This window comes from Ananas comosus, linkage group 23 (assembly GCF_001540865.1).
Source record: "Ananas comosus cultivar F153 linkage group 23, ASM154086v1, whole genome shotgun sequence".
In the NCBI taxonomy this organism is placed as follows: Eukaryota; Viridiplantae; Streptophyta; class Magnoliopsida; order Poales; family Bromeliaceae; genus Ananas; species Ananas comosus.
Window position 1 is genome coordinate 3934635 of NC_033643.1, and position 60948 is coordinate 3995582.

General features: G+C 36.6%; 4 protein-coding genes and 1 long non-coding RNA gene across 7 annotated transcripts in view; 3 read left to right on the forward strand and 2 right to left on the reverse strand.

Moving 5' to 3' along the window:
- The window catches only part of LOC109728375 (pentatricopeptide repeat-containing protein At5g65560-like), a 9748-nt gene extending 2430 nt beyond the window's left edge, over window positions 1–7318 (reverse strand). Inside the window, exons 1-2 of the mRNA XM_020258768.1 lie at window positions 7173–7318; window positions 1–2528 (exon numbers count right to left, since the gene is read on the reverse strand). The exon at window positions 1–2528 is cut by the window's left edge and continues 325 nt beyond it. Of these exons, the coding sequence (XP_020114357.1) occupies window positions 1–2528; window positions 7173–7318 (2674 nt within the window). The remainder of the gene's footprint in view (window positions 2529–7172) is intronic.
- Window positions 7079–14789, forward strand: LOC109728196. Of its 3 annotated transcripts, XM_020258554.1 has the most exons (13): window positions 8270–8517; window positions 8669–8717; window positions 9247–9396; window positions 9971–10107; window positions 10189–10258; window positions 10774–10864; window positions 10980–11049; window positions 11854–11949; window positions 13075–13174; window positions 13276–13362; window positions 13487–13578; window positions 14169–14249; window positions 14412–14789. In XM_020258554.1, exons 1-13 carry the CDS (start codon window positions 8293–8295, stop codon window positions 14553–14555), a joined length of 1392 nt encoding a protein of 463 aa, XP_020114143.1. In that variant the 5' UTR covers window positions 8270–8292; the 3' UTR covers window positions 14556–14789. The 3 variants fall into 3 exon arrangements, with proteins under 3 accessions (XP_020114145.1, XP_020114143.1, XP_020114144.1); XM_020258556.1 differs by lacking the exons at window positions 8270–8517; window positions 8669–8717; window positions 14169–14249 and adding exons at window positions 7079–7337; window positions 7474–7522; XM_020258555.1 differs by lacking the exon at window positions 14169–14249.
- LOC109727788 (huntingtin-interacting protein K) lies at window positions 22133–27292 on the forward strand. Its single transcript, XM_020257967.1, has 4 exons — window positions 22133–22310; window positions 25203–25258; window positions 26591–26657; window positions 26965–27292. The coding sequence occupies exons 1-4, from the start codon at window positions 22164–22166 to the stop codon at window positions 27043–27045; spliced, it is 351 nt and encodes a 116-aa protein (XP_020113556.1). The 5' UTR covers window positions 22133–22163; the 3' UTR covers window positions 27046–27292.
- Window positions 27679–42020, reverse strand: LOC109728052 (dual specificity protein kinase shkB-like). The gene is made up of 13 exons (XM_020258330.1): window positions 41446–42020; window positions 33457–33865; window positions 32259–32835; window positions 31650–31690; window positions 31276–31344; window positions 30898–30998; window positions 30454–30532; window positions 29925–30023; window positions 29777–29845; window positions 29322–29371; window positions 29115–29196; window positions 28737–28831; window positions 27679–28225 (listed from the first exon to the last, which is right to left on the reverse strand). The coding sequence occupies exons 1-13, from the start codon at window positions 41802–41804 to the stop codon at window positions 28105–28107; spliced, it is 2151 nt and encodes a 716-aa protein (XP_020113919.1). The 5' UTR covers window positions 41805–42020; the 3' UTR covers window positions 27679–28104.
- LOC109728054 lies at window positions 34329–38242 on the forward strand. Its single transcript, XR_002220904.1, has 2 exons — window positions 34329–34498; window positions 37926–38242. It is a non-coding gene; the product is annotated as an uncharacterized LOC109728054 (long non-coding RNA).

The window sequence follows — 60948 nt, forward strand, 5'->3', positions numbered from 1 at the left end:
GGCAATCATTTTCCTCCATGATAGATAACATCTCGGAGCACACATCAACATACCCCCTTCTTATTAGGCCATCAATAAGAATTTTCCACACAATTTCATCAACATTATACCCCTTTTCTAATAAGCTACTAAAAACCAACTTAGCCTTATCAAAGCTCCCTTGATCACAAGTTCCACAAATAATAAGTTGGTAGCATTCTAATCCTGGCAGATAACCACATTTTATCATGGAATCAGTAAATGTCAAAGCTTCTTCAAGCATATTTAATCTGCAGCAACAACTTATTAGAGAGGTATATGTATCCTCGCTGGGAGATTTACTAACTCCCTGCAATCGAATAAGAAGGGATTTTGCTTCATCCAAGCGGTCCACTCTACATAAATTTTTAATAAACGCATTATATGAATTGATAGTTGGAGAGCATCCCAATTTAATTATCTCCTCCATCAATTCAATGATGGTATCCATCTCCGCTATTTTCCATGTATCAATGTTGTCAACAAGAACACTATCAAGCTGCTTTTTTCTTAGTAAAAGTTTGAGCAACATATTATAAGTCTCGTCATTCGGCTTGCATGCATCAACAACCATACTCTTAAAAGCGGCAAAGGCACTACCGGCCAATTCCATATTTGCATATCCCTTGATCAAGGTGTTATACGTCACCAAGTTCGGAAAAATCCCATCTTTCTTCATTTGGACCACCGTGTTTTCTGCGTCTTCAATTCTTCCTTCCTGGCAATACGAACGAATGAAAACCGTATAAGTGCAGACATCGGGCCTAACACCTAAAGAAATCATCTGATCAAATACGTTCTTCGCATTCTCAGATCCTCCCTCTCTAACCAATTCATCGATCAAAATCGTGAATGTAACGGTCACGGGTTTCACTCCCTTCTCCAGCATTTCATCCAATAATAATACGGCTTCCTGTAACTTCTTCTCCCTACAAAGTCCATCTAAAAGTGAGCTATATGTGTGGGAGTCTGGTAAGAATTCCTCTGCCACCATTTTATCAATCAATTCACGAGCAACATTGGTCTTCTCAGCTTTGCACAACCCATCTATTAGAGCAGTATAAACCACTTGATTCACCTTCACTCCTTTCTGAATGAGAGAGCCAAAGAACGAATAAGCTTCTTCAACTCTCCCGCTTTTGCATAGAGCATCTATCAAAATTGAGTAGGTCCATTCATTGGGTACCAAACCATTGCCCTCCATCAAATCAAGCAACCTAAAGGCACAATCTATGTGGCCCTCCTTACATTGCCCCTGAATCAACGTAGCATAGGTAACTATGTTTGGCGACAAACCAGCTTGAACCATTTTACTATACAAAGCCATGGCCCTGTGCACCTTCTTTTCTCTACAAAGCCCATCAATCAACTCGGAATAAGTCCGATGATTGGGTTTACACCCATTAGATTCCATCAAATCCAATATCCGGAAAGCAGAATCAATTATCCCTGCCTTGCAATAACCATCAATCAAAGCATTGTAAGTAACCAAATTAGGAGCCAAACCACTTCGACCAAACTCATCCAGAATCATTTCCGCGTCCTCTACTCTTCCTGCCTTACATAACCCATGCATTACCATTGTATATATGTGCAAATCCGGCGAGCACCCATCATCTCCCATTGTCGAAAACAACGAGAAACCCTCCTTTACCCGACCAGCATCGCAAAGCCCATGAATTATAACAGCATATGAGTAGCTGTTTCTCGGGCAGTTTCTAAGCGGCATTAACACAAACAGCTTACAGGCATTAACTAAGAGGCCTGCTTTACAATACCCTAATATAAAAGACGTATAAGTATGTGTATCAGGTTCGAATCCAGCATCCAACATATAACCCAAATAGAGCTTGGCGCGATCGAGATCCCCTTCCTTACAAAAAGCATTGATCATGGTATTGTAGGTGTGGAGGTTCGGATGCGTAAAGCTCTCGCCTTTACACATTTCATCGAACAGGTTGTTCATTTCTGCGATCATCCCGTGCCGCGCGAGCGCCATGAGGAGGAGGTTGAGGCACCGGAGGGACGGTCGGAAACCAAGATCACGGAGTGACGCGATTGCGGCGAGGCACGAGAGGATCTCATCGGGGGAGGAGGAGTGGGATCGAACCATAGCGAAGGCCAGGGCTTGCGCGCGGCGGAGGAGGCCGGAGCGGGCGAGGGTTTGGAGGAGGGCGAGGCGGGAGTCGACGGAGTGGCGGAAGGAGGGGAGGCGTTGGGCCCAGCGGAAGAAGGCGAGGGCGGCGCGGGGGGAGAGCCCGGGCGGGGGTCGGCGGAGCACTGCGGCGACGGCGGATGGGGTGAGGGCGGGGGCGGCGGCGCGGAGGCGGGGGTCGGAGGGCCACTCCGGGTGGGAGAGTATGGAGAAGAGGAGGGAGGAGGAAGAAGGTGGGTCAGGGTCAAGGGTTGGGATTCCGGCGGGGGCGGCGGTGGACAAGGAGGCTGCTGCGGCAAGGGGGAGGAGGAGAGAAGAGGAGGAGGACGAAGAAGATGTAAACCATTTTCCGCTGCTATACAAATCCAAAGAATTTAGCTCTTACGCTTTTAAGTTTACCAACTTATCAATGCTGGTAAATTTCTGGGTAAACTTCAAATACCCCCTTTAGTTTTACATTTTTTTTATTTTACTATCCTATGATTTAAAGTATGTCACGTTCATTCCTATGATTTCGTACTTTTTTACTTTAGTACTATGTAGTTTAAAGTATATCGAGTCAGTACCATGTGGTTTCATTTTTTTTATTTTATTATCTATTTCACTAATTTTTTTCGTTAAATTAGTGATAAAGTTAAAATTAAAGGGTACTAAAATAAATATTCGATAAACCTAGATTAGATATTTGAAATTTTTTGTATATAATTTAACGAAATATTAACGGTAGAAAAAAATCGGTGAAAAGTTAAAACTAAAGGATACTAAAGTAAATATTCGATAAACCTAGGTAGGATATCTGAAGTTTTTTGTATATAATTTAACGAAATATTAACAAAGGAGCCGGCGAAAAAAGAAAAATGAAACCACAGGGTACTAAATTGATGCACTTTAAACCACAGGGTACTAAAGTGCGAAACCACAGGTTACTAAATTGATATACTTTAAACCACGGAGTACTAAAGTGAAAAAGTACGAAGCTACAGAGGTGGTATTTAAAGTTTTTCCTAAATTTTTTACTCATTGGATAAAAATTTGGAGGGTTGGGAACTTGGGATGGAGGAATGGTTAATAAAATTGTGTGATCTAACGGATAAAAATAATTCAAAAATAAATTAAACGATAAAAAATTTATAAATATTAAGTGCTCAGTACTTTTCAAAACACTATCTACAAATACAATATCTTAGCTCTTCCAAACACAAAGGAGTAAATTGCACTATTAGTTCCTTAATAACTTTTTCACTCAAGTTTTGATTCGAAAAACGAATAGAAAAAATTATTTTTCGGATAAAAATTACTTTTTTAACTACAAATTTATAAAAATATTAAAGTTTTTATTTTTCATCATTTTTTGCTTAGTAAATTTTTTTTCAATTATTTTTTTTTACCGAATCAAATAAATATGAATTTTTTTCTTTCAACCAAATAAACATTGATGAATTTTTTTTTCCCTACAAATTAGACACTACAAAATGTAAAATTTTTTTCCAAAAAAAGTCTTTTTACGAAAAATTATTTTTCCAGATTTTACGTTGAACAAAATAAAAACTTAGAATCCAAATAAAATTTAGTGATTTTGATAATTGTTATTTGTTTTATAAGAAATAATATGTTTTAGAGATAATCTTAAGGTGGAAAAAGACAAATGCATAAATGTGTAAAAATTTAGAAAAAAATATTAATAACAAAACTTTAATAACTAAAATTTTTAAAGTGTNCGGCGGCGGCGGCGGAGGAAGGGGGAGGAGGAGAGAAGAGGAGGACGAAGAAGATGTAAACCATTTTCCGCTGCTATACAAATCCAAAGAATTTACCTCTTACGCTTTTAAGTTTACCAACTTATCAGTGCTGGTAAATTTTTGGGTAAACTTAAAATACCCCCTTATTTTATTTACATTTTCTTATTTTTCTATCCCGTAGTTTAAACTGTATCACGTTCATTCCTGTGATTTCGTACTTTTTTTATTTTAGTATCTTGTAGTTTAAAGTATATCAAGTATATCAAATTAGTACCCTATGGTTTCATTTTTCTTATTTTATTATCTATTTCACTAATTTTTTTCGTTAAATTAGTGATAAAGTTAAAATTAAAGAATACTAAAGTAAATATTCGATAAACCTAGATGAGATATCTGAAGTTTTTTGTATATAATTTAACGAAATATTAACGGTGGAAAAAAATTGGTAAAAAGTTAAAACTAAAAGGTACTAAAGTAAATATTCGATAAACCTAGGTAGGATATCTAAAGTTTTTGTATATAATTTAACGAAATATTAACGAATGAGCCGGCGAAAAGAGAAAAATGAAACCACAGGATACTAAATTGATGCACTTTAAACCACAGGGTACGAAAGTGCGAAACCACAGGTTACTAAATTGATATACTTTAAACCACAGAGTACTAAAGTGAAAAAATACGAAGCTACAGAGGTGGTATTTAAAGTTTTTCCTAAATTTTTTACTCATTGGATAAAAATTTGGAATGTTGGGAACTTGGGATGGAGGAATGGTTAATAAAATTATGTGATCTAACGGATAAAAATAATTAAAAAATAAATTTAACGATAAAAAATTTATAAATATTAAGTGCTCAATACTTTTCAAAACACCATAGCCAAACTCTAAGGGCGTGTTTGGTTCGCTTTTTTTTCACCCTGCAATCGGAATCAGAATTGGTGAATCGGTTTGTGGGTGTTTGGTACGCAGGAGTCCCTTTCCGATTCTGATTTCCGAGTGGAATGGGAATCCCCTAATCACCCATTTTTTCAATTCGGCCTAGGAGGCCGGATTGAAAGTTGAATTCGGACGGAATGAATATTTATTCGGATTAAATTTATTTTTTCAACTTTTTTAATTAAAATATGAGTTAAAATTTAGAAATTAAATTTTAAATTTTAAATTTTAATTTGAATTTGAATTAAAAAATTAAAATTTAATCAAATATTTCAAATCTAACTTATGAATTTGAATTTAAATTAAATTTTAATTTATATAAAGTTTTATTCAAATTTTATTTAAAACTTAAATTAAATTTATGGATTCAAATTAAAATTTAAATTGTAATTTTAAGTTTGAATTTGAATAAATCAAAATTTAGTTTTATATTTCGAATTATCCACTCAACTTCAAAGTTTAATTTTTTTAAAAAAAATGGATTTAAAATTTTGACATCATTTCAAAATTTTGATGTAAAATTTTAATATTTAATTTTTAATTTGAATTTAAATTAATATATTATAAAGATAAAGTTAATATATTAATCTGATTACGTTTTTTATATTTACTTGAACCAAACACTGACAATGGGAATGATTTATTCCGATTCTGATTCAGGTGATGAACCAAACATAATTAGGTAATGAGTCATTCTGATTCCGATTCCAGCTTATTTCGATTCCGATTCTGATTCCGATTCCGACTTCGAACCAAACACGCTCTAAATACAAATACAATATCTTAGCTCTTCAAAACACAAAGGAGTAAATTGCACTATTAGTTCCTTAATAACTTTTTCACTCAAGTTTTGATTCGAAGAACGAATAGAAAAAATTAATTTTCGGATAAAAATTACTTTTTTAACTACAAATTTATTTTTTATTTTTCATCATTTTTTGCTTAGTAAAATTTTTTTCAATTATTTTTTTTCACCGAATCAAATAAATATGAATTTTTTTCTTTCAACCAAATAAACATTGATGAATTTTTTTTTCCCTACAAATTAGACACTACAAAATGTAAATTTTTTTTCCAAAAAAAAATCTTTTTACAAAAAATTATTTTTTCAGATTTTACGTTGAACAAAATAAAAACTTAGAATCCAAATAAAATTTAGTGATTTTGATAATTGTTATTTGTTTTATAAGAAATAATATGTTTTAGAGATAATCTTAAGGTGGACAAAGACAAATGCATAAATGTGTAAAAATTTAGAAAAAAATATTAATAACAAAACTTTAATAACTAAAATTTTTAAAGTGTGATGCATAATTTCCTAATTAAGTAGAGTGACATAGAAAAAGTTTCCCTTTCATATAATTTTTTCTCACTAACACCTCTCAATGCAATTTTTTTGGAAATTAAGGACTAGTTTGATAAAATAGCATTACTACGAAAGTATATAAAAATATGCTTATCAGTATTTCGGTAGGACAATATGATATTACAACGAAAATAAATATATTATTTTTTCATCATATTTTCTAACTGCACGTGATGTAACATTTTCGTAATTTTGAAGAGCGTTTAACTAATATTAGTTAAAACATTAGAAATTTTACAAAATTAAATAATATTTTGCAAAATTTAATAATTTTAATTATTTTTTAACAGATAAAATCAGACTAATTAATAGTTCACGACTAATGAATTAAATTTGGAATTTTTTTAATAAATATAAAAAATCAAAATAGTTAAAAATAACGACTCTCGATTAAAAAAGAAAAAGACTAAAATATAAAAAAATCTCTCCATATATTTTATACTCCCAAAATTTTAAGTAAATACATTTAACTCTCTTTCATCAGAGTTCAATCACTATTTATTTATTTTTTATAATTTATATTAAAAATTTTCTTAAAATAATAAAAATATTAAAAATTATTATTTTTTTGATATAATAGAGTTAGGGCGATTTTGTTTTTTTGCTCTCTCATTTAATGCTGCAACTTCATAAAAATATTTTAAAAATATTAAAAAAATAAAATGTAGATTTTGAAAGTCAAAGATAAAATAAAAAAAAAGGAATTTATAGGAATTGGCTGCATTTTAGCACCCGCAAAAAAAAACCATAAACATTGAGGGGGTTTTTTTCATATATTCTGTAATTGAGGGGTCTCCGTACATTTTTACCTTCCTATCAATCTACCATCTTATCACTTCGAGCGCGCGCGCGCTCTCTCTCTCCTCTCTCCCTCTCTCTCTCTCGCTCTCGCCCTGGCTCCTCCCATTTTCGCCCTCGCCCCTTCTCCTCTCTCCTCCTCTCCTCCTCCCCCACCCCACCATCTCCTCCGCGCCACCGTCGGAACCCTAGCCGAGTCCGCCGCTGAGCGCCGCGGCGGCGGCGGCGGCGGCGGCGGAGGAGGAAACCCCGTCCACCTCCCCCCGCCCATCGAGTCCCTCCGCCGCGGCGACTGGGTCAAGCTCATCTGCGGCGCCAGCTTCGAGGTTACAGTGCCTAAAACCCTAGTTTCCCTGACCCCCAAACCCCCAATCCCCGATCAAAATCGCGTCTCTGGCGATGCCCTAGAAAGAATTCGCCATTCTCCTCCTCACCTCGTTGGCTTGTTCGTTCCCTTTCCAGGATGCGGCGGATGTGAGGAATCTTTCCCTCGTCTACACTCTCGCCGGAGGTAAACCCTAATTCTCGACGGGTTTTTACCTCCCTCCTCCCCCCTTTTTTTTGGAGTAATTGAATTTGTACTTTTGCAAAATAGTGAAATTGTAAATTCATCCATTAAAAAGTTATAATTATCAAATATGGTTCTCTTTCCCTTAGTTGGCTGATCAAAGTTGATGTTTTTTCCCATCAAAATGATCATTTTATCTTTAGATTAATATATTATTTTTGTGTTTTGAACACTTTTTTTTTAAATTTCTGAAGTCTCTATTTTAACTCTCATTTCATTCTGTGTGAACCCTAAATTCTTGAAAAATGGTAGAAAGAATTATGTTTTTCAAGGGCATAATGGTCGTAATGGTGAAAAACAATTGTCGGCTGGCAGTGACGAATTTGCACATTTTAGTACTNGCTGACGTGGCGCTTGCGTGGCGGGGCGAGGGCTATTTTTGCAAATAAAAGTTTGACAGGGCCAATTTTAAAAATAAAATTTATCAGAGGGCTATTTTCAAAAAAAGCCCTGAAAATATTTTAAAAATATTAAAAAAATAAAATGTAGATTTTGAAAGTCAAAGGTAAAATAAAAAAAAGAGGAATTTGTAGGAATTTGCTGCATTTTAGGCCCAGCAAAAAAAAACCAATAAACCTTGAGGGGTATTTTTCATTTATTCTGTAATTGAGGGGTCTCCGTACATTTTTACCTTCCTATCAATCTACCATCTTATCACTTCGAGCGCGCGCGCTCTCTCTCTCCTCTCTCCCTCTCTCTCTCTCGCTCTCGCCATGGCTCCTCCCATTTTCGCCCTCGCCCCTTCTCATCTCTCCTCCTCTCCTCCTCCCCTACCCCACCATCTCCTCCGCGCCACCGTCGGAACCCTAGCCGAGTCCGCCGCTGAGCGCCGCGGCGGCGGCGGCGGCGGAGGAGGAAACCCCGTCCTCCTCCCCCCGCCCATCGAGTCCCTCCGCCGCGGCGACTGGGTCAAGCTCATCTGCGGCGCCAGCTTCGAGGTTACAGTGCCTAAAACCCTAGTTTCCCCGATCCCCGATTCCCAAACCCCCAACCCCAATCCCCGCTCAAAATCGCGTCTTTGTCGATACCCTCGAAAAGAATTCGCCTATTCTCCTCCTCACCTCGTTGGCTTGTTCGTTCCCTTTCCAGGATGCGGCGGATGTGAGGAATCTTTCCCTCGTCTACACTCTCGCCGGAGGTAAACCCTAATTCTCGACGGGTTTTTACCTGCCTCCTCCCCCATTTTTTTTGGGGCAATTGCATTTGAAATTATGCAAAATAGTGAAATTGTAAATTCATCCATTAAAAAGTTATAATTATCAAATATGGTGCGCTTTCCCTTAGTTGGCTGATCAAAGTTGATGTTTTTTCCTATCAGAATGATCATTTTATCCTTAGATTAATATATTATTTTTGTGTTTTGAACACTTTTTTTTAAAATTTCTGAAGTCTCTATTTTAACTCTCATTTCATTCTGTGTGAACCCTAAATTCTTGAAAAATGGTAGAAAGAATTATGTTTTTCAAGGGCATAATGGTCGTAATGGTGAAAAACAATTGTCGGCTGGCAGTGACGAATTTGCACATTTTAGTGCTTTCCAGAGATACACTCATAGTCGAAACTTTGCATGAATACACAATTTTGAAACTTTGTAGGGATATATCTGTTGTTGCCTCTTTTTTTAATTATTATGTCGATTAGGTTTGAAACTTTTGCAATGATATCAGTGGATTGCATTGATTGCGCGGCCGATGAGTCTGTGGTTAATGCGGTGAATGAGGGGATCAATGTGGCGTTGTCGATAGCAAGGGTTCGGAGGCCGTGGGTGATGATTAGCGTCAATGATGATCGAGAAGACCTCCACTTCCGTAAAGCTGGTGAATTTACTGTCTTAGTAAACCCAAATTTCATATGCTTAATCTGTCTTTATTTTTGTTGGTTATACTTCAGCTGCCTTGGGCACAATTGGAAATCTTAGTTTTGCAATAGCTTCTCTACTTGAGAAGAAGAAGAAACCATGTGTCTCGCAAGTGGCAAGTTTGAAGCTTCTAACATTGGCAGGCAGACAAAAAAAAAGGGCCCCGGAAACAGAAGCCCCAGTTCAAGCTTTCAATTATATCGCCGAGAAAAAGCTAGAAGAAAAGCTGTCGGTGCTTATTCGAATAGCTCTACTCGAATAGCTCTACTCAAATATATCTAAAAGATCTTACAGAATCAATTAGGTCCTTAGGTTAAAATAATGTACTTGTACCTGGTTGCATTTCATCCGTTATAATCTATTTTAGAAAAAAAACATGAAGGGGATTTATTTGTTTTACTTCCGAGGAGCTTTGAAATTTAACTTATCAAGAGATTTGATGCTTAAACTAGATTGCCCTCAAGTTGCAATTAAGCGCTAGAATTCTTCATCTTTTAATTATTTTAATAGTTTCAAGTTCCTCTGTTGCATAGAATTCGATCCTGAGGATTGCCCGCGTGATTGTTTGAGGCCGTGTGAAATGGTCTGCCCTGCTGATGCAATATTACTAGAGAGTTCGTCAAAGGGGAACAAGTCTCTACAAAGTGATTCCTCATGTGATAAAATTAAGGTTTTGATAGGTTCATTCTTTCTCGTCCTTCTCTTATTAACCTTCTCGGCTATTTCTTATTCTGAGTTGTGCCTAACACAGAGCGGAGTGATAACAGAACGATGCTACGGGTGTGGTCGGTGCTTGTCCATTTGTCCTTATGACAAAATAAGTGGGTGCTAGACTTTCCCCCCTTTCTCCTAATAATTTTCTGTATGATTTGACTTGTGGAATACTTCTGTATATTGAAGAGCTAAAGGTTCTAGAAACCTGGCATTTTGGTAAGGAAACGCATTTAACTCTTGCCATGGTAGGAAGCTAAAATTAGCTTTTACGACCCAAAAGCAAAAGCTTGAATTTGAAACTTCAGCTTTTGTTACAGTGAGACGCTGCTGAAGAGATCGTGAGGAAAAAGCTGTTAGTGATACTTTGGGCAGCTCTATTCAAATACAGAATCTCCAGCTGGCCAAGCAGGATCTAAATTGTGCACTTTTGTTAACTTAGTTTGCCTAAAAGAAAGAGTTTACTAAGGAGTTTGCTAGATGCTTTAATGGAAAAATTGTTTCCTTAATGCTTTGACCGTTTGTTGTTTTGTTTCGTGTTCGTAAATGTTTTCTTAATCTGATTGTTCCTGCCTTTTTTGGCTTATCTTTTAGAAGCTGCAAAGTTCTGCTTGAACCATTTCAGGAGCTGTGACTTATGTTAGGGATCCTTCTTTGACATCTCATCTTTTAAGTAGAGATGATGTGGATGCGATAGAAATACATACGAGTGGGAGGTGATGCTGAATTTTACCTTTGAAAATTGTTTAGAGTGATTTTGGACTGCTCTTGTTTACTTACTTTAGTCTTGTTTAATCAGTATATTAATGTGCTTTTGAAATGCTTTTGTAGGGGCACTGATTTGTTCAGTGATTTGTGGAGTAGCTTGGGTGATTCACTTGACCATGTGAAATTAATTGCAGTAAGTTAGAGCCTTGTGCTCTTGCATGATGATCAACTTATAACCAAAAAAGTTCTTTTTTCTCTTTAATTGCCCCATCTCTTTGAGATATGCAATGTACTTTAATGGAATGTGCAATATAGATGTAATTTTTCGTCTAACAGGCGAATATAGAGAAAACTAATGTAATCTCAAGATGTTTTTGATGTATTCTATAAATCAAATATCTTTGCTAGTAACTCAGAGAGTGTCTCTTCTACTTGTGCCACTCAAATGTTTTCATGGTGATTTGAAGTGCTTCCTTTTAAACTTGGATAGTTCACAAAGCCCACACACTAGAAGAAGTTTAATATGATACTAGATCTTTTTGATGTCAGCCTTTTTTTCTTCCGTTTCTTTCTTTTACCTCATTTTAATAGTCCTATTAGTTTTAGCTATTCCTTTTCTTGAGTTTACTAAGTCTCCACTTTCTTTCTGATTGTATGAGGAAACAAGGAAGTGAAGAAAATGTTTGGCATATTCTCATGTAATTATACTGTATATTTCTCTTTCTATTTTCCTGTACCGTTGTCTTTCTATATTGCATTTGTATGGAATCTATGGATATAGAAACACTTAGTGTAACAAACAGCTGGATTTAGGAAGATAGATGAGAGAGAATAAAGCAAAGAAGATGCGTAATGTACATTTTAGTAGCAATTGAAACTACACTAGTTTAAGTTAATGTCCATTGCTGGATTTATCGTTTTCATGCTTTTTATAAATGGCAAGTGATGACAGATTCGTTTATATGTGGTACCATTGTTTTGAGATTTAATATTTCAGGTTAGTTTGCCTGATGTTGGTCCATCAACAGTTGCTGTGATGAATGCTATATACTCAATTATGGAGTCTCACCCTTGTAGGTACAATCTGTGGCAGGTTGGTTTCCTCAGATAAATTGAATATCATTTTTGTGGTCATATAATACCTACTAATGCTTTGTCATGTTTTTTCTATTACGATACGGGATTTGATACTTGAAACAAAGATATCAAATAGAACAACTTATCAAGTTGCTACCATGAAATATAGGAGCTGAGGTATTTTAAACCTGTGCACTCAATTGCATAGTTGAGACTTCTAGTAAGTGCTTTCATGTGTTGTTTTAATTTATCCTTGCCCTAGTGCATGGCTTTATTTTGATCCTATTGAATTTAACAAGAATAGCGTATTGACCTGTCAACAATCATATCTCTTAATATGCTAAGTAGCTAAGTCAATATTTTTTGTTAAAAAAATTTTCTCCACTATTGTTATTGTTATATGCAAGGATTTAAGTGCCGTGGCATAGGGTCGTGCTGGAAATTTGCCGGCACGGTACGACACGATGCGTGCCAGGCCGTGCTGATGCGTGTCGGCCACAAAAAAATATATGTGTGTCGACACGTAATGGTGTAAAATATTTATTTTCTTTAGCAGCAAAATATGCCAATTATTTATTATATATTTTTATCAAATCTTTTGAACTTTATTGTGAATATTACTTACTAATTTTAAGAATAGAGGGTTTTGAGTTGTGCCATTGGTATGGGGACTGTATCGTGCCGATATTTTGTTGGCATGATATGGTGCATACGGTTCGTGCCGATAGACATTTTAATCCTTGGTTATATGTTTGACTTCACTGCTAATTTAGCCCTAAAGTTTGACGTACCCGACAGTTTCAATTTCAGCAATTTAGTGTCTGAAGTTCATTCAGCTTAGCAATTAAGCTTTTTCTATTCTACAATTTGAGAAAGATGTCATGTCAACACCATCATGAGGGTGTGTACTGTTACACTGAGTCTTGAATGAGATTGAATCTACGGGACAAACTTCTGGTCCTAAATTGTTTGGTGACAAAATTGATACCAGAATCAAACTTTAGGAACTAAATTTATGAAACTTGGACTCCGAGGACGAAGTTGAAATCAGGGTTAAATGTAAGGACTAGACATTTGGACATGAAGTATATCTTTCTTCTATGTTGTATAATGTTCTGAATGTACACTTGTGTTTAACTAGTTAGATGGCCGGCCAATGAGCGGCGACATCGGTCGAGGTGCGACAAGAGAAGCGATTGCTTTTGCAGTTCGTTTGGCTTCTACACAGGATAAGCCTCATGGTAGATATTTGAGATCCTTTGAACATTCGAGATTATTTGATTACCTTTCGAGATTATTTTCCTCACTGAATCAGTGGTTTCACTGCATTTGGCCTTTAAAGGGTTTTATCAGGTGGCTGGTGGGACCAACTCTCACACTATAGATTGCCTAAAGAAAGTGGGTCTGTTCCAAGCAGTGAACTTTCCTGGTAATGTATTTCCTTTTTATTTTGTATAAATAAATAAAGAAAAAAGAAAGAAAAGAAATGTATGTATGTGTGTTTTTTCATTGATGTTTAATTGGTTAAATTAATACTAGTTTGAATTTATCAGAACGATCTTCGGAGACGAGTGGTGCAGCCAAATTGGATGGTTCTCAGCAAGCTTTGATTGGCGGGATAGCCTACGGTGGTTATGCTCGAAAGGTTTTGTATTTACCACCACAATCAACTTGGTTTTTTAATATTTATTATCATATCTTCTAGTTACTATTGAAATAAGCTTTAGGCCAAAATACATAGAACTCTCTCATAAATATTCGCTTTTTCACTTGCCCAACATGACTTTCAAAAACTTACATATTATTTTGTAAAAATTCAAGTTGATGCACTTAGCCCCCTTTTGTCAGGGTTCTGTCACTTCTTTCACTGTTTCGTTTATTTTTTATCGTTTATACCGAAAGTGCTGTTGAAAATGATATAATTATATTAAAAATTAATCTCTAGAATAAGGGCAAGTTGGTCATTCACCTTCTCCATGAACTCTGTAATTCCCTAAAATCCTTTTTGAAATTTTGAGGGGACAAAAATAATATATTTTTGAGAGTCATGAGAGAGAAGTAAAATAAAAAAGAAGGGGGCAGGGGGATATTACAGAAAGATTTTCTGTATTTTAGCATGACCTTTATCTTGCTTCAAACTTTTCCTGATATCACTTTCTCGTGATGCGATTTTACTAGCTTTTAAATGCTAGTTTGTCTTAGTTTTTAATATAGCTTTTTTGCTATGAAAAGCAGCAAATTGACACTTCGAAAAATTTACTGTTGTCGAAAGCTGAAATGTACTTTACGACCCGCGAACATAAGCTCCAATCCAAGGTTTCCACTTCCGCTTAGTATGTCGATTCTATGATGGAAAAAAAAAGCTGTTAGTGCTTTTTCAACAGCCATATCTAAATAGCACTTCTTCATGAGCTCCAAAATTTGAAGTTGCTGGAGCATTTTCTTCGTCCATTCTCAGTCTTGCTGTTTCTGCTACAGATCGTAGGCAGGGTTCTTCGCAAGATTCCGACACAACATGGCCACGCGCGCATCGAGGATCACCTGGAGTTCCTTTTGGAGGCTCTGAAAGAAGCCTCCTCATTGTTGGGGCCTGTTAAGTGCTACGACGAATATCTGACCTGAGAGCCATTTTTGTCTGATGTTCTTTGAGGACTTTTTTATAAAATGATTCTCCAAAAATTTGCAATTTGTAAAATGATTTTGTCAAAATTTTATTTGGAAAAGTAACCCTTCTTTCGCCATGCGGGCGTTACGTTAGAATTTTCTTCTAGTAAGGCTGTGAACGATTAACCGACTTTGTAATATATATTGTGAAAGCAATGAATGGTTCATCACCGCCTTTAGTGCAAATTTTCGGAAATCTACCAAAATTTGTCTAAGTTTAGGAGTTGGTGCTAAAATACAGATAAAACGATAAATCCGTCTTTATGAAAACGGTGAACAGTTTACTGCCTTTAGTGCAAATCTCTCGAAACTCATTAAAATTTGTCTAAGTTCTAGAGTTTGTACTGAAATACAAATAAGATGGTGAATCATTCATCGTCTTTATGGAGGCGGTGAATTGTTTACCGTCTTCATCATTAACCGTCTCTAATGCAAACAGACCAAATTTTTTTTTTTAGCTAGTTTTTAACAATAATTTGTACAAGTTTGAAGTAAGAAATTTCATGAGAACATAAATTTCAAAAAAAAATACAGACAAGTAGAACAATAAGATACAATCAGTAGCATAGGAATATCAACAAAAGCACAAAAATATATACAAATATGAACTAAATAAAAAGATATATAATATTATACAATGTGTTCGATCTAAATCATATAAATATCAATCTCTCGATCTTCCTCTCCCTCGACGTCCTCGGCTACGTCCTCGTGCACGCCCACGTCCACATCTACAGCCACGATCAACATCGAGCTCAACAGGAGGTACGTTATCAAGTGGCTCGATATCGGTCGTCTGATCGAGATCTGCGATAATGATGCCCTCAGGATGCTCCGGAATTGCATGAGTCTCCTCTGGCTCAGGTCGATCATTCTCGACAGTGGCCGATGTAGATGCTGGGCGTGGCTGTGATGATGACGCGTCATAACGATGAGAATAGATAGATCTAAAGTGTACTCGAGAGTGGTGGCGGAAGCGAGTCCAACGTCAAAAAAGAAAATGTCGAAAGGGCGGCGGGCATAACTCCAGTGTCAGTAGGAGATGAAGATCGTGCCACTCGCTGGCTCGATATCGAATATTATTCAATAAGAGACGGTGACTGTCACATTTGGTGACCCGATGTCGAGACGACCAAAATCTCGACTAGTTGTCCGATGGATCGCAGGCAAATCATCAACTAGTTGTCCGATGCTATAGTGAGTTTGTCGTAATTCGTCCACCTACATTATAGATAAATTCACTTTTTTCAATCTATATTAAATATAAGATTAAAATAATAATTAATATATGAGTGATTGTATCGAAACTCTCTCGGTCTGCCCACGAGGTTGGTAAGTCAATGATGGACGCTGTACTGAACGAGAAATCCATCTTCTCGTTATCTGCAAATACCACTGCATATAAATGGAGGCCGTTTGTATCGGGTCATCACCGGCAATCGGTAGCTGATAAAAAATGTACTGTAATTTCTGTCCTCATCTCTCGATGTGTGCAGTATGAAAGATTGCCCAATCCTCATTTGGCTGGCCCTGAGAAGTGACACGACGGATGGTCTCCACGTTAATGGGTATATGCTGGAGAAGACCAAACTGTCGTAGGACTCGATCTGGTACATACATCTCAACAATATGAAAGAAAATCAGCGTCGTCCTCGGCTGCCAGACCTCACTGCCTTGTACACAAAATGTCGGCAGTGCGACTATAATAGTATTTGTGTACGGCTTCCATATAATTTTTGAACAAGCCAATAGTCAGCGGAATGCATTAATTTATTTGTATAATATTGAAAAAGATGGCTGCATTAATACATACTTGGGTCTCTCTCTGTTGATTTAACTCATTTCGATAAAACTCAATATTTGTGGTCCTGACATTAGCTCCAAATTATAATTCGCCAGCGTTCGCCCATTTAAAATTTGAAAAGTATACGTATTAGTTGCAAATATATATAGAAATGTAATATATATCAAATTTATATGTTCTTAGTATAAAACTCGTGCTTCGCTGCGGATAAATAAAACTTTAATAAATTAATATATAATTACTTTAAATTTAAAATTTATTTTTAAAAAATAAAAATATAATAAAAAAATGTTAACTTCTCAATATTAAAATAGTTGCTAACTCAAAATTCAAAACTCAAAACATTACTCTTTTGTTCATGAAAACCAACTTCAAAATTATATGAGATCAAAACTAAGGAATGGAGATAGAAGCTTAGCTTTTGAAGCTTTGATTATCTCTTGAAAAGGTAAAAAAATTATTTTTTAATATATTATTTTTTGGGAAGATAAAAAAATAAAAAAAAATTTTGATGGGAGAGAAAAAAAATGCAAAGAGATAAATTTTCTCTTAAAAAGGTGAAAAAATTTATTTTTTTAATAAATTATTTTTTGGTAAGATGAAAACGTGGCGAACAGAAAAAGAGAGTTTATTCTATATATATATATATATAAAGAGAGTTTATTTCTATATATATATATACTATTTATTTATTTATTTATTTTTAACTCTTTTTCTTCTACCTTCTCTTTGCTTTTTTTTTTTTTTTTTTTTTTTTTTTGTTTTGCAAAAAAAGGTATGGATGATCCCTCTCTCTTTTCCTCTTTAACAATAGGTAAGTCTCATCATTGTTTTAATCTAACTCAAAATGTCATGAAAAAATTTATAGGGTACACTTTAGAGTAAGCAAAGAAAACAACACTCCATCTCTTTTCCTTTAATCCCTTTTCCTTTAATGCCTTTTTCTTGCTCCCGAAGCAACCAAATCACTTGAGAGGTTGCGACCTCGGCTTCAGCGGCAATGGCAACAGGCAAGATGGTGTTGATGGTGCACGCGGCGGCGGTTCAATTGGCGTTGGGCTCGGGCTTAGCAGCTCGGGCGGCGATGGCAGCGGATGCGGCGTCGGGCAACTTGGGCGGTGGATGCTGTGGCAACAGCGGCTTCAGCAGCGTTGGGCGACGTCGGCGGGTACGGCAGCGGACAGCGCCGGGTTGGGCTGACTCCGGGCGGCGTTGGGCGTCGTCGACGGTGGACGCGGCAGCGGACGTGGTGGATGCGCATAGCGGCGGCGTTGGGCGCGCGACGTAGACGGCGGCAGGTGGCGGCGCAAACGCGGTGGACGCGGGCCTCGGGCAAGGACGCGATACGGCACGGTTGGTAGACGTGCGGCGGACGGCGTTGGATGCAGCGAGTACATCAACGGACAGGGAAGGTAGGGAGGAGGAGAGCAACAGTTCTTCTTCTCTTGTTTTTTTCATTTCTATTTTATATATATTCTTCTTATTTTTTTGTTTGAATCTTACTACCTTTGTTTCTCTGGTTACCTCTTAACTTTTCTAGCGTTCTCCTTTATTCTCTTCTCTTTTTTTTTTATTAAGTAAGCAAAGTGTGGATTGGTGCGATATGGGAAGACCTCGCCACTCCTGCAGCATTTGTTCGCCCGATTCTCTGTTACCGGAATCCTCCATTGCAATATGGAAGACCTCTTCTCACTGCAGCGTTGTTCGACGATTCCTGTGGCGATCCTCCCTATTTATTATTTAACTCTCCTCCTGCAGCGGTTTCGCCGATTTCTGTTGATCCTCTCTAATTATTTTTAACTTTCTTTCTTCTACCTTCTTTTTGCTTTTCTTTTGCTCTTTCTTTTATATTTTTATCTTTGTTTTGCAATTGAAGATGTGGATAACTCCTTCTTATACCTCTCTTTTTTTCTCTCTGTTAAAAGATGATCTCTTCCCTTTCATTTCTCGTCTCTCTTTTATACATAGTATTATATTATATATATATATATATTATATATATATAATATTATATATATATTATTTTTATTTTGCTGTTTGGAAAGAGAGAGAAGGGGATATTGATGCAACTTTGAAAATTTCTTAGTCAAACCTTGGAAAGGACAACCTTGAGAAGGAACTATATCTTGGGAAGGACAACCTTGGGAAGGAACTATATCTTGACCAAGATCCTCCATTTGGACTAAGATCCTCCATTTGAAAGTAAAAAAGTGCAGATAGACGTGGAAGCTTGAAAAATTGCCACGTACACCTTAAAGAACTGCCAAATTATGTATTTGTAAGGATACCGGCAACCCAAAGCGCAATCTGCTATATCGGCAATAGCTCCAACGCCAGTAGGTTCCCCGATATGAATATGGTCCAATGCCCAAATCTATAAATAAATTATAATAAATTAAACATGAGAAGCTTTATATAACAATTATAATATTACTTATTATACCTATAATAATGTCGCGAAGCAACAACATTCGGCCTTTCTTTTTAATGAAAAATTCGGTCTTTTTCAATATTATACAAACGTATTAATGCATTCATCTGACTATTAGTTTGTTCACAGATTATATGGAGGCCGTACACAGATGTTATTATAGCCGCGCTACCGGCATTTTGTGTACAGGGCAGTGAGATCTGGCGATCGAGGACGACGCTGATTTCCTTTCATATTGTTGAGATGCATGTATTAGATCGAGTCCTACGACAGTTTGGTCTTCTCCAGCATATGCCCATTAACGTGGAGACTATCTGTCGTGTCACTTCTCAAGGCCAGTTAGATGAGGATTGGGCAATCTTTCATGTTGCACACATCGAGAGATGGAGACAGAGATTATAGTACATTTTTGACCAGCTGTCAATTGCGAGTGATGACCTGATACAGGCGGCTTCCATTTATATGCAGTTGTATTGGCAGATAACGAGAAGATGGATTTCTCGTCCAGTACAGCGTCCATCATTGACTTACCAACCTCGTGGGCAGACCGAGAGAGTTTTGGTACAATTATTCATATATTAGTTATTATGTTAATATTATATTTAATATAGATTGGAAAAAGTAAGTTGTTATCTATAATGCAGGTGGACGCATTGCGACAGACTTACTGCAGTATCAGACAGCTAGTTGATGATCCGCTTGCGATCCATACGATGCTGGAATCTTTGACGGGCATCTGTGTCCATATTGAGTCGGTACTGGAGTATATTTCTGCCATACCTATTGTCACATATATAGAGGGTCGAGATTTTGGTCATGCCTCGACATCGGGTCATCAGATGTGACAATCACCATCTCCTATTGGATCATATTCGACATCGAGCCAGCGGATGTCACGATCTCCATCTCCTACTAACGCTGGAGTTATGCCCGCCGCCCCTTTGACATTTCCTTTTTTGACGTTGGACTCGCTTCCGCCACCAGTCTCTCGAGCATACTTTAGATCTGTCTATTTTCGTCGTTATGGCGTGTCATCATCACAGCCACGCCCAGCATCTACACCGGCCACTGTCGAGGGTGATCGACTTGAGCCGGAGGAGACTCGGGCGATTCCGTAGCATCCTGAGGGCATCATTATCGCGAATCTCGATCAGATGGCCGGTATCGAGCCACTTGATAACGTACCTCCTACTGAGCTCGATGTTGATCGTGGCCGTAGACGTGGACGTGGGCGTGCAAGAGGACGTGGTCGAGGACGTCGAGGGAGAGGAAGATCGAGAGACTGACACTTATATGATTTAGATCAAACATATTGTATAATATTATATACCTCTTTATTTAGTTTATATTTGTGTATCTTTCTGTGCTTTTATTGATATTCCTATGCTACTTGTTGTATCTTTTTGTTCTACTTGTCTTGTTGTGTTTCTTCTTGAAATTTTTGTTCTCGTAAAATCTCTTGCTTTAAACTTGTACAAATTGTTGTTAAAAACTAACTAAAAAAAGGGGTTTAGTCTGTTTGCACTAAAGACGGTGAATGATGATTCACTGTCTTCGCAAAGACGGTGAACTGTTCACTGTCTTCATAAAGACTTAGACAAATTTTGGTGGGTTTCGGGAGATTTGCACTAAAGACGGTAAATTGTGAATCATTCACCGTCTTCATAAAGACGGTGAAGTCTTATCTGTGTTTTAGCACCAACTTCAGGATTTGGACAAATTTTGGTGGATTTGGAGGGATTTGCACTAAAGACGGTGAATGGTTCACCGCCTTAGTGAAGGCGGTTAACTATTCATCGCCTTCACAATATATATTAGAAAGGCGATGAATCGTTCACTGCCTTACTGAAGACGGTGAACCATTCACCGTTTTTAGAAGAAAATTCTAACGTGACTTCCATGTGGTGAAAGAAGGGTTACTTTTTCAAATAAAATTTTGATAGGATTATTTTGTAAATTGTAAATTTTGGAGGGTCATTTTATAAAAAAGTCCTTCTCTGAGATCTGCTGTACTGGAGCTTTACAAGCCATGATGGATTAGCCAAGCATTTAAGATTTTGATGAATCGAAAATTTGATGAATAGAAAATTGAGATGCATAGGGAATTTTGTAAAAACAAACACCAGTTGATTGTGGAGCCCTTTGTGAACTAGCTTATAATCAGCTTATTCAGCTATCAAATAAATGACATGACAATGTTTATTAGTCATTTCAACTGTTGGAATAATCTGAAAAATCTTATTATTTTACTATTTTTTGAAAATATCTTTTTTTTTTAAAATTTTTTTCTTTTCTGATTTTATTTTACAAAATATATTTTTGTTTTTTAAAAATTTTAGGAGTATTTTTAGGGAGTAGTGGCTGAAACGATCAAATTATTCATACTTGTTCAATAAAAAAAAAATATATATTTTTAATATATTTATATCATTTGTAAAAATATTTTAGATATAAATTATAAGATAGGAAAAAAATAGTGACAAAATTCTGATAGAGGAGATTAAATGCATCAACTTTTGAAATCATGGAAGAGAAAGTAATTATTATATTATTTTGAAGAGATGATTGGACATTTGTTAGAAAAATTGAAGTTTTCGTTTTTCGTTGATTTTCGACGGAAAACGAAAACTCAAGCTGCCTAAAATTTTTTTTTTCTTCTTTTTTTTTTTTCTGAGATACTCAAAACATAAAAAAAAAATTTCACCAATTTTTTTTTTACGAAAAAATATCTTTTCATGGTTTTATGTTTGAACCAAACCGACCCTAAGTTTATAAACAAATAAAAAATAAATAAATTACACAATTGGTTGCAAGTGCATTAGGTGTAAAATTTTAATTTATGTCAATTAATTACTGAGCTTAGATTTCTTGAGATTATTTTATTAAACTTCATATAGATTTTTTAGTAAAATTCAAAATTATGGCTAATTTAATTATCAAATTATCTTTTAAAAATAAAATCTATTTGTTGTAATGGGCAAATTACACCATGTCACTATAAGTAGATTTTTTATGCAAATTGGCCTAGTTTTATTAAACACAGTGAATGATTAATTATCTTTCACTTTTTTTTTCACTGTGGCGGATTAGTTTGTAAATTAAAATTTTGACAGGATTATTTAGCAAATTATAAAAAAAAATTTCGGATTTGTAATAAAAAAACTTTATAATTCCAATTCAATGTACCTAGACGTAATATCGGTTTAATGCAGGGACGTTTCATAAATTTTACCCGCACATGTCGCTAGGGTTTTAAGTTGGAGGAGTCGAGGAAGAAGAAGAAGACGAAGAAGAGAGAGAGAGAGAGAGAGAGAGAGAGAGGAGGAAGAGGATGGTAATGGCGGGGGGAGAGGAGGAGGGTGCGGTGGAGAGGGTGGTGGAGAACTCGAAGGATCTCCAGGAGCAGAGCAAAGCCCTAGACAAGCTCACCGACCGCGTCGAGGAGGATCGGCAACTCGACTCCACCCGCGTCCAAGAGGTGATCCCCACTAAACCCTAGTTTTACCCCCCCGCAGTTCTCGATCTTAGGGCTAATTCGTATTCCTTTCATGTTTAATTGTTTGAAAATTTGTTACCTGTAACTTTGCCCCATGTTCAAAATTTCATCGTCACAGCTTCGAATTATACAAGAAATTTGCCCTTGAAGTCTCAAATTAACCTGAAGTTCGACCTCAATTTCAAATTCGGCCCGGCACCTGATTTTATGCTGTGGAAGGCCCAAAAAATTTGAAGGATTACATGCCATGGCATTGGAGTAGGGAAGAAGATCGAGTGCTTTTTTCGGACTTTTTGGTCCTTCCAATGCCTGAAAGTAGGTGCTTTTAGATCAAGAATTTTAAGTGCCGTGACACCGATTTGTGCCGCAAAATTGCCGGCGCGACAAGACACGATGCGTGCCGGGCACAATATATATATATATATATATATATATATATATATATATAGAGAGAGAGAGAGAGAGAGAGAGAGAGAGAGAGAGAGAGAGAGAGAGAGTCCGGCTATGGTGCTTGTAAAAGCACCAAGCACTTGATACTTATAAATTTTTTACCGTTAGATCTACGTTTTTAATCATTTTCAGCCGTTAGATTATACTATTCAACCAACTACCCACTCAATCCTAGGGGACCTACATCATCCTAACCGCACATCCCTTAATCCAAGGGCCCAAAACTTACAAGTACCAATAACTTGGTACTTTTAAAAGTATAGGAGCTCAATTCTATATATATATATATATATATATATATATATATATATATATATATATATATACGAGTTGAGCTAGAATACTATCGATAGCAAATGGGCTCCGTTGCCACACCATTTGTTTTCGATGATGAAGCCTCCAAATCGACGATCGGCACCGTTGAACATGATCTATACTCTTTGAAGTGTTTAGAAATCAAATTTCAAATCTTTCGACATCATTTGCCTAATGATCAAAGGGTTCTCAAATTTGTAATTTAATGGTCGATATGAGCGTTTTCTCGTTTAACGGCGTAAAGATATCCAAATCAATTGAATTTTTGTTAGAAAATTCTTTAAAACTATTTAAAACAAGATCTATACTCTTGATCTTGATTACAAGACTCCTATCATCATTTTTTAAAAGTATTTATTTTCAGCGCGTTCATTTTTGTGTCCACTCGATGGATAAGAGAACAATGATCGAAAATGTATAAAATTTGATTTCAAAACACTTCAAGTATAGATCATGTTCAACGGTGCCGATCGTAATTTGGAGGCTCCATCATCGAAAATAAATGGGTGACAACGAAGCCCGTTTGCTATCGATAGTATTCTAGCTCATCCTCTCTCTCTCCCCTCTCTCCCTCTCTCTCTCTATATATATATATATATATATATATATATATCAAGGATTTAAGTGCCGTGGCACGGAATCGTGCTGGAAACTTGCCGGCACGGTACGGCACGGTGTGTGCCGAGCCATGCCAATGCGTGTCAATCACAAAAATTTCATGTATGCCGACACATAATAGTATGAAATATTTATTTTCTTTAGCAACAAAATAGTCTAACTGCTTATTATGTTTCTTTATCAAATCTTTTGAACTTTATTGAGAAAGTTATTTATTAATTTAAAGAATAGAGGGTTTTGAGCTATGTCATCGGCTCGGGGGCTGTATCGTGTCGATATCTGTTGGCACAATACGGCACGGTAGATACGGTCCATGCCAATGGGCACTTATATACCGACACATGATGGCATGAACTCTTTATTTTCTTTAGCAACAAAATATTCTAATTGCTTATTATGTATCTTTATCAAATTTTTAGAACTTTGTTGAGAAAAATGCTTACTAATTTTAAAAATAGAGGGTTTTGAGCTGTATCATCGGTATGCGGTACGGGAACTGTATCGTGCTGATATTTTGTTGGCACAATATGGCACGGTGGATACGGCCCGTGCTGATGGGTAATTAAAACTTTGTTTTCTGATGCCGTAGTACCAAACTAGGTTTAGAAGTGTGAACTTGGTTTCAATCTCGTTCTTAGATTTTTAGTTTCTAACTTTGCCAGTCTAGTGAAAATGCTGTGTGTGGTACTTTCACAGACAGTAGACTCAGAAAAGGCATTAATTCTTATGGAGAACAGACTTCAGGGGCAAAATTGTTGTAATTGAAAACGAGGATAAAATCAAAATGCTGGTCAAAACTTCAATTTATCTGACGGAAATGAAACAAACATTCCCAGTAATTCCTAACAAAATTCTACAATTTTTCTCACTCAATTTCTGTGAATCAATGTAGATGGAGAAAAATCTCTCTTGCCATGCTTGGCTATTCTTGCCTCTTTCTGGTATTATTCCTTGATTTACACTCAAATGGCCCATGAAAGAGGATCTTTTTTGATTTGATTAGGCAAGTTGCCGTTCATAAGGAAACATGAGTTTAGAGTTCTTGTTTACTACTGTGAACTATTCTTGGAACAAGTTCTAGTGAATGTATATGGCAAAGGCCTCTTCCTTGTTACCTGATTAATGTGTTCGTTGAATCAACGGTTATGGAGTTTGATATCCTGCATTAGACCTGGCCTTAGCATAGCCTCTCTTTTCAAGTTATTTAAAATGAGTTGATGCTATAGGGAGGAACAAAAGGAAAAAGATAGATTAATTGTTTATGTAAAGTAGCTGTCTCCTCTGTTGGATGGGAAATTTGTCAAAAATGTTGTTTTCTATGATCAGTCCTTTCCGTGGGTGTGGTAGCATTGCTCTGCTGATAAATTCGCACTAACTATCGTATCCTGAAGTTCAGGATTTAACCTTTATCGACAGATTTCTTCTTGACAATAATCTGAACATCGTTAAGTTTCTTTCTTTTCATTGCTTTGTTATGTTACGGTTATGCAGGCCATGGCAGCTCTTGCTTCAGCTAAAGAAGCCGACTGGAATGCCATGAGAATGCGGTGAGTGAATCTAATCCAAATTGTAATCTGGTTTCATAGTATACTGTGGATAAATCATGAATATTATGCCAACTTTAAGATCATGCAGTGTATATGAATTGAAGAACCTTACCTAATGTCTGATTAGTTGTATTTACTACTAAATTTCTTTGACTTCTCGCAGTCATGTAGACTGCCATCTTTTGTTAGCAGAAAAGGCAAAATTATGTTTTTTTATTTGTATTAATTTTGGTCTCATCTGTTGCATTTCAAAACCTGCATTGTGTACTCTCTGTCATTTGGCAGGTAGTATCTGGATTACTGTTACATTTCCATTTTGAATATTCATTCCATCCTGAGTCCTGTAATGGAGTCGAGAGGATGCTATACTTAAACTTCAATTACATCTTGCTTGGGTTATTACTTGATTTAGCTGTTGAATTCCCTGGTCCTTCTAACTGATGTTAGGACATTAAATTGATTTGGTGTTGTCATCAGTTTTTGCATCAGTCTTTTGAAATCTCTCAAGTTACCACGTTGATGAGCAAACAACATCAAACTGATTAGGCACTCTTTTTTAAGTCAATATACTCAGATAGTAGTAGCCCAAACCGTGGGTTCAACATACTTTTGGCCCATTTTAGTTCAGCTTGGACTAACCAAAGTTACTAATGTGTTTATTAGCTGTGCAACTTATTAATAGTTCGAATGTCTTAGTTATCGTTTTGTTCCTTGTTTTCTCATACTAAAGTTCATACCCCTCTGCCTAGCTGAAGTACGTAGTTTTCTTTAGAAGACTGCATTCCTGTTTCTCTGGTGCCTTCTCTTATAATGTTTTTCTGATTTTGCCTTGTCATGCTAATGGTTTTGGTTTATGTGATTTTAAGGGATCAATTGTCTTTATGTGCTATGCCTTTCATTTCTTGGTTGTCTACAAGATTACTCAAAGGGAAGGGTTGATAAATATTGAATTTGCATTGGTACTTTGTATTACTTCTTGTGCTTTCTAGGCCGCAGGGGATTAATGTGGCAATATGCCGCCTCCTTTTTTCTTTTTCTTTTTTTTTTTTGGTTTCCCGAATACATGTTTGATTGATTGCACTAGTACCTTTTTGGCTGCGTCTGTAGTCTATAGTTAGTATAGTATTCAGTACTAACGCACTCGAGCATAGAATGTGTTGGGTGCTATCGCGTAAATAACTTGGCATTTGGCACTTCAGAAGCCCTAGACTTGTGCGAAACAAAAAGGAGTCCTTCATTAAGACCTAGTTGTGTTCTTTCGCGGTCTCTTGTTGTTTCCTCGAAGAGGGTTATCGAACGGGATCTAAACTTGTGACTTGAACTCGACATCAGGGAGAAAGAACTTGCTGCTGTGAAGATCAATCCTATTGATGTGGATATAATCGCAAACGAGCTCGAGGTCAGAACCTTTCCTTCTATTTTTCTCATTCTTTTTTCACTTGATTGGCTTTATTCGCACATGCACCCAAATATGTGAAATCGTGCAAATATCCTGCCAAGGCTGGTTTTTACCCCTTTTTTTACCCCTGAGAACTGTTCTTGCTTAAATTCGTGCCGCTAGGAGACACATGCAAATTCAGGATTTGTGCATTTTGTGCGTATTTGTGTGCGTATTTGCAAGCTTATATATGAGAAAGATTCTACTTTAAAATTTTGCACCAAGGAGGGTGTTAATTTCCAGTTTCCAAATGCCTTACATCATGCAGTTGGACAAGAAGGTGGCGGAAAGAACATTGCGGGAGCATAAAGGCGACGCCGTCGCAGCCATTCGCTCCTTACTTCGTTAGACAGACTCTGAATGTATTCTTCTTTCCCATAATTATGCCCGAGTTTTATTAGGCTGAAACAGATAATAATCATGCGATAAGAGGATGGAATTTTAATCGTGTTCGAAGACAAAAGTTCATGCAACAACTTCTCGTTACGTTTTTCCCTTGAATCTTGTGGCTGAAACAATGTTCTTTAGTTTAGAAGCTTTTTTAGGGTTCTATTATTTATGAAATTTATATTGAGTTTCTGATTGATAATAGTAAATTGCACTTTAGTCCTCGAATTGTTTGATATTTTTCAATAAGTCCGCGACTTCTAAACTGAACCATTTAACATCCGGAATTGTGGTTAATTTTAGTTTCTGTTAATAAGAAGTAGAATATAGAAAACACAAATGCCCGTAAAGCCGGTATCAGTTAGAAACCTTATAAATATATTCAATTTTTTGTGGAGAACTTACCTATACAATGTGATGTTCTATAAGAACGCAAACAAAATATATTTTAACTACACTTTCTCATCATACATAATGCATTATCCTTGCAATACTAAATGAAGCAAAACGGAGCAACCAAAGTGCTTCTCACACCCCAAAGAACGAAAAAGAATTTAAAAAAAAAAAAGTCTTGAACTCAATGACCAAACAACCATGGAATCTCAAACACTTAACTCATACATCAAGAAGCTAAAAATAAGCACTTATTAGTACAAGTGAATATTACAATGGCTCTGGAATGATACTCTTTACAAACTTGGGAGGGAGGTGATTACAGCATCCATCATTTCTTTCTTTCCAATTCTAAATTTAATCGACACGGAATCTTCACAAATCTGAGATCTTTGAGTCACGGATGGCGCAACAAATTGATAAATCCTCTTTGCATTCTAGGATCCAATTTTGAATGTTAAAAAGGCACGCGATCAATACGATAATTTTGCAGCATTGGCTATTTCGGCCAAATTAATCTACGGCCGAATTGATTTCATGAAGAGAACATCACGAGGCTGATAAGATTCTTCTTTTTGGATCTCACAAATGGATGCAGCTCCATATATCATAATGTTTGTAGAAGACTTTAATCCTGAATGCTTAGCTTTCCTGCGTTCCGCAGCGTCTGAGACTGCATTATCTGTTGCCTCTGCAAATCTTTAAGTCTTTCCATTATCTCCTGGAATGTCGGCCGGCACTTTGGATCACTGTTCACAGAAATTGGCAAATGATTGATGGTACAAAATATTTGAAATAGAAAATAAAACTCCAGGAGAGAGAGAGAGAGAGAGAGAGAGAGGGACGGGAATTGCAGAAACAACCCATAATTATCGCAATATTTGCATTTTGCTCACCTGAGATATCTAAATCTAGGATTGTTTCCGTCTTTACAATTTTAGCACTGACATAAAACCCTTCTTGTCACATTTACCATTTAAGGTTAAGTATGTAACCTTAAAATATGATGTGAAAACCAATTATACCCTTTTTATGGTAAGAAAGATCATGTTTAAGATTTTCTAGAAATTCCAGAAGGAAAAGTATGACAGAAAGGGAGTTAAGTGCTGATAGTCTAAACATTGTGTGGGCTAAATGTAGGTTTTTCATATTTTTTTTGTGGGTGCAAATGGTGCTATTTTAGGGGGGTTTCTCCAATTTAGCAAAAAAGTTGATTATAGGATATGCTTAATTTAATAAAATCAAGAGACAGCGTGCAACCTGTGCCAACAACTCTCGATCATCGACACCCACTGAGGATCCAGGTCGCTTGGGAGCTCCAACCTCTGATTCATAAACCCTACGGCTCCTATGACCTGCGTGTATTAATAAATTAAACAAAACAAAGTGAACACGGTTTCCGCAGAATCAAAATGCACAATAAGTTAGGGCTATATGCCAGTTTATGATACAAGCTATTAGTGAACACGGTTTCCGCAGAATCAAAATGCACAATAAGTTAGGGCTATATGCCAGTTTATGATACAAGCTATTAATGAAGTTTTTCTAGGACATGGCACTATGCATGACGAAAATAATATTAAATTGTGCAATGGAGGTTAGACTAAGAGAAATTGATTTTGCTGATTAGGGTAGTACCTGCATTGAATTAAGACTATCCCAAGGGATCTTCTCAGTGACAAGTTCCCAGAGTATTACCCCATAGCTATAAACATCGGACCTACATTAAGTGAAGGAAAAAAATATATATATATATATGAAACTTCTAAGTTAGTGTTTCTTTCATGCATTTGGGTAAAAAGGTAGACGACTCGAACAATAAGCTAAGAACATTTGGGGACATACTTTTCATCCGAAGGTTCATTTCGAAGAACTTCTGGTGCCATCCATTGTGGCTGGAGGAGAGATAGAGGGGGAAATTGCCATTTTCAGTACATTATCTAACATCAACTAATAGAAACATGAATTAAAGAGATACTTACATAACCCTGCAAATGAATTTTCATTTATTCTCTTAAATCAATCTAAAAAACTTGGTTTCTCTCATAAATGCCTTTGTACTTGCAGAAGTTATCCTGTTTGAAACTTTTTAGTAGAGAACCAACCTACCCAATGAACTGGACACTCCTCGACTTAAAAAGAAGGGTATTTTTTTGTAAGAAACTGCACTTTTGAAGGTTACATGTGAAGTTTGGATATTACAGGGGAATATATATGTAAACAGATGATTTGCAGGAATATGTATATGTATATGTTAAAGCCCATCCATAAGACCGTAACTAAATTGTGCTGATACTCACAGTTCCTTTCCCAGATTTTGTTGTCAAATAAGTTTCACGCTTGAGTCGTGAAAGACCAAAGTCCCCAACCTGCTCGCAAGTGGAGGAGTTTAAGGGAGAATACATGTATAAGAAAGGACGATTTCTTACATAGAAATAAACAGCACACCTTAACAGTCCAATTCCTATCGACTAACAGATTTGATGACTTCAGATCACGATGAATTATGGGTGGGTTGCAGTGGTGAAGATAATTCATGCCCCTTGCCTGTTAAAAGAAGAAAAATAAGATTCACCAGTCAAATAACATAGACAACAAAAGATTGGAAATATATGATGTAAAAATAGGAGAAAAAATTTTAATCTGAGAAAACTTGTTTGTTCTCCCTGAATGTAAACTCACAGTGAAGTTTAGGAGTCTAGTTGCACAAAACAAAAATTCAAGGGGGTGTCTGTGCATTTAATCTACAGTAATTTAACCCATCATAATTTTGTGCACTAGAGAGAAGAAAGTTTTGGGGACTGGAGTGAAGGAAATCCTCCTATTAGTCCATCTGGCATTGGCCAATATGAGTAAAGAAACAATTTTACAGTAAATTTTAAGGTTATTATAGACATAATAAACAAACATATCTCAATCTATTACTGTTTTTGGCGTGGGGGGGTGGAGGGGGGGGGGGGAACTAGTTAGCACTTACAATATCTAAAGCCATTTGAGTGCGCCGTCTCCAATCCAGCTTGGTAGTGTTCTTTTGAAGCATCCGGAATAAGCTCCCTCTGCATTTTAGATATACTGAATAAATGGTAAGAATTATTTTACTAGCTAAAGAGAACCATGGGTGCATCCTGCAGAACTGGTGCGGATGAATTTCCTGGGCACTGCTGACATGGCAGAAATCTGACATTCCGTGTAAAGTTAGGGCATCTAACTGACTGAATGTGCTGCGATGATAACAAATTTTACTGAAACCAGAAGTAGAGATGAACTCTACATTTTAGGTGGCCAGTCGGACTGTCACCACGTCAGCAGTGTGCAAGAAATTTCTACATATAAGGTCTGAAGGCGATTTGTGCCAATGGGAAAAGAAAAAAAAAGAAGCCAAGATATCATCGGAAGTGAAACTTAGGTTGCTTTATCTAACCGGGGAAGAAACTCTGTCACAATACAAAGGCGTTGAGGAGAGGTAACTGCACCCATGAATAGTAGTATATTTGGATGTCGCAGCTTCTTCATTAAAGATACCTTCAAATATGAATAATTTTCAGAGAAATGACTATTAATTGCATGAAACCACTTGTAAAGAAGAGTTTTCCCATTTCACAATAAATATAAAAAGTTAAGAAAATGTTATAACGGTACTACTTGTGGAGTCGTGGGTTTTACAGACAATTCCATCTCGTAATCAAACAGCTTTTAGCATTGACTGTTATAAGAAAGTAAAGAAAGATATCTACTGAGGAATTATGCTATGGATGAATTTCTTCAATTGAGGAATGCAAGGCGACGATGAAAAATCTACCTCTTGTCTAAATGAAAGTATAACATCGTCTGAATATTCCTGCCTTGAGAACACTTTAACTGCAACATCCTGCAAGGTCATAATGGGAAAGTCACCTCCACATTGAAAAGTCAATCCCTAATTTGAAGCCCTTGTAATCACTTGCTACCTAAGAACTTGTAAGCATTGCATCTTGTGCCCTATGCAAGTAGCATTTATTAAATACACGAGACAGGATATGGCATTATTGGTTATAAACACAAAACGAGTAGTTCCACAACTTACAAGGCAGGAATCACGAGAAATTGTAATACAAGGTAAACAAGCCATGAGTGCAGTTTGCAAAAGTAATTTTTCATTTTCATTCAGGAGGAAAGTCATAAGGGTAAACATACCGAACCATACCATAGAGCATGGTATACCGTTCCACAAGAACCTAATAAAACAGAAAAACTAACGTGAGGTACAATGATAGTAAGCAAGATGAGAATTGAGATTCGACATATTATGCGAATATTATTTATTTACTTAAAGAGTAGGAAACCATTAACACAACTGTAAGTAACACACTCTTTTACAGAAGTCTAAAATTGAATTAGGCTTTAATATCAAAATCTAAACTATCAGAAGTGATCTAGAATATCTAAAATTACTATATCCGAGACATCATAGTTGTAGAAACCTATTTCTTAAGCATGAAGCAGTACCTAAAACAATGATTTATAGTTTTCGAAGTCAATTGTCAAATGCACAAGAATAGGTTCCCAGAATTGTGATTTTTCTCTTATATAGAGCATTTAGATTATGAAGACTACATCAGCCAATGTAATTTGATTTTGTGGCCTCTTGTGCAAAGAGTGTGTAACTTGAACTTTTCTAAGTTGATCCTGATGGATATATCTAAACAACAAATCTTCAGATATCTAATCATATTCCCAACTAAATATTATGATCAAAACAAGTTGTAAATGAAATTTTAATCGCAGAAATTAGAATATGAATACCTTGACCTATTTGTTCTCCAATTGCGAGGTCCTCCCACAGAATCTCATAGTCTAAACAGTCGGTTTCCAAATCTAATTTCTGGACAATGCTGCTACTAGCACTTCCGCTGCTGCTAACACTGCTAGTACTATTAGCATTCAAAGAAGACCACGAGCCGGTCACTTCATTGTTGCCAGTTCTGTTGATTTCAACTACTTGTCCTTCTTGCTTTGGATGATTGTGATCGCTTTCATTTTCAATATGCGACCAAGGCCAAAGGAGTCGATTTTTTGCATCTGGATCCTCATCTTCATTCCCTTTCCATGGCCACAAATTTCCTTTTTTAGCAAATAATGCCTCGGCCTTTGAGCTTAAAATCTTGTGGAGCCCTACTTTCCCTTCGGTCTCCTCATTATTATCCTTGCTTGCTTTCTGAGGAGACTTTTCATTGCTCACTTCAATTGATGTTCCTTGCTCCTTATGGTCTGAGGAAACAGCATTGTGGTCGGAAACTTGACTATCACCACTACCACTTTCGCATTCTGTGCCATTTTCACCCTTTTTAAGAGAACGGACTTTGTTCGTGACCTTAGTAGCCTGTGTTGGCAATTCTATAAATCAAAAAAGAATACACTAGAAAAATAAGAAATCTACCAACTTCTACGGTTATGAAGAGCACAACCGGAAGGCCGAGTGCAAAGCTTGGAGTTATTTTTCTTTGGAATTTTTGCATGCATACTCCCTCACAATACATGCATTGCATGAATACCCCCTCAAAGTCGCAACTTATATTTATACACTTAGAAATAGCTCATATTTGCATGCATATCCTCAAAAGTTACAATTTGCAATTACACCATCAGAAAAAGCCCATAATTACATGCATTCCTCTACTTGAGAGCTTTCATGCTAAAAATGCAAGTCTTGAGCGAAATTGTCATATCCTTGAACATTTAAGTTGACGGCCTCCTTTTTTGCACTAAACCCCAACTACTGAAAATAAGAGCTCACAAGCAAAGCGCATCAGCACAAATATGGGCTATTTCCAAAGGTACAGGTGCAAATTGTAAATTTAGAGGGTACAAATGAATAGGCCATTTATAGAGGAAAGCATAGAGATTTTAAGTCACATACGCACAAATACAAACATATTGAGGAGCTCGTATGCCAAAAAAAAGTCCATTTTTCCTGCTTGTCAATATTCTACAAATTACTCACCAGATTTGTAATCTTAGAGGCAATAGCAACTTGCAGAGGTGGTTGATCAGAACCGCCTTTATTTGCTGAAGCAATTCCAAGTCGATTACTGAAGAGATTTGGTTGGGGCTTTGTATCAACTGAAGGGCCAGCAATTTGCTGAAAGGAACGTGAATCGCTTGACACACAAATGATGCCAACTAAAGTACCATCATCATCATAGAAAGGGGTATTGGTGGCAATAGCTAAAAATTTCTGCCCTAGTTTGTTCTTAACAGCAAACTTCCCTGACCAGCTCCCCCCCGTTGTTACGTGATGGATGATGTCACTTGCAATGTTGAAGTCACAGGCATCAAAGAGTAGCTCGGTGGCATCCTGACCTAGCGCTTCTGATGCAGAATAACCGTAGAGATGTTCTGCAGACCGGTTCCTATAGGAATAAAGTTTTGTAGTCAAAAGTCGAAGGAAATAGCTACACAAAGTTTGGAAAAACAGCATGAACTATGTAATGGAACTGATAATTAACATCGAGAGTTGTGCTAGGATAATGGAACTAATAACTAACATGCTAGTATAGTATATTCTTGAGAATGTTTGCTAGCAATATCTCAACTTTTTATCTGTAGTGATTCACAAGCATGTTAGTAACAAGGATGGTACTTCGGATAGCCAAAATTATAGTCAAATGAATAGTCAAAGAATCACCTTACTGCTTGAGACATTGCAGCAAATTCTAGGGTTGTCTACTAGAAGAGCAATATTCAAACAGTATACACAATTGTTGAAGAAAACTCAAAATTTTGAGTTTTGAGTTTATTTCACTTGAATTTAATATCTATTTAATATTTAATTATTATTATTACTATTATTTTTATTTATTTTCTTTCCTGGCGTGAAAGAAAACCTAATAGAAATTTTTTTCGTTCTGTGTTCGACTTCCTCATCCCTTTTATATTTCCTCCCTTGTTCTTACATAGGCAGATGAAAGACAACATGGGTCGAACATTTTCAAGCGGTCGACTCTCTCATCCCTTATATATTTTCCTCCCCTGTTCTTATAGAGGTGGATGAAAGACATTGAAGGAAAAAATATTATCATTTTCTCTCTATTCTCCGCTACTCTTGTAAGCACCCGACCCGCTAGCAATAATAGCTCATTGGATCCAAACAACCAACCCAAAATATTTAAACCCAGTTATTAGTATTAGGGTGCGGAACCTCATTTATTCCTACTCAGAACTCCTTTCCTATCCGATATGGGACTATTGGGGCATTACAGACTCTCTCTGTTTAAACCCTGAAGTCCTCATTAGGTCCAAACTGGATCACAGACATATAGGCCAGAATTACCAAGCGATATGAGATTTTAGAGATGGCTCCTATCGGTCCAAGAATTGGCTCCCGCCAAATCTATGGTGTAGCATTTTGTCCCGCATAGCACTTAGTTTTCACACTTTGGGTTGGTATTCCGCTCTGATACTAACTGTAACAACCGGATCCGCTAGCAATAATAACTCGTTGGACCCAAACCACCGGCCCAAAACGTTTAAATCCAGTTATTTTTACTAAGGTGCATTGCCTCATATATTCCTAATCAGAATTCCTTTTCTATTCGACGTGGGACTTTTGGGCTTTACAATTTTCAGTCTTTTTATTTACTAGGTGTTGAAAAAATTTTCGTCAACCTCCGCTACAATCGTGCTCGCAGTCGCAGGAGAAGGAATTCTGATCGTACCTTGGGGTGGTGTTTTTAGTTAGTCCCACACAAAGGACGGGAATACGCCTTAGGGTAGTGCTACGCACATCGATTAAATTTTTCTTGAATTTTTAGCATTTATCTATAAGTTTTAATTTTATCTTTCATCACTAAATTAGTTAGATTTTGATTACAATCAGATTTAGAAGTACAATTTTTTCCTATCAATCTATATGGCGTAATCCGAATTTGATTGTGATTAAAATTCTAACAGGTGCTAATCTACTTTCTATTGCATATAATCTTGTGTGATAGCTTGCTTGTATACTTAACATTAGAATTTAAAAATTTCGGGATTAGCACTTTAAATTATTGATAGCACATCTTTATAGTTTATCTGTTTAAAATTGCGAATATTTTACTTACATTTAATTTTTGTGGAGTGCTATTGTTAAACAAACAAATCACTGCCGTTAAAATAAAAATAGAGGGGGGGAGGTGTTGCTTATAGACCCCTCACTACCTATTCAAAAATTTAAACTTTACCCTTATATTCCCAAAATATCCTTTTAAACCTCAAATCCCATTAGTAAACTCTAGGGTTTAGGAGATATTTGAAGGAATTTTTAGAAATACGGCATTTTAGTTAACCGGGGTATATGTATTATCCCAACAAAAAAAAATCATTACTGTTGAAAACGAAGTTTGATTTTTCCCATAAAAAATTTTGATTTTACTCTAGCTTTAAAGAAAACTTTTTAAAAAATTGGATTTTACTGTAGCTTTTAAAGAAAAACTCTACGGGACATTGATCTTGCTGTAGCTTCAAGCGGGGAAAAAAGCTTGGGAAAATTTACTGTTTGCGGGACTTGAACCGGAAGCTACAACTCTCGGCCATTCAAAGGTCAAAATCATATCTTCTAACCACTTGATCCAACTCAATTTATTAGAATTTCTAATCTTTTTATACTACAAATTTTTATTCATAATATACAATGTTGCTTTTATTGTACCCGAAAATATCTAATTGAAGTCAAACATTATAATCTGTTTGGGTCATTTGTTTGCTGCTGAACAAACCTCAATAATTTATCTTTATTAAAACTTGAACCTTAAAATATTTTGGTTTATTAGGGCAAAAACTTTAAACAACATGATTATTTTTCTAAAAAGATATTTTTGAACCTTTTTGGTAGCTTGTTCTAGTTATCCTTAATCTCTTTATTCCCTCAACTAAATTATCTAACATGGTCTTTGAGGACAATTCTAATCTTAAGTCAGAAAAGTTTAGAGGGGTAGGCTTTGTGGAGGTGGCGAGAACAATTGGAGGTCTAGCTTATTATTCTAGGCCTCATAATTGCAATTGGAAAAGCACCTCCCTATTCTACTTCTAAAACTTCTTCAGCTGCTACTCCTGCAGATTCTTCAAAACCAAACGATTCTTCTAAATCTGCTATTACTTCAGTTACCGAACCTAAACTTGTTAGATCCCTCAAGGAAATTGAATTTCATTGTAGATTTAGAATACTTAGTTACCTATTTGATGAACTTTATGAAACTTATGAAAAAACCAAACGGGCAAAGATTATTGTATGCCCTACAAGATGCCTACATTAGAGATAATGAGGGCGCTGCTAGGTTTTCAATTATTGATTTTAACAATTTTAGAATGGTTTCTATAAATAATTAGATCCACGAATTTCAAAATTTTATCCAAGAAATTCACAGAAATGGTTCAACCTTAGATGATATCTATTAGAATAGAACCCAGGAAACTCTTAAACTTAGGTCGGCAATCCAAGCTATTAAAATAGAAGACCAATACTGACTTGGGGAGATTAAACCGACCCATAACCGATCTAACATAAACCTGGCTGAGATTCAAAACCAGAGCCATGAGCATAAGAAATTTTAAATCTATGGATAAAGACTTTAAGGATAGAAACCTGAATTGAAATTGAACCATACCCAGAAGTCCAATACCAACCAACTAGTGGGAATAAAAGAATGATGGTTTTTATTATGTCTGTGGTCGGGGCAACCATTTTGCTTCAAAATGCTTTTATCGAAAGCACGAGAAGATTGCCTACGAGAACAATCAAAACAACAATCCTAAATCCCAGGTTGACATAATTAAAGATAAACCTTTCAGTTCTTATTTTAGATCAGTCTTCTATATACCCTGTAACGCTCCAATAGTCCGATATCAGATGGAAAAATAATTATGATAGAACATATGAGGTCTCTATGCAAGCAATAATAACTAGACTTAAGCATTTTTGACCGGTAGTTTGGGCCCGATAAGTTATTATTGCTAGCGGGTCGGGTCATTACAATTAGTATCAGAGTTGTATACCAGCCAGAAGTGTGAGAGCTAAGTGTTATGCGGGGCAAAGTGCGACACCAACGGGTTTGGTGCGAGCTACCTTTTGAACCCGTAAGAGCCATCTCTAGAATCTCACATCACCTGGTATATCTGGTTTGTCTATAATCTAGGTTTTGACCCGACAAGGACGTCAGGATCTAAACGGGGGGAGTTTGTAACGCTCCAATAATCCCACATCGGATGAAAAAATCAATTCTGATTAGAATATATGAGGCCTCCATGCTAGTAATAATAAGTGGACTGAAGCATTTCGGGCCGGTGGTTTGGGCCCGACGAGTTATTATTGCTAACGGGCCCGATCGTTACATACCCAATGTTAACCTTATTTATTATGATTTAAATTGGTGGTTAAACTCAGAAGCCAATGTCCATATATGTACTAATAGGTCCCTATTCTCCTCTTACCAGGACACAAGTGGAGGATGTGTGACCTTCGGAGAAGAAAAACAGTCAATGTGCTAGGGATCGGAACAGTTAAGCTACAGTTAACTTCTGGAAAGACTCTGATCCTTCACAATATGCAGCATGCCCCCGAGATCTGACAGAACTTGATCAGTGGATCTTTATCAGTGCAGTCAGGATATAAGATTTTATTAGAGTTCAATAAAGTTATAATTTTTAGAGGGAAAATATTTATTGCAAAATATTTGTATTTGAGGGATTGTTCAAACTGAATGTATTTTTTTTTGCTAATAATAAAAATTCTTCTACTTTTACTTCTTCTATTATTGTTTTAAATACTAAATTTTGTGATGTATGGCATAGTAAATTAGGGCATGTGAATCTAAGATCTATTCTGAAATTAACCAATCTTAATCTTGCACCAAAACTCAAGATTGATCTTAAGTCCGAATGTGAAATTTGTGTGCAAACTAAACAGCCTAGAAAACCTTTTAAATATGTTTCTTATAAAGATACCCAAATTCTTGAATTGATTCATAATGATGTCTGTGATTCTAATAGGGGACTTATTGAGTAGATATGCTAATTACCCTAGTGTGACTCATTGGATTGTTTTTGAAAGAGTATTTCATTATCTTAAAAGTACTCTCTCTTATGCTCTTAGATTTGTTGGCTATCCTGCTATAATTGAGGAATACAGCGATGCCAACTGGATTTCTGATTCCTTAAATATCAAATCCACTTTTGGTTATGTACTTATTGTTGGTGGTACTGCAGTTTCTTGGCAATCCACCAAATAGACCATCATAGCCAGAAGCATAATAGAGACCGAGTTGGTTGCTCTTGACTTCACTTATCTTTAAGTCGAGCGGCTCACGAACTTTTTGTCATCGATTCCTTTATTTTTCTTTCCTATTCCACCTATTTCTATTAGGTGCGGCTCTCAAATCGCAATTGATTTTTGTAGAAAGAAATTGATGAATTTTAAGACTAGCAGACATATTAAGTTAATACATAAATCTGTTAAATGGTTATCTTCTTATGATGTTATTTTTTTGAGTTTTATCAAATCTTGAGTAAAATCTTGAAAATACCTTGACGAAAGATCTGAGTAGGACTAAGGTCCTAAAGTCATCGAGGGGGATGGAACTTTGCATATAAAAGGCCTTCTTGCAGTAGGAGCTCAATCTTTCTGATAGGAGATCCCTTAAAAAAAGTTCAATGTGGTAAAAATAAACTACCAGTTGGCCAAAGAGCACTTTCTACAGTTTTATACAAGAGTTTTAGCTCCAATCCCATACCTATGGTGACTAGTGCTATGGATAGTGGTTGAGGCTGAGCTTATAGCTCTTAATAGGATCCAAGGCAATAATTTTCGCTAGACGTGACTTTACACATATTTTTGAAAAAGACCACCTATATAAGAGTATCCGTATATGGCCGCGGCTATGAGATGTGGATTATCTATTGAAACTCTTATAAAAAATAAAAAAGTAAAGATACTGTGTATGGCTATTAATACACATACTCGCGATGAAAAATTTTGTACTGTGTGTTTGGTAGCTAAAATTAGAACGAAAGAAATGTAATTCAATAACTGATTCAATCCAATTTCTTCTGATGGAAGCTATTTACACAAAGTGGGGTTAAGTCTTTTAAAGACACCTAACACATTGGCATTGCATAGTATAAACACCCATTACTTTTTATTTTAATTCTTGTTTTTAAAATTTTAAGTTTTGTGGGGGATTGTTAAAGAAAAACTCAAAATTTTGAATTTTGAGTTTATTTCATTTGTATTTTATATATATTTAATATTTACTATTATTTATTATTTATTATTATTTATTTATTTATTTTCTTAGTGTGAAAAAAAACCCAACATGAATTGTTTTTATTCCATTTCTTGCACCTAAACGTGGGTCGAGCATTTTCTAACGTTTGACTCCCTTATCTCCTATATATTTTCATCCCCCGTTCTTGATGAAAGATATTAAAAGAAAAAAAGATTATCATCTTCTCTCTGTTCTTACTATTTTTCACATTCTTTTTATTTATTAGGTATTGAAAGAATCTTCGTCAACCTCTGCCATGATAGCGCTCGCAAGGGGAACAATTATTATCGTACCTTGGGGTGGTGTTTTCGGTTAATCAATCACGCACGAAGGACGGAAATACACCTTAGGTCAGTGCTACGCAAGCTTCCGGATCAATTAAATTTTTCCTGAATTTTAGCATTTAGATGTAAGTTTTAATTTTATCTTTTCGTACTTTTACTACTAAATTAGTTAGATTTTGATAACAATTAGATTTAGTAGTACAATTTTTTTCTATCACAATCATCTATCACTCGTAGCATGAACCAGGAACCCAATTTCACTACAAGGATTATAAAACTTGGAAAATCTATATAAACAACTAATAATTGGATCAGCAGGGGAACTATTGCAACAAAAACAGTAATATATAAAATATTTGAACTCGCATGTCCTTTTACGCTTATGCAAGGAAGTACCTAACATTTTAGAGTTTCTATGGTAGGAATTTCATTACCAACAAGCTTAACAATAGTGATTTAACATGCTACATAAGATTTTTCGACTTTTTGGTGACGGAAACTTCCGCAAAGACTATGAATGGAACAATTTGATAGTTTGCGCCTTTGTGTACAACAAAATCAAAACTTATATGAGTGAGGCTACTATGCTATCGGAAGCACGGAGCCTTCCGTGCTTCCAGCTCATTTTCGATGTTGCGACTTTCGAATCGTCGATCGGCTCTGTTAAACTTGATCTAGAGTATTTGAAGTACCTAGAAAATAAATTTTATGATTTTACGATATCATTTGCCTAGTGAATGAAGGGGCTCAAAATCAACGGCTGAAAATAAAAATCTTACAAAATGTAATAATATGACATTAAAATTTTAAATCAAAGATATTGATCTTATTTTATATAGTATAAAGAATTTTCTATCAAAATTTCACGTGATTTGGTTATTTCTACACCGTTAAACTTGCAAACGGCTCACTACGGCCATTGAAATTTGTTGATTTTGAGCCCATTCGATCACTACGCAAATGATATCAAAAAATAATAAAATTTATTTTCTAGGTACTCTAAATACTCTAGATCAAATTTAACGGAGCTGATCGACGATTCGAAAGTCGCAACATCAAAAACGAGCTGGAAGCACGGAAGGCTCCGTGCTTCCGATAGCATAGTAGCCTCACTCAACTTAGGGATCAAAGATGAAACATGAACAATAGATATGCATGCCCTAATCATTTCATAGTGGCATTAAATCGAACACAAAGCAGGCATAATTTCTCAATCTTCTTGCAAAAGATTCTGGCGGTAGGACCAAAGATCAAGACAATTTTGATAGTTTGAGGCTTTGAGCCCTCTAATGCAACAAAATAGAACTTAGAAATCAGAGTGAAACATGATCAACAAATTCACCCTAGTTATTTCACACCGGCATTAAAACAAACACAAAGCAAGCACAATTGCTCAAACACTTTTACCAGTATATGATCCGGCCGTAGGGATCGAATATGTGCACCGCTTGCCCCATCAACTGCAGAACCCTCAAGCACTGCCTCTCCGACAACCCACACGACACCACCGCCGGTGTCGACGCCGACCCCGCACGCGGCCTCACCGAACGCCCCGAGGGCACGGGCGCTGGCGCCGGCGCCGGCGTCGCATCGGGAAGCGCGGCGCGGCCCAGTTCCGGGCTCCGGGAGGCGCCGTCGCCGCTCTCCACCTCAGCGGCCGCGGCGGCGCCGCCGGGGATGAGCTTGGAGATCTGCCGCTGCAGAAGCGCCTGCCCCGCCTCGAGATCCTGGATCTTCTTCATCAGCTCCTCGGAGGGGCTCTCCATGGAGGGATCTAGCTCGAGAAAACCCTAGCTAGGGTTCGTTGCGATCGGGGCTTCATGGCCTCTCTTTGGGTTCTCCTCCTCCTCCTCCTCCTCTCTCTCTCTCTCTCTTCTTTTCTTTTTTTTTTTTAATTTGATATTTTTTGTTGTACTTGTTGTGAAGCGCCTGTGCTCTTTTCTTTGTTGGTTATTGGCGGTGGTTTTGCTTTCTCGAAAAGAAACACGTTTTAGTTCGTTGCCATTGGATTTGATGTTTGGATTTGTATGGGGGGAGTTTTTGGGGGTAGTTTTAGGGTAAGCGTTGGAACTGTACAATTTTTTTTCGCGGGAAAAAATTGCGTGCACACACTCTGTTTTGACCGCGAAATAAAGTTGCGTGGACGAGGCGCACTACACCATTTGGTGGACCACTTATTAATTTTTATTTTATTTTATTGTGTAGCGTGTTATTTATTATTGAGATATAATTATTAGTGAAAACTACAAAAAAAACCCTCCTGTGGTTTCGCACTTTTTCATTTTAGTACCATGTGGTTTAAAGTGTATCAAGTTAGTATCCTGTGGTTTCTCACTTTATCACTTTAGTACCCTGTGATTTAAAGTGTATCAAGTTAGTATTCTGTGATTTTATTTTTGTATCAAGTTAGTACCATGTGGTTTTATTTTTGTATCAAGTTAGTACCCTGTGGTTTTTAAACCACAGGGTACTAAAGTGATAAAGTGCGAAACCACAGGGTACTAACTTGATACACTTTAAACAACAGGATACTAAAGTGAAAAGATGCAAAACCACATGGTACTAACTTGATACACTTTAAATCACATGATACTAAAGTAAGAAAAAGTGAAACCACAAGAAGGGTATTTGAAGTTTTTCCTAATTATTATTGCCAGAATAAATATAATAAATTTCGACAATTTCTTCGTTCCTTAGATATGAATTTTAATGATTATTCTTGTTATACTAATATTACAGAACATTAAAAAATTTATATAATATTATTATAAGTATTTTATATTTTAAAAAGTGTTATAACATACTGAAACCGTATATTATTCTTATTGTACTTTACCACAAATATTTCAAAAATTTTTCTTATCCATTATTGATATATTACAACACACTGACAATCTATAGAAAACTCTTTTGGAGGACCAAATATTTCTTATTATTTTAAAATTTTATTTTTAGACGATACTTATAAACTTTATATTATGAGGCACCTGAAAGAATTTATGTAAAGGCTATCGCGCACGTGACTTTATGTAAACGGTTAGTAATTTATCACGTCACCATGTTAATATATGATGATAAATGGCATATCAATAAAGGAGTCTAAAATTAGTATTTTAGACCAAGTCCACTGAAGTTTCTAGGCTCTACTTTTTTAATTTATTATTTCCTCAATAATGCAAGAGATATTGTGACTGCCCATAACTTGTGAGATTAATACAAAATCATATTTTTATATTTATTTTTTGCCATTAATGTTAGTGTTTACTAGATTGTAGTTTTTGATTTTTCCCAATACAAAATGCATCTCCCTCTTTAGATAACTTTTATTTTATTTTTTTTACTTATAATAGAATTATTATGAAGAGCAGCCTTTGTCATCATTTTAGAGCAAGTCAATCAAATACTAACACGTAATGTAAAAGACGAAACATTTTCTATTTTTTTTATATTTCATTCTTATCTTGTTACAATCATACCTACTCAGGATCTAAAATTATTATTAGGTTTTATTTGGGATTACAGAGATATTACGTAGCGTGGGGTAAGAAGGTATGATAGAAAAATATAATATTTTGTCTTCGTGCATAATATTACATTATACATATCGAAATAAGTCAATTACAGTATATTTTATAGTAAAGTATACGTTGCAGAAATTTTTTAGGTAGGTGAAATATTTTTCATCTCACGCTCTATTTGTTGAGAGCCACACACAGCATTTAAACGAAAAGCTAATTTTTTTTCCAAAATATTTAAAAGTACTTTGCATGAAAAGTAGTTATTAGAAAAATAACTAAAAGAATTTTTTTTCTTTACACTAGAGACTATTTCCCCGTTTATTTTTACAGCCAACCAAATACACCTCCCACAAAGTAGCATAGAAGAAAAGGGAATATTTGTTGCATTTAGAGAAATTTCTCCATGCAACGGGTGTATATATGCATCCCATTTTACATTCAATGATTAATATTTTAAATTAAAAATATAATTCAGTAGATATGATCTACAATACATATGTAAAAATCATCAATTCTAAAGAACTACTGCTAATGGCATTTAACTTGTAAGAAATTGAAAGCACACCCCCAAATTTTCTTTTTTTAAAAAAATTTGTGTGGGCTTTTTAAATGCCACATAGCATATTCAATAAGTTTGATTACAATTTTGAGATATTTGTCGTGCAATTTTACTAAATTCAGCTAAAAATATGAAACAATTACGTTTCGAATTTGGAACCCTCGAGTACCAACCATCATATATATTCTTAGCCAATTGCACTAGGCACAGTCTGTGATTCTAAGGCATTTTAAATGCTATATAATGTTTTAATGAGTTAGACTTTGATTTTGAGATCTTTATCACGAGAGTTTTAGTCGTGCGGTGTATAAGATGAATTTATACACCTTGTCCAAGCAATAATTTCTGGTTGCATTAACACCAGCTATTAGTTGTTCATTGATAGTTACATTAATACTAACTACTGTTTATTAATTCCTTACCCTTTTCTTTTCTCACCTCATTGGATTTCTCTTTCTCTCCCTTTCTCATGTCTTTAGCTTTTTGCTCCCTCTCACAAGCAAGTGGTTTTGTTTCTTCTATTGTCCACATCTTTTAGGTGGGGTTCTTATCCCATTTTTGGCCATATTTGTCTCTTTTTATTAGCCACAAGTTATTTAGAGGTGGGAATAAAAGCAACAAAGTGGAATAAGCATTTTCTAATAGGAAAAACTTCAAAAACCCACCCTATTATTTCATAGTTTCTCACTTTGCCCCCCTGTGGTTTAAAATGTATCAAATTGCCCCCCTGTGGTTTCGTTTTTATCTTTTCAGTAGCTTTTTTGTTAATATTTCATTAAATTATATACAAAAAACTTCAGATACCATATAGATTTATCAAATATTCACTTTAGTACCCTTTAATTTTAACTTTATCACTGATTTAAGAAAAAAAAATAATGAAATTGATAAGAAAAAGAGAAAAAAGAAACCACAGGGGGGGCAAATTGATACATTTTAAACCACATGGGGGCAAAGTGAGAAACTATGAAACTACATGGGTGGTTTTTGAAGTTTTTCCTTTTCTAATAAGGCTTCACATGCTTGATCCTTTGCCCAGTGCTTTTTGGCTAAGCTCTCAATATAGCTTTTTTCACTACCAAAAGTAGTTGGTTAGTCATATAAAATAGGCCAATTTGCATAAAATATTCACTAGTTTTGGGCTTTCGCAAAACCGGGTCACATTTTTCGTTTTTGCAGATTCGGTCCGCTTTTTCAAAAAGATGACCAAACTATCCCTCTTTTAAAATGCATAAGAAGTACATGCATTAATTATATTAAAAAATACAGCTGACAAGTCATTATTACAGTTACCTTTTTCTTGGAAAATGAAATTCTTATTAACATACAAATAAAAAACTTCAAATAATAAAAGTAAAAAAGAAAGAATGGAATACACCTTAAATAGTGCAACATCGTTTCAAATTGTGCAATATTTCTTTCAAATAGTGTAATATTTGTATAAACAGTGCAATGTTTGCACAATTTATATAATGTTGCACAATTTTTTATACTAAATTACGAATACTATAATATACTACGGGCAAATAATATAACGTATTACAATATACTATAAAAATCATGTATTATATGTATAAACGTGAATATTTTATACTATTTGTACAAATATTTACACCATTTGCATAGATGTTACACTATTATGAGATAATGTTGCACCATTTAGATGTTATGTTGCACTCTTTCTTTTTAAAAATTAAAGTGCATTGTATATTAAATAAAATGTTAAATTCCTTGGAAATGACAACTGCTAAATCATAATTACATGTACCTTTCTCGAGAGACGAGAATCCTCATTTAATTAATATAAAATAAAAAATAAAGTATCATTAATACAATGAAAGAGTGCAACATCCTCTTAAAAAGTGCAACATAGTCTCAAATAGTGCAACATTCTCTTCTAAATAGTACAATATTTATGTAAATAGTGCATTATATGTATAAACGGTGAATATTTTGCACTATTTGTACAAATATTTACACCATTTGTATAGATGTTGCACTATTATGAGATAATGTTGCACTATTTAGATGTTATGTTGCACTCTTTCTTTTTAAAAATTAAAGTATATTGTATATTAAATAAAGTGTTAAATTTCTTGAAAATGACAGCTGCTAGGTCATAATTATATGTACTTTTCTCGAAAAACGAAAATTCTCATTTAATTAAGATAAAATAAAAAATAAATTATCATTAATATAATGAAAGATTGCAACATTATAATGAAATAGTGCAATATTCTCTCTAATGTTGCACCATTTAAGAGGATGTTGCACTATTTGAGACAATGTTGTACTTTTTCATCTTATTAACAATACTTTACTTTTTGTATTTTGTTTTAAATGAGCATTCTCGTCTCTCGAGAAAGGTACATGCAATTATGACTTAGCAGTTGTCATTTCCAAGAAATTGCACTCTTTATTTAATAGATAAATACTTTAATTTTTAAAAAGAAAGAGTGCAACATACCATCTAAATGGTACAACATTTTCTTATAATAGTGCAATATATATACAAATGGTGTAAATATTTATACAAATAGTGCAAAATATGCACCGTTTATAATATAATATATAATTTTTATAAGATTTTGTGATATGTTATATTATTTTCGTGTTATTTTCACGTAATATATTATATTATTCATAATTTTGTATAAAAAATCATTCAATATGTGTATTAACGATGCATATATTGCACTATTTATATAAATATTGCACTATTTGGAAGAGAATGTTGCACTATTTGAGACCATGTTACACTCTTTGAGAGGATATTGCACTTTTTCATTGTATTAATGATACTTTATTTTTTACTTTATCTTAATTAAATGAGGATTCTCGTCTCTCGAGAAAGGTACATGTAATTATGACTTAGCAGTTGTCATTTTCAAGGAATTTAACACTTTATTTAATATACAATGCACTTTAATTTTTAAAAAGAATGAGTGCAACATAACATCTAAATGGTGCAACATTATCTCATAATAGTGCAACATCTATACAAATGGTGTAAATTTTTGTCAAATATGTGGCAAAATATTCACCGTTTATACTTATAATGCATCGATTTTTATAGTATATCTTTATATGTTATATTATTTCGTGTATTTTCACGTAAATATATTATATTATTCGTAATTTTGTATAAAATCATGCAAATGTGTATTAACGATGCAATATATTGGCACTATTTTACATAAATATTGGCACTATTTGGAAGAGATGTTCACTATTTAGACTATGTTACATCTCTTTAAGAGATGTTGCACTCTTTCATTGTGATTAATGATACTTTATTTTTTACTTTATCTTAATTAAATGAGGATTCTCGGCTCTCGAGAAAGTAACATGTAATTATGACTTAGCAGTTATCATTCCAAGGAATTTTACACTTTATTAATATACAATGCACTTTTACTTTTTAAAAAGAATGAGTGCAACATAACATCTAAATGGTGCAACATTATCCTCATAATAATGCACATCTATGCAAATGGTGTAAATTTTTGTACAAATAGTGCAAAATATTCCCCGTTTATACATATAATGGCATGATTTTATAGTATATTTTTAATAGTATATTATTTTCGGTTATTTTCACGATATATATTATATTCGTAATTTTGTATAAAAATCATGCATATATGTGTATTAATGATTGCATATATTGCACTATTTACATAAATATTGCACTATTTTGGAAGAGAATGTTGCATCTATTTGGACTAAATGCACTCTTTAAGAAGATGTTGCACTCTCATTGTATTAATGATAATTTTATTTTTTATTTTATCTTAATTAAATGAGGATTCTCGTCTCTCGAGAAAGGTACATGTAATTATGACTTAACAGTTGTCATTTCCAAAAATTTAAACAGTTTATTTAATATACAATATATTTAATTTATTAAAAGAAAGAGTGCAAATAATATCTAAATAGTGCAACATTCTCTCATTATAATTGCAACATCTATGCAAAGGTGGTAAATATTTATACAGAATATGCAAAATATTCACTCGTTATACATAATACATGATTTTTATAGTATATTGTAATACGTTATATATTATTGCGCGTAGTATATTATATTATTCGTAATTTAGTATAAAAATTATGCATATTATATAAATTGTGCAAATATTGCAGCTGTTACACAAATATTACACTATTTGGAAGAAATATTGCATAATTTGGACCCGATGTTGCACCATTTTAAGGTGATTCCTCTTTCTTTTTTACTTTTAATTATTGAAGTTTTTATTGTCACGCCCCGGGGCCGATTTAAAAGTCTTTTTAAAACAGACGTGCGGAAAACGTGCAATTTTTTTTTTTTATAAAATAACATCTTTCTCATCCTGGCCCACCGGAACGTACAGACCCCCACAAATACAAAGTTTCTCTGTCGCACATCGGACAGAACTCCTTTGTATTTGCACGGCGTACCAACGATACAACAGAATCTCACCACCAACCTACATTTACCCAATCATACCCACACCAAGGCATGATAGGCATTTCCATACAGCTAACAATCCTTAGAATGATGACTGCGGACATGTTAGCCTCCTTAGGCATACTGGATGATGCGATGCACAATAAGACAAAACATCCTATTTAAAAGTGGCTCCCCGACACGGATAGCTTTTGTTTTTTAAAACTCTAATTCAATCATTATAAAAACATATCGAAAACGAGCTTTTTAAAACTGTTTCCCAACACGAACTTATTTAAAAACCGACTACCTCGAGCGGTAGAAAACCACAGATGCATGACTACAAGAAACCAAAATCTCCACAGAACCTAAAACCACAGATCGAAAACTCATCTCATGTATATATGAAAACATCCATAAATCTCATGCAAACGGAAATCAACCACATTCAAATAGTCTAACTGAACGATTATTAAGAAAACTACTTAAGGTGCGGGAAAGAAATAACCAGAGGGTGACGGTCCGGCTAACTTGCAGCGTACCTAGATCATCCTCGTCGTCGAGCCCAAAATCCAAGTTCCCTCGTCTCTTGTACCTGGGTGGGGAAAGGGGGTGAGAAAACCGCACCATGTTCTCAGTGGGGGTATCGACAGCAGCCACAACAGGCAAGTCGTAATCACCGGAAACCAAAGTGAGATAGATTAAATCAAATATATATCGTAAGCTGATATGAATAGAACTACAGTTACTACAAACAGATAAATAGGAACAATATAATAAACCTGCTACTGTAATAGAAACAATGCAAAGAATGCCTGAAATGTAACTGAATCCAGAAACTGTACCCAATCTGTCCTGCTGTATCGGTCCGGAGACCTCAAGCGCATACTGTTCATCAACTGGCAGTCCGACCTGATCCATTACGCGCCCGCCAGGAACGACCTACTCCGGAAAAGTACACCTCCGATCGGTTGGCCAAACCGATCCGCGTGTCATGAATACCCCCAAGGCCGTGACTATCATGCTGTATGCTCAAACGAAAACAACGCCGGCTAATAGCCGGTGCTAGCCGAAGCCAACAACGAGGCGAAATGCACAAACTGAATAGAAGACCTAGGGCGTAACAACCCGAACCTCGTATCAACAGATCGAAATACACGACAAAGAGAGTGCGAGGTTTGCCTGGACCCAAGTCCACAGAGAAATACTGAAATACAAATGCAACCTGTCTACATGTCTTCCACAACTATACCAATGTCAATCAGGGGTACGAATAACCAAAACGACACAGCAATGATCATTAGAGTCTAAAACAGGAAATGGAAAAACAAGAAGAGAAGAATGTAAAACCTCTCACCGACCTACCAAGCTTCGAAGTCACCCCACCTGTCACTGTCGCGGTCGGAAACCCGCTGGAAGCTACGCACAAGCTAACCGGACTAAAGAAGATCCACAAGTTCAGTATCAACCACTAACGCCACAAGCACGAGACTCACAAACCCCCACACAGGATCCCCGTAATCGTTTCCGGAAAACCGATCCCCGTAACTATCGCGAAGTCCGGAAAACACACACCGGACGCCAGTCGGACGCCACTAAGTGTCCCGCCACTCACCGACGTCGTACACCGTATCACCTGCTGCCCAAGAACATTCGCAATTTGGATGCCCTGGGCAGCGAACACAAGAGGTACAACAATCATCGATCATCGCCGGATAATCGTCGAATCCGGGTTTTTTTTTTTTCCCGGAAGTGTCTATTTTCGACACGAACCTCCGTCGCTGCACCTATGCATCATCGACCACAAAATGATGTGTGACCACCAACAAGCTCAGCGACAAAACGGAAGGCAACCAAACACCTCGGAAAGAATCCGAACCGAAACCGCCACGCGCTTCTTACGGCGAATTTCGCGAAAACAGCGCCGAAATCGACCCTACCGATTCCGCGAAAGTTTAACGCGAGTCATGACAATCAGTCCTAGCGATCAATACAAACTCTACCACACTGCAGGCACAGTAGCCACGGCGAAGCACAAATGCATACAAAACCCTCTAATTATCATAAAATATCATCATTTATGTCAATTTGAGGCGATCAAGCGGCTCGTTCACAGTGCAAACCGAGGACTTCAAAAAGTCCGCAAGAACACGTACTGACAGGTCTCGACGTACGCGGAGTCCGTGCTCACGATCCGGAGCACAGCGCTCGCTGTGGAAGCGCGGAGACCCGAAGGTTCAGCGAATACGCGCAGTCAGGGTAAAGATCCGCCGCGACCAGAATAACCGGACCACTATGTTGATCCAAGTGATGGAGCACTGTGGGATCAGACACTGACGCAACGATCACCGTGCTCCACCTCCGGAGTGCATCAGGACAGGCCTCGGATCGCCGGATAACGTGCGCGAAAACCCAAAAAGCAGCCAACAGGCTGAAACGGAAGCGATCAACGCCAAAAAAGTGAACGTGAGTCTGCCCGACAACTAAGGTGAGCACGATGATTCAGCAACTTGCCAGATCATCGGTGCTCCCTCCGTACAGATACGGGGAGGCTCGGTGAAGTTTCAGAGCGAGGAAACCACTGCCAATAAGCTCCATTTCAGGCTTGGCCGGAGCAACCTTGCTCCGGCGCGGCCTCCCGGCGGCACGACTGCATGCTGTGGGGACCCTGAGTCGGTCGAGGGGGAGGTGAGGATACACCGTGCCACCTCAGGAGCGGCTGAAGCGGCGTACGGCGGCGGGGAGCAAACCGAGCCCGCACGGATCGGGCTCGGTGTCAGAGTTGCTGCGGCACGGCGGCGGCGGGAGCTCCGGACGGCAGAGGCGGGCTGGGCAGAGTCGGGGGAGTGCCTCGGGTGCTGCGCCCAAGCGGCCGGCGGCGCAGGCGAAGAAGACCCGAGCTCGCTACGGGCCGAGCTTGCCCAAGGAACCGCGCCACCGCGACTCAGCGCGGCGGCGGCGTTCGGCGACGCGGCTGGCGGCGGGGAAGGACGGCCTGGGCTCCGGAAAGCTCCGCCGAGGTGGTCCACGCTGGCGGCGGCGCAGAAGAAAAGGCGCCGCAGGCTTGCCTCGGCTGGGCTCGGCTGGGCGGCTGCAGCCGGCCGAGGCGGCGGCGGCGGAGCGCTGGGGCGGCGGGACCGGCGGGAAGGGGTGCCGGGCTTCGTGGAACGCCGGCGGAGAGTTTCCAGGCGGCGGGGAGTCGCGCTGGGTGGCTGCGGCACCCGGTTCGCGGCCAGCTCGGCCTGGGCTGCTTGCAGGCGGCAGAACGCTGCGGCGGTGCAGGCCGACGGCGGCGTCGCGGCGGGAAAAGTGCCGGAGCACGGTTGAAGTCCAGGGGGAGGTCCTGCAGAAGGCACAAGCCCCGGGCCTTCACACAACGCCGAGAGGAAGAGGGGAGAGAAAGAATGGAGAAAGAGAGAAGTGGTGGCTGTCGCGTGGTTGGCTGGCCGGGGGCTCGGTCGCGGCGGGCCTGGCACGCGCAGCAGGTGCCCAGGGGAAGGAGATGAAGGTGCCTGGGGCGACTAGGTGTAGACTAGGGTGAGGTTGAGTGGGCTCTCAAACCTAAAGAGACTTAATACAAGCCAGACTTGCAAAAAGGGTCACCAAAACACGCGAATTTTCAATCGATGCCCTTCACGGAAACGACTAAAAACGCAAAGAACGCCCTCCACGTGCGATCCCTCGCGAAACGGTACCTAAAATATCCGCGATGTTCGCGAAAATACGTTTTCGCACACCGACCTCTCCTCGATCAAACTCGCGATTCTTCCACAGATCCGTCCGTCAGATTTGCGAACGGATTGCACCGGTGCGATCAGCACCTCGGAGACAACAAAGCTGCGATTTCGTTTCGTCTTGATCGACCACGGATTCACGACAAGATCCAACCTTCTTCGAATAGAAGGAAACACACACAAAAATACATATAAAACACGTATTTTTGGATTTTCTCGAGATCCGTGCGTCAAACTCAAAATCCGTCAGCGCCACTAGTTCCAGAATAGCTGAACCGGTCGAAACGAGCTATTGGACTGCTATGAACAGAGTCCGGTACGAGCCAGAAGCCAACTTCTCACCGCGGCTTCTCCGGAAAATCGAGTTACTATTCACTTTAAGTGAAACTTGGAAATCGCGTAGAATTTCCGTTTTAATTCGATTTCGCCCGAAACTTGACGAGTGCTTTTGTAATTAAATCACACACAAAAACATCGTCAACTGAGAGTTTAGCTACACTGCAAAAATCTCAGTCCTTACATTTATTTGTATGTTAATGAGAATTTCATTTTTCAAGAAAAATGTAACTGTAATAATCACTTGTCAGCTGCATTTTTCAAGTTAATTAATGCATGTACTTCTTATGCATTTTGAAAGAGGGGTAGTTTAGTGATCTTTTTGAAAAAGTGGACCGAATCTACAAAAACGAAAAATGTGGCCCGGTTTTGCAAAAGCCCAAAACTAGTGGATTTTTTATACAAATTGGCCTATAAAATATAATTAAGTTGTGTTTGATTCGACAACTAAATTTTTAACAATAATTTTTTATTATTGCTGGAAATAGGGGATATTTCGGTATAAACTAATACGATTATAAATTTGTGTTTGGATGCATTCAGGGATATTATAAAAGATATCATTAGTAGTGTTTTCATAAAAAAAAAAAAGAAAAATATCTAAATATGTTTTTAAAAAATAAAATAATTAATTTATATCAATATATTTTGTATAAAATTAAGGGGAAACTTTAAATACCCCTGTGGTTTTGCACTTTCTCACTTTAGTACCATGTGGTTTAAAGTGTATCAAGTTAGTACCCTGTAGTTTCGCACTTTCTCACTTTAGTACCATGTGGTTTCAAGTGTATCAAGTTAGTACCCTGTGGTTTCGCACTTTCTCACTTTAGTACCCTGTGGTTTAATATTTCGTTAAATTATATACCCAAAATGGATAATAAAAAGAGAAAATTGAAACCACAGAGTACTAACTTGATACAAAAATGAAACCACATGGTACTAACTTGATACACTTGAAACCACAGGGTACTAAAGTGAGAAAGTGCAAAACCACAAGGTACTAACTTGATACACTTGAAACCACAGGGTACTAAAGTGAGAAAGTGCAAAACCACAGGGTACTAACTTGATACACTTTAAACCACAGGGTACTAAAGTGAGAAAGTGCGAAACCACAATGGGGTATTTGAAGTTTTTCCTAAAATTAATTATAAATTTATTTTAGGGTAATTTGCATAAAAAATTCACTACTTTTGAGAATTTGTAAAAGTAGGCCGTTTTTTGGATTTTGCAGATTCGGGTTGAATTTTCAGAAAATTGACCAAAATACTTTTATTCTATTTTCTCTCCCCTTTTTTTTTTCTCTCCAACCCCTACACCACCTCTGCGGCCCTCCGTGATGGTAACGATGGCAACGCTGCATTCTCTTCCTTCATCTTCACCGTCGCCGAAAAAAGAGGACTTGGAGCGAGCGTTGGTGAGAGCAGAGTGGACGAAGGCGGTGAGGTCGTGGCCGGGGCAATGCTCGCTGTCGCCTGTGAGGGTGAAGGCGAAGACGTGCCCGCACTTCTCCAAGAAGCACTTCCGACGAGAGCGGTGGCCGCAGTAGAGGGCGAGGGAGAGACCACGATAGTGAAAAAAGATATAGATGATAAAAAAAAAAGAATTAAAAAGAATAAAAGATAAAAAAAAATGTAAAGAAAAATATTTTTTCTACAAAAGGTAAAGAATCAAAGAAAAAAAAAAAGATAATGAAGTTGCACTGTCTTAGAAGAATGTTGCACTATTTTAGACAAAAGTTACACTCTGAGAAAAAAATATATACTTTTTGAAAAAAACAAATTTACACTTTTTGGACGAAAGTTATATTTTTTGGACGAAAGTTATATCGTTTCTCCGATCCTCCCCTTCCTCTTTTCTCTGTGTTTTCTCTTTTTTTTTTGTGCCCATCTCCTTTTCGCCATCCACCTCCACCGCAGTAGATCCGCCACCCACCAAACCCACTTCCAGAAACTTGCTGTCCCACCATCGCCGTTGACGACGAAGAGGAAGTACTTCTTGGCGCTAAAAAGCTCACAGACGAGGAAGGGGACATGCGTCCCATGGTGCCTACATAGGGACGGCGGTGCACGCGGTGCAGATGGAGGAGAAAACGGTGATGTCAAAGAAGAGAGCAAGCAATGAGGGCAGGGTTTACGGTTTGGACCCCCCGCCCTCTTCTTCGGCATCGCTGTGCTCTCCTCTGTTTCCACCGCATGCCTTGCCGTCCCCACGTTGGCGGAGTGGGCCGTGTGCCCTTTTTCTCGGCACCGAGCTCCTCTGCACCGAGAATCACTTTCTCTTCATCATCGGCGACGTCAATGGGGATGGCGAGTTCCCAAAAGTGGGCTTGGTGGGTGGCAGATTTGCTACGATGGAAGTAGAGGGTGAAGAAGAGATGCGCGCAGAAGAAGCATGAGGAAGCAGAGGGGAAAGAGGAGAAATGATGTAACTTTCGTCCAAAAAATACAATTTTTATCCAAAGAGTGCAACTTTTTTCTCAAAAAGTATAATTTTTGTCTCAAAAAGTATAATTTTAGTATAAAATAGTGCAACGTTCTTCTGAAACATTGCAACTTCATCTTTTTCTTCTTTTTTCTCTGATTCTTCACCTTTTTGTAGAAAAAATATTTTTTTTATATTTTTTATCTTTTATTCTTCTTTTTTCTACTATCTGCATCTTATTTCGCTACCACAATCTCTCCATCACTCTTTACCGCGGCTATCGCCCTCGCCGGAAGCGCTTCTTGGAGAAGCGCGGGCGTGTCTTCGTCCTTATCCTTACGAGCGATAGTGAGCACTGTCTCGATCACGACCTCATCAGTTTCGTCCCCTTCGCTCTCACATGTGCTCTCTTCGAGTCCTCTTCCGCGCCGGCGTCAGTGCCTGCATTGGTGAAGGGAAAAGAAAAAGACGCGGTGCTGCCCTCGTTACCGTCGCGTAGGGCCGTAGAGGTGGAGGAGCAGGGTCGGAGAGAGAAACAAAAAATAACAATAGAAAAAAAATGAGAGAGAAAAGAAAATAAGGGTATTTTGGTTAGTTTTTTTTTAAAATTCGGCCAGAATTTGCAAAATTCAAAAAGCCGACCTACTTTTGTAAAATCTAAAAATTAGTGGATTTTTTTTTTGTATAAATTGGCCTTTACAATTTAATTTATATCAGTATATTTAATTTAATTCATTTAATAATTTATTTTATATAATTTATCCATGTAATGAATCAAATATGATACTAGAAAAATACTTATAATTAATAATACTATAAATTTAATACAAATTTAAAAGAAATATATAATATATAAAAAATAATTTAATATATATGATGCTTAATATAAATAAAATAAGTAAATATTAATGTATAAATTGATAAAACTTAATAAAGTAAATAATATATCACATTTAATTCATTATATTATATAATAAGATTTAAGTAGAAACATATNAAATTTAATACAAATTTAAAAGAAATATATAATATATAAAAAATAATTTAATATATATGATGCTTAATATAAATAAAATAAGTAAATATTAATGTATAAATTGATAAAACTTAATAAAGTAAATAATATATCACATTTAATTCATTATATTATATAATAAGATTTAAGTAGAAACATATTATCACAAATATAATAATTATATTAATATATTTATTTATATTCTTATCGTCTAATAAAATAAAGAGAAGAATAAAATTGTCCCTAGTTTTTCTTAGAAACAATTTTTAACAGATATTCCAGAAACAACTTTTAACAGATATTCCAGAATAATCCGCTTTGGCCGGAACAACCTGTTTTCCCCATTTCTCCATCAATTTGATACGAGTTTGGGGATATCCTCCATATTTTGGGATAAACCTAATCAAACGCAGCCTTATGAGTGTTTAATTTGATGTAATTATAATGCAATATAGTTAGAAATGCATAGAGTTACAGATACTATAGTTACATGTAGCTATGCAGATATTTTTTTATTGGATGTATTATAAAGTGGTGCACCTAGAAATAATTTATTTGCTTGCATGTGGTGAGAATTATAGTTATACAATTTTAGGTAAAAACGTACAGAACTTATATGAACTATGGACTATTTTGAATTGGCTACTCAACCTTTCAAAAATTTTATTTTATTATATATCTAACTTTTCAATTTGTTTAATTTGAGATATTTTGACTTCAAAAATTAAGCTAATTTTACTTTAATAAATTTATAGTTTCAAGAAGTATGTGAAGTATATTAATTAAATCTATAAAATCAAACAACACATTCAAATTTAAAGCTAAAGTGTCGTTAACTAATTCTAAACAAAGTAATTGAAAGATTAGGTAATAAAAATAAAATTTTAAAATGTTCAATAGCCAACTTATAATGGTTCATAGTTCAAGTAAGTACTGCACATTTTTTACTTAAGTTTTATCAATTAATTTATATACTGGATAGTGAAATTACCTTCTAGAAGCAAATATATATATATATATATATAGAGCAGGACTGCTGTGCTCTCAGGAGCACGGAGGCCTCCGTGCTCCTGAGCCGTTTTCAATGATGGAATTTTCGAATCGACGATCGGCTCCAGTAGACTTGATCTAGGGTATTTGAAGTTTCTAGAAAATAATTTTTGCGATTTTTTGATATCATTTACCTAATGATCGAAATGATTCAAAATCAATAATTTTTAATGGTTGATATCTACCGTTTTCAAGTTTAACGGTGTAGAAGTATTCAAATCAGATGAAATTTTGATACAAAATTCTTTATACTATCTACAACAAGATTAATATTTCTGATCGAAAATTTTAGTGCTATATCACCACTTTTTATAGGATTTTTATTTTCAGCCGTTAAAAATTATTGATTTTGAATCCTTTCGATTGCTAGATAAATGATATCGAAATATCACAAAAATTATTTTCTAGAAACTTCAAATACACTAGATCAAGTCTAACGGAGCCGATCGTCGATTCGGAAATTCCATCATCGAAAACGGTCAGGAGCTCGAAGGCCTCCGTGCTCTTGAGAGCACAACAGTCCTGCTCTCTCTCTCTCTCTCTCTCTCTATATATATATATATATATAGAGAGAGAGAGAGAGAGAGAGAGAGAGAGAGAGAGAGAACTAGGCTACTATGCTATTAATAACACCAAATCATTGGTGCTACCAAGTTTTCGGCCATTGGATTGAGAGATGTGCGGTTAGGATGATGTGGGCCTTCTAGGGTTGAGTAGGTGGTTGGTTGAATAGTATGATCTAACGGGTGAAAATGATCAAAGGGGTGGATCTAACGGCAGAAAACTTGGTAGCACCGAGTGCTTCGTGCTATTGATAGCATAGTAGCCGGACTCTGTAAGTCCATATTTTATTTAAAAAGTATTGAATAGAAAATTAAGAAATGTAAACATTATTTTTGGTTAGTTTAAACTTTTTGGATAAAAACAATTGCTTTTTATAATTTAATATGATAGTAAAGTAGGAAATTTTGAGTTTGAGCCATGTCGAGCTCCTAGTTTTATTTAGTTTTCTCCTATTTAATTCAAGTTCACATTTTTTGCCGGTTGGAGAAAAAGAAGGAAAGAGGAGCAAAAGAGGAAAGAGATTTTTTACTTTGATTATTTTAATCTCCAACATTAAAAATTTGTTAATCTAGAAGGTGGAGGAGATAATACATAAAAAAAAAATAATAAAATTTTGACACTTCATTCTCTTCACTTCTCTTTTTTGTTGAACTTCTCTTCATTTCTCTCCTCGCTTTTCTGACAATTCGTTATGATTGTTGATGCAAATTTTTAGAATTATTATAATTAAGTCGTGCAATCTAATTTTGAGGGCTAAATATTGATAAATTATTAATATTAACGTAGAAGTGATATAGAAATATTATGATTAATTATGCATTAATAATTAAGATACTATATTATGTTTACATCACCGATGTGGTAAATATTTAGTTAACTAAATTGAGTTGTGAAATTTAATTATGATAATAATTGTTCAGATTTGGTCAGATTTGTAGTTGATTTTTTAGTTTGATAAGAATTAATATATTTAAATCTATTGGAGATAAGTTAAGATTTAAATATTAATTAGAGTATAAATCTAACCCGAATAAATATTTAGATATATTGGAGATAAACTAAATATAAATTTAAATATTATTTGGAGTAGGAATCTTAATTATACTAAAATTGCGGTATGTTCTATTATAAGCATTATATAAGCACCAGTTGGGTTGGTTTTGAAATATAGTACGACAGGAGAGCGACCGCCTCTTGGGTGGTGTCGTACGGGAGAGAGAGTTGGCCATGGTTGCATGCACTTAGTGCATGGGTGTGTTCAACGATAGAAGTCTTTTAGATTTATAAAAGACGAGAGAAGGATAAGAGAGATTCAGAAAAAGAGCTCGGGTTTGAAGTTAGAAGTTACTAGAAATCAGGTGTAATATTCTTTTATTTAGACTTAGTTTGGTATTGAGCTCTATCTAACGCCATTAGATAAAATAGAGTTGAGAAAAAAGCATATAGGGATATGCTTTTGCATTCTCCGATTGGAGCGCAGAAAATATATCATAACCGATTCATTACGTACGGAAAATATTTTTTCAACATACTTTCTCACCGCACGTAACGCAATCTCCCCACAATCCCAAAGGAAGCCTTAGTAAATCTTATTTTATCCGTATATTTTCTATTTGATTTTTTCTTTTTTGTAATTGTATCAGCTTTTTTTTGCCAAGAATGCGAGTTTATGGCAAAAATTCGATTCAGATGCTTCCGTTGCGGAATTCCAACATTCAATTTCGAATCAACACCAGTCGGTATCAGAGCGGATTGCGAATTCTCAAAATCTGATATTAAGGCTGAGTATTAGTGTCACGCCCCGGATTACACTTTCCCCGGGCGCGCCGACAAATCCGCCGTATACAAAGGAATTTCCCCTGTATACGAAGCGATAACTGTACCTGTAAAACAAACACTACTACGAACAGTAGTAGAGAGCTGCTAGAGAAAACAGAAGCTAAACAAACTGAGTTTCATATACATAGTCCAAATCCAAAATACAAAGCTACTCACACTAGCGAGTTAAGTCCACTATGTACATAAACTCGAAATAAAACATCTACCTGCAGTAAGGGCACCTCTAGCTCAGCACGTCGGGAAGGGCTCTAACTCGCGACGCCCTTGCCTCGATCCTGATCCGCGGACGGTGCAGCAGCCAGAACCTGTGGCTCTGCAAAAACATAGGTAACAACTGGGCGTGAGAACTACTGTAAAAACAAGTAGTCCTCAGTGGGTACCGCCCAAAACAACATCGGTCCACCCACTAAGTCTACAGAAGGGAGCAAGAATAGTAGTAAAATGCAGGAATAAAGTCTACCGCTATCAAACACTACACTATCATGCTCTACACTAACCAACTGTAGAAATATCCAACCTGACCCAATCCAATCGGGACTGTAAGCATACCCGTCCCCGGGACTGTGAATACACCCGTCCCTGCCCCGTTGCGACTATCGGGCTCTATCCACACTAACTGGTCCGTGGAGAGCAAGTCCAACTGGCATGAGCGACACCAACGCGAAAGCACAAAGCCTGACTCCGGAGTGGCACTCGTGGGCGCTACCCAACCGAGTATGCAGCGTATCTCTGTCGAGCTCAATCAGGCTCCAACTAGCCAAAGTCAAGTAAATAGGGTCAAAACTAGTCTACAAACCAAACCCACGTGCCCTCGGCACAATCTGTGACCAAAACAAGAATCTGGGTCCACCGCTAACCCGAACGGCACCCAACGACCCGAAACAGCCTATACTCTGCTGAAAAATAAGCTCGGCACCCCAGCACGAGCGTAAATGCCTTCTAAACTACCCCAGATATCCATCGCACTGATACTGCAACGATACAATCGAATCACGGCTCCTAGAGCTAAATCTGGTAGTTTAAGCATATGACGGGTCAAAACGCAGGTTTTCTCCTAAGTCAAATTTCAAGTCCAACATGTATAATTTAAATATTCATTTCAGCATACTTCTACATTCATATTACATTCAAGATGCTAATCGATGAATTAAAGCATGATATACAAAAATCGAACTATACACATCGACTAAACATGCACTTAGGAGCGAAACCGATGATACACCCACCTCGAGAGCAAATTCCTGGCAGCACGGAACTCCCTCAGCTGCGGCACAACCTGCTGGATCGACTGAAAATGTCCGAGTCTCAAAATCAAGCTATCTCCAAGCTATCAACATCAAAATCCACAATTCAGTCCAAGTACACAGCAGCAGAGAAGGGAAGGGTTTAGACCAAGCTAACCTTCACCAAAATCCACAAGTAAGGACTTCGTGGATTCC

Bases quoted from the DNA above. Each gene is read 5' to 3' on its own strand.
- LOC109727788 (XM_020257967.1), top strand. From the start codon at position 22,164: ATGGTAATGGCGGGGGGAGAGGAGGAGGGTGCGGTGGAGAGGGTGGTG. The intron at 25,259-26,590 runs GTGAGTGAATCT...ACTCGACATCAG, and splicing joins TGGAATGCCATGAGAATGCG to GGAGAAAGAACTTGCTGCTG. The intron at 26,658-26,964 runs GTCAGAACCTTT...TACATCATGCAG, and splicing joins TAATCGCAAACGAGCTCGAG to TTGGACAAGAAGGTGGCGGA.
- LOC109728196 (XM_020258554.1), top strand. From the start codon at position 8,293: ATGGCTCCTCCCATTTTCGCCCTCGCCCCTTCTCATCTCTCCTCCTCT. The intron at 8,518-8,668 runs GTTACAGTGCCT...TTCCCTTTCCAG, and splicing joins TCTGCGGCGCCAGCTTCGAG to GATGCGGCGGATGTGAGGAA. The intron at 11,950-13,074 runs GTTGGTTTCCTC...GTGTTTAACTAG, and splicing joins GTAGGTACAATCTGTGGCAG to TTAGATGGCCGGCCAATGAG.
- LOC109728052 (XM_020258330.1), bottom strand. From the start codon at position 41,804: ATGGAGAGCCCCTCCGAGGAGCTGATGAAGAAGATCCAGGATCTCGAG. The intron at 31,345-31,649 runs GTATGTTTACCC...ATGACCTTGCAG, and splicing joins ATGCTCTATGGTATGGTTCG to GATGTTGCAGTTAAAGTGTT. The intron at 30,024-30,453 runs GTAAGTGCTAAC...TTCTTTTAACAG, and splicing joins CTCAAATGGCTTTAGATATT to GCAAGGGGCATGAATTATCT.